The following is a 65,079-nucleotide window of genomic DNA, read 5'->3' as shown; positions in this document are numbered from 1 at the left end:
GAAAGCAGGATGCTGCTTTTTAAAAGTGCTCATTGACCTTGAACTTTTAAATGTGTTTCTCAATTTTCCCCTTTTATCACTGTCCGGCTCACATTATGGTATGTCATTTCTTAAGTTCCGGTATTTAATATAAAATACTGAATGAAAACACATTTTACAAAAGAGCTCTGCAACTGGAGATGTGGGGCAAGACCACCATGCCGATCACGCGTATCCTTTCTCCCCGCACCAGACAAACGTTCCCAGTATCCGGACGAACAAGCGGGCAAGGCATTGTGGTTGCTCCTCAGGTTTGTGGGGCCAATGGGTCTGGGGACGGAAGGATACACAGGGTACAAGGTAGGGGCTAAGGGTCAGATTCGGGTGAGAATCTCAACTCTGCCATGTACAAGCCGGTTATATAAGCCGGTTCTATATTATCCCGTGGGACGTACATCTTGGAACCTGTTTCTTCATCTGTAAAATGGGAATATTCTCAGTAGAACTCCTGGCTCCATCCACACATAAAGGTCCAATAAATGGCCCCTGTTATGATCGCTTGCCTGTTGGCACTTGAGCATCTCCGACGTGGGAGAGCCCCGGGTGTGTGTTCACAGTGCTGGCGCCGGTTCACGTGGGGGTCAGGCCCTGTCAGACAGAAGCCCCCTCCTCCTGTCAGACCTCCCTGACACCCACACTTCATCCCTCATGCGTCTCATCCTTCTTGCCAGAGCTGTCTGTCTCCCTCTTTCCATCCCTCCTTCCCCCTTTCTCCCGGAGTCCAGCTGCCTCCTCAGTGGCCCTCAGAATCCTTGCCGTGTCAGGCAATCCTTCTTACCCGGTGTCAACATCCCCAAAGCCCCTGGGACGCCACGAGGGGAAAAGCTGCTTGTTTCAACCAACCCACCCTGCGCATTTATCTCGGCCCCATCTCCCCCCGCCCGGCCGTCAGTCCTCCCCTGCTCCATAAAAATATCTTGTTATCTCCTCAGCTCACATGTGCTGATTTGGTCTGCCTCCGCTGCTTACATCTGCGATCTGTCTGAGGCTTCCCCTCATACCTGGCTGGTTTTCAGTCTGGGACTAAAGGCAGGGAGTCTCCAGAGTCCTGGGTCTTGAGTTTGCTCTCCTCTGTCTCTGAAAACCGACCTTACTCAGGACTTGAGCAGGCAGGGCTGTCTGCTGGCTGGGCTGGAAACCCACCGGCCCCTTCCTCTGCTGTCTGGCTCTCTCCTTCCTTCTCAAGGCCAGTTCAAGAACTAACGGAATCAGGGTTTCACTTGAAAAACGGAGAAAAGCCCGGCGCCCTCCCCTGAAGCAGCTGCTTTCTCAGTGCGAGAAACCAGACCAGGTGTGCTCTGCATTATCATGAACATTTAAACTTGCTTATCACGCTTTGCACAGATTTTAATCACGTAACACGGTCATTAGAAGCAAAGACCTAAATGAAAAGGGCTAACACTTTCAAATTTTCTTAGAGATCTGTCTTCCTTTCTGTGGAAGCTTACTTTCCCTTACTGTCGTAAGCATTTACCTGTGAGAAATTTTTTTTTTTTAAGAATTGATTTTTTTTTTTAGATTTTATTTATTTATCTGACAGACAGAGATCACAGGTAGGCGGAGAGGCAGCCAGAGAGAGAGGAAGGGAAGCAGGCTCCCTGCTGAGCAGAGAGCCCAACTCGGGGCTCGATCCCAGGACCCTGAGATCATGACCTGAGCCGAAGGCAGAGGCTTTAACCCACTGAGCCACCCAGGTGCCCCTGTGAGAAATTCTTAGTAGCCACTCAGCCAGCAGTGAGGCTTTGAAGAAAAATGCCCCCAGGTGAGAACCACTGTTCTTCTCAGACACACACACACACACACATCTCTCCCCGACACACCTGTTGGTCCAAGACCAGAAATGCAAACACCTGGCAGGGAGGAGAGGGTTCCAGAAGCACTACCTTTGCCCACTGGCATCCAAGGTGCCAAGCTAGCGGTTCCTGGTAGAAGCAGGACGTGGGGAATTTCTGCCTGTCAGCAAGGCTGCTGGCTCACGGGGAGTCAGTTCTCTCCAAAGCCACAGAATTCCAGGTTGTGGGTGTCAGGGAGGTCGAGGGCTGCTTTGGCGATGTGGACCATGGAAGGCATAAGGGCTGGATACGTAGCACACTTCATCTCACCCAGGGAGGCCTCCCTGCTTGTGGCGAGTCACCAACAGAGGATAGGGAGACCGGGTTGGAAACCAAAACTCCCCATGGGTTCTCCCGGATCCACCGGGGGTAACACCTGCAGCATGAGCGTCCCTACCCACAGCTCCACGGGCCACCGAGGCACAGCCCTGGGGCCATCTTCCCTGGTTGCTCCCTCTCTGGGCTAGACAGGTTCAGTGTGGCCCCAGGACTGTCAAAAGCAAATCTCATCAGTCACCTTTCAGCGAGGATTTATCGAGCCCACTCTCTAGGTCCTTGCTATGGAAAGGCGGTTTACGCCCCAGCTGGGACCTTGTAAGAAACGCAGACTCTCAGGCCCTGCCCCAGCGCTTCCAAATCTGAGCACGCCCCTTGGCGATCCTTCAGGTGATGCCCATGGTCACTGAAGGTTAAGAAGGCCTTTCTCTAAGTAACCCAGGAGAGGCAGATCCTCTCCTCTCTAGCGGCTCACAGTCGGGCTGGGAAGATCGTGTGCACAGATCTGAAACAGTGGAGGGAGTGTGAGTCTATGTCACTGAGCCTGATTGGTGGGTACAGGACACCAAGACCAAGCCCTGCCTCAGCTTCTCGTTTGTAAAGTGGCAATGACACTTGACCCGTTGACCTTGCAGATCGTCCTAGGTGGGAAAGCGCTACACCCACCGAAGTTACGATTTATTGTTACAGACTTAGAATGCTACAAAAGTTCAGACATGAGGGGGCTACAGAGGCCTGCAGCAGTCTGAGTAATCCAGCAAAAGAGAAGGAGGCTTGCAAAGACACTGAACCATATACTGAACTAGACACTCTAGGCAAGCAACAGGGGAAAACGCACATTTTGACACACGCACCAAACACGGTCTCACTGGAGGTACAGAGAGCTCCCCCCGACCAACTTTCCCCGACTTTCACCCTAATGATCGACTGAGGCTCAGCTCCGTAAGTCTCAGAGGCACACACTCACTGCCACCCAGAGCCGCACAGAAGACACAGAGCAAGCAGATGTGCAGATGCTGGCAAGAGCCCTCTTGCTGCAAACCTCACCTCTGCTTGGGGGTATAGGAAAATGGATTGGTCTTTTCTTCTTTTTTTTAAGATTATTTATTTATTTATTTATTTGACGGACAGAGATCACAAGTAGGCAGAGAGAGGGGGGAAGAAGCAGGCTCCCCGCTGAGCAGAGAGCCCAATTCGGGGCTCGATCCCAGGACCCTGAGATCATGACCCAGGCCAAAGGCAGAGGCTTTAACCTACTGAGCCACCCAGGCACCCTGGATTTGTCATTTTGCAGGGCTGACCAATGAAGATGGCTGGACAATGCCACGAAACATCCGCAGGGCAGAGCTAAAGGAAATTAGCAGGTGAGTTCTTAGCTAATTAGTTTCCTAGGTAATGCTGCTTAAGCCTTTGCTTTGTCCTAGATCTTTTCTTTTCTTTTCTCTTCTCTTTTCATTCCCTTCCCTTCCTCTTTCTTCCTTCTCTTTCTTTTTAAATTTAATCTTCACAACAATCCTATCAAGCAGGGGAATCTTTTGTTCCTACCTTGCAGAAGAGGAAACTAGGGATTTAGGATTTGAACCCAGGTTGGTCGTGACCTTCGCTGTCGCCCGTTAAACCGCTAGGGCGGTGTGAGAATCTCTGGTCTTCCTCCTGCGGTTGAGACAATGCGGCTTTGCTGTCGTTGTGAGACCTGGCTCGCTCTGACTTGCTGACGTTGGCCATGCTTGTCCTGAGCTTCTCCAGAGAAATGCTGTCTTCTGGCAGGAAAAGATAAAACTGGCTGATACAAATGAGTCACCATACTAGCTATAATTAACAATGATGCAAGAGCCAGATGCAAACGAAGAGGGGGCCTCGGGACCTGACTTTCAGACGGCCCAAACTCTGAGCTGCTGGAGAGAGTCTCCGTGGCAGAGCGGCGGTCTGCTCGGAGTACGCTATGGAGGAAGACGTGCAACCTGGGCGCAGGCGCATTCCAAGCTCTTGGAGCTGGGAAGGGCACCACCAAGTCAACCTCCTTATTTACAGCTCAGAGACCATACACCAGAACCAGAAAAAGAGTTTATAGTTTATACATAATGTAGACCTTTGCATTTACATTCGGCTGCCCTGGAAAGTCTCAACACTTTTCCACCTGCCGAGCTGATTTCTACCAACCACAGATGGCAACTCAGTGGTGCTAGGTGTTCAAGGTGTTCAGCCTCTGGCCTCCTGACTGCCGTATGTACCTGTGAACTTTCCAGACAAAGCCCAGTCATCATTAGCAACCCTAGTCTCATTTGCTGACCTGGAATCTTGTATCACTTGTTAGGGATACAAGGATAGCCTGATTAAACGCACCAAGCCCTCCATAAAGCCATCTGACCACAGCATGAGCACCATCACCTGGGGAGGCTGGCTGCTTCCAGGATGGATAACTGCCTCCTGGGGTTCGACAGAGAGAAACAGAGAGTAGCCAGGATGTGGATAGACTACACTAGTGACCTTTGATGTCCCGTAGCATCTTCTTACCTGTTTAAGACAGTCTCAACCCTTCTTAAGATTTGAACACAGTGCAGTTGATACAATCTTTCCACTTTCCTTTTGAATAGACTTTAATTGAGAGTGAAGTGAAAAATGCAGGTTACATTTTTAGTGTTATCATTGATATGTTGTAAGATCAACACCAAAACAGTGATGCATCTAACATTTACACATTTCCTAAGTTTAGTTGTCAAAGAGCAAATCATGATCAGATATATACATTTACACAATAATTTCAAGCAACAGTAAATAATAAACACCCTCCTTTAGCACACACGCGCGCACACACACACACACACACACACACTCAACCACCTTTAAACAATGGATTTCCTCACACTAGTAAGTCTCATCTTGCCACATACACTGTTAGACTCAAAGTTACTTAACAACAGTCTTATCAGTGGGGATGCTGGACCAGCCCAATTTTCTTCTAGAACCACTTTAATTTTTACAACTTGAAGCCACCTACCCAACGTGGTCTGTACACTCTAAGGACACCCCAGATGATAAAAATGAATTCCACTTCGTGTGAGGAGAGATGTACATCTCTGAAGAGGAATGTGATTACAACTCCAAAAAGTCAAAAATAAACCCCAAATCTCAGATCTCCAAGCACAGCTTCTTTACAGCATTGTGCTAATGTTAACATTGAATTAGCTCAGAGGGAAGATTCTTTTTGATTTCTCTACAGAGGTACTGGTTAGTTCTGATTCTTTCTTAGGCTGCTTGAAACACACATGTCTTTTAAGGGGCCTGGGAGCAGTACATCGCGCTGTCCAGGTTAGCAGCCTGCCTAGCCTCCGGAATGTCAGACGGGGCTCAGCCGCGGTGCCTTGCTCTCTGATTTATTTCTGGCTGTTAGTAAGTGGAAACCATGACAAAGTTTACATTAGCAGACACATACACATGCCCCAGCCTGTAAATATTCTATGATGGAAAATGGTACAATGACTCCATTCCTAGCGAAAAGGAGCGTAAAAGGAGAAGAGGGGGCGGGGGGACGTTACCAACAATGGCTCTTCTCCCAGTGGAAAACCCAGACCAAATGGCGGAGATGGGCTCGGAACTAAATGGACCTTGTCAGCCACTTCTCCAGGGCCTCTGGAAAAGCAAGCCCAGCAGAGCCCAGCGCCTTGGGGCAAACCTGGTGGGACCCAGCAGCACAGCCATCTTGTCTTGGAAGCTGGTTGAAGAAGACCACCTGCCATTTCCTTCTTAGAGAGGTGAGTGAGGAGGAATTTTAAAGTCAGATCTGAAAGGAGTTCACACACCGTCCTGCCTGGGACACAGACATGTCCCCCGGTCGGACCCCCTCAGAGCGCCAGCTGGAGTTTGGTCATGTTTCTCTGGTGCATGTTGTGATGGCGGACTAATTCGTCTGAGCGGGCAAACTTTTTCTGACAACTGGGCCACCGACAGCTGAAGGGCTTTTCACCTGTTGACACAATTGCCGGTCAGAGACACTTGCGGCGGAGAGACTGGGCACAAGTTCAACTCTCAAAGGCCTGAGTTAAATCATCCCAAGGCACTCACCCCTGATCCCCTGCACACACACCCCCCCCCCACAGCCAGTTCTTTCCCTAGGCTAACAAATCGGGCTCATTTCATGGGCAGCCTTGGAATGGCAGCACCTCTGGACCCTTCAGGATTAAATGACTGTAGAAAGTATGAAATATTAGTAAGTCAGAGGACTAGGGAAATGGCAGGGAAGGAAAGAGTCTAGTTAATCAAAATGGGCAATTCATATGTAATCGAGGGGAAAACATTTGTTTCAACCTTTGCTCTTAGACCGTTTTGTGAATTGCATAGATGTTTCCCCTCCACTGTCTTCCCAGGGAATCCAGCTTCACTGGGCTGCAGGAGCTCAGGTTCATGACCCTGAGTATTACTGATTGATCGCTCTCCTGTAGTAGAGCTGGGACTGTAGCTTACATATCTCTGTCTGTGTCGATATTCTGGATGGGCTGCATATTTTAAAATAAGTCGCTGATACCAGTTGGCAGGGTATTTGCTTCCTTTACCATCAAGTGTTCCTCAGAGCATAATCCCTGTTCTAGTCGAGGCATGGTTTATAGATTTTTAACGAGCTTGCCAAAAGATCGAGACCTCCCCACCTAAGGAGCTCTCAGAAGTTCCTTCCAAGCCTCATTCTGGACAGGGAGGATAATCAGCATTTATGAAATGCCTAATATATGCCCAGCCTTGTGCTGGGCATCTTCTGTATACTTTATTTCACATATCCCTTACAACAGCTCTGCAAGACAAGCATTAGTATCCGCACTCTGGAGCTGAGGCTAGAAAACTAACAAGGGCAGACCTAAGCAGGACTTTAATCCCCAGGCCTGTCTGTTCCTAAGCCCATGCGCTTGGCAGGATCCCCCCTCCCAGGCCTGGCCCTAATGGAGATAGAGCTGTGTGTGTCTTTTTTCCCAAGTAAAAGTGCCTCAGGAGCCAATCTCTGTCCAACCAAGGAGAACTTCCCAGGATATCGCTGGTCCCACTTTGGCTCCTCTGAGAACTACTGGTTGGCACAAACAGGGAGCTATGTCCCAGGGGAGGCACTGTCCCAGGGTCAGAACTGGGGGCTGATCAAAATAGGGTAAAACGGTCTGCCAGTGGCGTGGATCCTTTTGCACATATGCCTATAGACACAGGGCTAGAGGAGGAGGGGGCCGGGATATAAGGGATGATAATTTTCTCACCAAATTATGAGCTCAGGACTAAGGAAAAGAAGAAACACCAGAGGCACCTGAGAAGGGCAAAAGAGAGGCCTGTCCCATCAACTCTGGGGCAGGCACAGGTGTCTTGACTCTGTTCATAAATGCAGCCTATTGGGGCTGAGAATCTGCCACTGCATGGGGGCTCACGACCTCATGTTTTCCTTCACCTCCCACTCACTATTCCTCTGCTCTTCCTGACCTGACCCTTGGCGATCCATCCCAACCTCCAGCCACGCTGTCAAAGGTCATGTTCTAATGGACAAAGCCCAACCCTTTCTCTTATTGGTCTTCACTCTCCTCGGTCTCTCAACGGCACTCAGCTTTGCTGACTTTGGCTCTCTTCCTGATTCCTACCATCCCTGGGCTGTGAGACAAACCTATGCTCTTTCTCCAAAAAAGAAAGCCATGGGACGTGGTGGACTGGGAGCAGAAGGAATTGGGATTGCTACTTACTAGCTTTGGGACTGTAGACAAGTCATTTCATCACTACGGGCCTCAGTCTCCTCATCTGAAAAATGGGGATAAAACATGCCTACCCTCCTCTTCTTACAAGGATGTTGCAAAGATACAGTGAGATAACCCTAAGCCTTGACCCTCCTTCCAAAGCTAGAAAATACACAGCAAAGGTGGTGCTTTTTTCATTAGGAATCACACCAAGCTTGTGGAAAAGCAAAAAGTTTCAGCGACCATTGAATAAATGCCCTGTTCCCCTCTCTACACTAGTGAAGAGGGAACAATATCCACATGCTGATATGAGTTTGGCAGAAACCATGTCTGCTCCTGGGACATTAACTTTTAGCCCAGCAAGGATTCAGGTCTCTGAAAATAGCGTCATGAAAAGTGAGCTCTCCAGAGAGTAAATATTTGGCTTGCGAGAATTTCTGCTGTTTTTCTGTAAAGTTGAGGGTCTTATCAAATGGAGCGACACCGTGTAATGCAGCAAACTGAGAATAGTGGGGACCTAGCTCCTCTCCTCCTTTCTTTCTGGACACACAGTAAACGAGTGTTCTTTGCACTTCTCCCTTCTGGTCTGTAGTTCCCAGCCCCATCCCTTCTGAAACAATGTTATTAGTTAAAAGAGCCATGCAATGTTCTTTCTCTTGCTAAACCTGCTCAGAACTTCTATACTCATCTTTTCCCATCTCCCCCAATACAAACAACTTCATTCAACAGTATTTTTTTAAAAAAATAATGAAAAATAAATGTGAAGAAAAGTTTACGCACTTGTTTTACCTGTATGAGTCCTGGTGTGGGTCTTCAGGTGGTCAGACCGGGAAAACTTTCGCTGACAAGTTTTACACTGGAATGGTTTCACACCTAAATGGACAGAGAAGGTCTAGCCGCAGCCCTAACAATGTGGGAGCATAAGGAGGCCCCCGGGGCCAGCTTCCTGGAGGTGGCCGGAGGAGACGGGCCTTTCCAGCCCCCTGTGATGATGTCTGCATCTCTCTCAGATGTCCCCCGCACCCCAGGCCTGGCATGGACCACCTGATTCTATACGGTAATCCCTGAAGACCTGCTTCTGTCTGGGGAGCAGCTAACCCTTAACCACAAACGTCCAGCTTCCCAGTAGAGTCTCGGCTGTGTCCAAGACTGAAAAAGTGAATCACACACTACAAATTGATTGTGCTCTCCACCACCCTGTTGTTCACCAGTACTCAGCGTATCATCAGGAAATGGCTAGTGGGAGCCCACTGTTCTGTGGTCTGTAGGAGAAATGTGGGATATTTCTTTGTCTTTTTTTTTTCTTAAGAAAAGGAAAATCTCCAGCGGTGGGGGAGGGGGGCATAATTATTGGGAAAAGCTAAGCAAATGGCTAACCCTCTCACATCCATATTCAACAATAAAGAGAATCACAAAATCAACTGCAACCCAAGAGAACATACTGCCAGCAACGAGAAGGGAGCCTACAAACCTGTGTGTCTCCTTTGGTGTCTTTTGAGCTGGTCTGAACGAGAAAACCTGCGTTCACAGTCCTTGAAGTCACACTGGTATGGTTTCTCACCTTGGGGAAGACACATAATCCATTTGAAAACGCTGCTGGAAATGGGGATCTCGTGAAAGGCAACCTCTCCTGCTGGGACTGAGGGATCCCCAAGAGCCTAAGGCACTCTGGTAGACCGTGGTAGGGTGCTGCTACATGAGGCTCAAGGCCTTCCCGCCCACGGGCTCCTGGACAGTGAGTGGAGAGTGGGGGATGAGTTGAATGAGGATAGGTCCCTCATCTCTGAGTTGTAAGTGGACGGGAGCTCAGGTTCTGAACTTGGACACTAGGGTCCCAACCAGCTCTGCCACTCCAAGCTCTGGGTGAAGAGCCATTTCCTTATTGAGAAAGGGGGCTACTAGTCTCACAGCTTTGAAGGATTCATGAATAGCTTGAGCCAGGCCAGCCACATAAAGGGCTTCTTTGCCCAGTGCCAAGCACACAGACACTGCTCGAGAAATATTGGTAGAGAATCTTTAGAAAAATAATAAACCAAAGACGTCTTAACTCTTCAACTGAGTTGGAGGCAAAATTCTGGAATGGATATGCCTTGGAGCTGGCCCCAGGTAATAAATGTTCTATGTTTTATGGTCTGAAGATTTGGTGTTCTCTGCTACTGACTTCTCATTCCTGGATCAAGCCTCTACAGCTCCATGCTTGTGAGACACTCAAGTGAAACCAGGAACCGAAGTATCTAGAAAGGCTTCAATATTCCTTTATCCAAGAGAAGTCCGTAGTGGGATTGCACAAACTTCTGCCTCCGAAGGGAGAAACCCCACCCCTGTCCTTGCTAGAGAAAGTTCAGCCAAATACTGGGAACGAAGCCCCATGAGTGCACTGAGTGACCTTGGGCCTTCCCACCTTCTTATGAGAATTCTGAGTCACCAGTGTTCTGGGATGGAGAGCAAGCCATCCCAGCACCAGCTGTTTTTTCTGTTAAAAGGCATTCCCGCGTTGCCTGTCTGGCCTCATATCCTCTGTTCCCCTGATTAATCTCTATTCCTGCTATACCAGAGCTCACCATTCCCTAAATCTGCCTTGCACTTTGCTTACACCAAATGCCCTTTGTCCCTATCTCCACATTTCTCCCTGTCAACAAAGTCTACGGTATGTCCCTTGCCAGTGCCACCTGCTTCCTCTGTGATGCCTTCTTGGAAACCTCATGTTCAGTTTGAAAGCTCTTCATTCCCTCGGTACAGAACGTATTACAGAACATCTAACTTGGTAGACTGGGTCCGTGGCTACCTTCCTCCAGGGGCTGGAAAATCCCGGGGGCAAGAACTTTTCCTTCACTTCATATTTATATCTGGCCCAGTGCCTTATACTTCAACAACCGTACTCAGTCTACTTTCTTTTTGGTGCCTTTCTGCTTCTGTTCCTTCTTTGCTTCCTCTTCCGCACCCTACTGACCCTTTGATAGTAAGCCCAAGCCCTTCCTCTTTCTGGGATGACTTTGGATCAGATCAGCAAATCTTCTCAGCCAACTGCAGCCTCTGGTTTAGCACGTTGTCACATACTCTCTTAGTCCCTTTTCAGACGTGAATCCTAGCTGCAAAACAGACTATCACCTCTTGAGAAGGGGGTTTGTGACTTGCAGTGAAAAGGCACGAGTGTGGGTTCTGCTTCCACTATATTTTACCCACATGATAACTGGTCAGTGTGGGGGGATTAAATGAAAGAATGCATGTAGAGAGTCTGGCACATAAAAAATATTTGATATAAAAGTACTTAATACAACAGTCTTACTACTGTCATGTGTAGATAAGAAGAGCTTGCATTCTTCCAAGAAAAGGGCTCCAGGACTGTTAAATACAGGCTGCTCTCCTTGTCTTCTGCAAAGAAGAGCTTCTTAAAGCCATCAGAGGGTGTGGGGGTCATGGCTACCTTGCCCACTGCTTCCCCCTCACATGCACATCTCCCCTTCCCTGCTTTTCTAAGTGCCTCTTCCCCAGTCAAGGTTTCTACAACCATATTGCCCCAGTGTATTCCCTTGCATTTCTCCAGGCACAATTTTGCTTTATCATTTTCTTATTAGACTTCACAAATGCTTTTCAAACGCTCTCATTTGGGAAACATGTAAAAATATAACAGGACACTAGTTCTCTCATCTTTAGCCTCGGAGCCTGTGGTCTACTGAGTGCAGACTCAGGTTTGTTCTAGAACTGCATCCTCCAGACACAACAACTTAGCAAAATCCAATGATCCAAAGAGATCTGAATACAGCTCGTCTCTTCTTCAGCTTCCACAGAGAAAAATAAGCAGCAATAACAAAATAGTAAGGGTAATTGTAACAATAAAACTGTCCTTCCAGTTACGGGAAAAAACAGTGCCAGCTCCCCTGTAGGAAAGCCTGGCTTCTCATTGCTTCTCACTCACTCTTCCCTGCAGTGGTAACCCAACCACACTCCCGTCCAGTGCCCACAAGGAGAAGAGCAAACTTTTGTGAAATGGCTGTTCACACTCAAGGTAGCCAACAACGAGATGAGGCCAATTCTCTTTCCCAGAGGAAGTTAAGATCCCTTAACATGTGGGAAAATCCTATTTTCCTTAACATATCACCAAAAATCATTATTTTTAAGATTGAAAACAAAAATTAGACCTCCAAATCCATTTTCTCATTCCTATCTGGTCGGTTATTACTAACCCAAACAGTCCAGTTTTGCTTTGGCCCATCTCTCTTTAAGTCTTACTGACCTTGCTCATCAATCTCTCAAAACTGTCTGATTACCAAACTCCCAGAATAGGTCCTCTCTCTTTAGAGATGCTAATAGTATTCTAATAGTTACACTATCGTTTATTCAGACCTATTGACATAGAGACTATACTAGGCGCTTCATAGTTAATGCCTTGCATTTAATTTGATTTTAAAAGTTAATTTAGGGCGCCTGGGTGGCTCAGTGGGTTAAGCTTCTGCCTTGGGCTCAGGTCATGATCTCAGGGTCCTGGGATTGAGCCCCAAGTCGGGCTCTCTGCTCAGCAGAGAGCCCGCTTCCCTTCCTCGCTCTCTGCCTGCCTCTCTGCCTACTTGTGATCTCTGTCAAATAAATAAATAAAATCTTCAAAAAAAAAAAAAGTAAATCTAGTCTTAAGACTGGAATAAGACAGGCATTACCACCTCCATTTTCCATGAGACAAAAGGAAGTCCAAAGAGAGGTTCAGTAACTTGCTCAAGGTCTCACCAGTTGGTTGTGAAGTCAGAATCAAACACAAGTTAAGTCTCTTTAGTCCAGGGGAATTCTTTTTCCAGCACTCTGCTCTGCCGTTCCTGAAGACAGTTTACTGAATTCTTAATTAAAGTATAGACCATCGGGTTGGAAAACGCCCCTGGCAGCTTTTTTAATCTTCTTGGCCAGATCTTTCAAAGCACCGCCTACTGCCAATCCAAGAAATTTCCGGTGTCCTTAGCGGTGGGACAGCCAAGAGCAGGAGCTCTTGAATCCCCCTTGCCCACCGGCCACTGGAAATGAGGCTGGACATGGGACACACTTACCAGTGTGCTTCCGGCTGTGCATCTGTAAGTGGGACAGCTTAAAATATCTCTTATTGCAGCCCGGGTAAGCACACATGAAGGGGCGTTTCTCACTGGTCTCAGATGCCGACCGGACAAGAGTTGGGGCAACTCCAGGCACACGTCGCACATCCTACGAGCAGAGTATGAGAGAAATAGAAGCTTTAAGCCACATGTGAACATTCATGTCAGTCCTGGTGGAAGTGAGCTTTAGAATGTACCCAACGAAGGGATGACGGTTATAAGACCTAAAACCGCTCCCATCTATACTCCAGATGCCCACGGCAGACATCACTAATGGATGACAGATCAGACCATGTTACAGTGCAGCACGCCAACATCGCTACTACTGATCAACCAGAACTGGTACTTCTTTGAGGTCTTTTTGGGGTTGCTGATCCAGAGGATCTAGAAAAGAAATGCTGGTGACTGCAAGAGTTCCCCATCCATCCTCTCAGCTTCACCACTTGAGATGGTGAGGTCTAGAAGTCCAAGGTCCCAGAATCTATTTCCTCCCACTTGGACACACAGCCATACGACCTCAGGCCCAGTCTGCAATGTGTGGGGAAGTCCTTATTAGAGAAAAATCCAGGATACTGAATGAACCCCAAACTGACCAGACTTTCCATGTGGGAGTAAATGACAAGGAAGGAAGAGCCCCCTGAGAACTGGGGGCTCTCTCTGTGAAGGGACTGAAACCACTAGAGGCCAATGATATAGGCAGAGTCATTGCTCAATAGTAACACCAGAAAACACTGTGTCTGCCTTCCAGGCACTTTCCATGTCCTTCACTGCTGATTCCCTTTACTTGAGGGAGTGGGTATGTGTCAGTTCTCCATGACAAGGTGCTAAGGGGACACAGCGAGACAAATTCTCCTTCCTGCTCTCAGGATCAATGACTCATAGATGGGAGAAGTGGGAGTGTCCCAACGGCCACTGAATCTTCTTCATTCTCTTTCAGATGTGCAAGTCAAGACCAAAGAGCACATCCATGTTTTGTGTTAAGACCCAGAACTACCTCTGAGCCTAACCCATTCCCTGATCTGTGCACCTTCCACACCACACTTACATTCTAGATCCTATTTTGCACTGCCTTGCCCTGTGAGATTTTCTTTTTTGAAGGAAAAGTACTATGGTGACATACAAATTTGCTGTTGATAGGCCAGAGTGTCTCGAGGCAAACGGTGGCGTAAATTTAAATGACGAGCCAGCTGTGTTTGACTGTCAGACTCTAGGAGAAAACGAGTCAGTAGTGAATCAACACCTGTGAGGTCTGGAGTCTATCAGCAGCCATGATAGTGAGTCTGACAACCTGGGCTTGGGGGAAAGGAAGTCAAAACGGGCTCTCTTCATTTCCTTTGATTCAATCTAGAGGTAGCACACACAACAGGATATAAAACTGTGTTGTCGATGTCAGTCAAGGATCCTGGTGGAGGATGCCAGGGGCATTTGATGGAGGAGAGACTGGGATGACTCTTCCTCTACCTCCATCAGATTTCATATTCTGTAAACCTCACCTTATTGTCACCCTTGGAAGGTTTGGACTGAGGGAGCATACTGTTCTATCACCATGATGCTTCTGGAAACATCAATCAGAATATCTCAGAGCTACCTGCCCCACACATCATGTGGGGACCCAGCTCGCACACAACTTACTTCTCGAGTAATGACTATTCTGGTGAAATTATCAACATGGTCACTCATGTTGGAGTCACTGAGGCACACGTGAAAGTCACAAATGGAGACCCTTGGAAATGTATGTGGTTCTGACCCCCAAAAGAGGCTCTGCTGAGGTGGCCTGCCGTGGACTTTTGTGAATTCTCCAAAATGTTTTACCATTTTACTTTACTTTCCTCACCCTCCTTGAAGGTCCCTCCCCTCAAACTGTTCACAGCCCTCTGTCTCCCTAAGAAGCAATGCAACATGGTGCTTAAAACCAGGGGTTCTGGAATCAGACAAGACTCGTGTTACGACCAGCTGTGGACAAGTCACTCATCTTCTCTGGACTTCAGTTTCCTCATCCATAAAATGGACATAATGGTGCCCACCTGTAAAGGCGCACTGAGGATTAAATGGAAAAATAAAATACAGACATGGAAGAACCTTAAATGCATAGTGCTCAGTGACAGAGGTCAGTCTGAAGAGGCCGCATCCTGTCTGATTCCAACCATATGACATCCTGGAAAAAGGCGAAACTACAGAGACAGTAAGAACATCAGTGGTTGTCAGGAGGAGGCGAGGAGGGAGGGACAGATGACTAGGTGGAATACAGGCAGTTATTTTTAGACAGTGGAACTATTCTGTACTCTAATGCAATGGTAGAAGCGTGGCAGTATGCGTTTAAGAAAACCCATGGAACCCCCCAGCGCAAAAACACCAACCTTGAGGTAAACCATGGACTTTCGTTAACAATAATGTTTCAGGGGAAAAAAATAATGTATCAATACTGGCTCATCAAGTGTAACAAGTGTATCATACTGAGGCAAGATGTTAGTCCCAGGGAGGAGAGGGAAGAGGGAGGACAGGGGAACTCTTTGTACTTTCCGCACAATTTTTCCTTAAACCTGGAACCGATCTAAAAACGTAAGTTGATGAAGACAAAAAGCCCATATATAAAATTCAGCACACCTCCTGGCACACAGAAAGTGTCCAGCACCAACACGGTGTTGCTGTTATTGTCATTATTTATTGTTATTAGTAGAACACCAGGCAAGAGAAGAGTCAGCTCCGGGCGCTTGACAATGCGGACCAAGTCAAGGTTCTGACTTGAAAGCCAAGCGTCTGGGTCACTCATTGCAAGAGTTGCACAGCCCACCTGGGAAAGGTGAATTAAGCAGCGAAGGGGAAGGGATGGGGTTCTGCCAGAAGCATCTTGGTCCAAGTCAGGGATGTGGGCATGGTCACAAGGACCTGTAGAGAAGGGGCTGCCCTCTCCACCCCAGTGGAAGAGGAGAGGTCCCTATCGTCAGAGGACTCTGTAATGAGGAACAGACTTACCAGGGCCAAATGGCCATCAGCATGGAAGCGAAGGAATATTGAGAAGGGAAAGAGGCGTACAAGTCCCCTTCCAGCAAGCCCCCCCTCCCAAGTTCTCACCTGAATGCCCCTGAAGACGCCGTGGGTGTGTATTCTGTACTGGGCACCACAGAGGATGGGCGTCGTGTGGTTGTCACTCTCATACCCTGTGCCGTGGCTGCGAACACAAAGAAAGGACAACAAGGCTCAGGTCGGTCCACCGGTGCCATCTGGAAATGCTCATCTGCGGCAGAAGGAACGTTCTTAAAATGCTCACAGGACAATGACAGGTGGCTTTTGCATCCCTGCAATGGGGCTACTCTGGAAACAGGACCCTGGGAAGGGCGGGGCCGCTCAACCATCATGTCACCACCACGCAGCCCTCCCTCACGCTCAGGTTCTCACAGGCCGGCCATCTGGGTCAACGCCTCTCAGACGAGCTGGGAAAAGACCCAGGGGCAGGACTTCGTTCCCAGCAAGTTGTTGACGTTCTAGATGGCAGGACTGAAAGCTGCAAATATCTCAGGAATGAGCAGATCCCTCAAGTTCCACATTGAGTGCAATGGATTTTTGTCGGCACCTCATGACTCAGTTTTTACCAAATAGCCCCAAGAAAGTGATGACACAGGAGAAATGTCACATTCTCAGAAGTGGGGGTTACACATCTGCGGTCCTGCTCCACTCAACCCTACAGATCAGTTTCCCAGATCAGCTAACTCTTGGCAGCCAACCCGTGGTGTCTGTGGACACAGGGTAATCCCACCCAGCACTAGGCTGGCTAGTCCTCTAGTTGGTGCCCAGGTTCACCTTGGGCTGTGAGCGAGAGCTGAGGGCTGTGGAAGGCTGATAAGAACAACCTGGAAGAAGTGAAGACTCGAGAAGTATTCTCTCCTTTAGGTAAAAGCTGGTATGTATGCTGCCGTTACTTTACTTCCAAATGAGGCAGAGTAAGGATTCTTATCTACATGGGAAGCATGTCACAATCCCTTCTAGAATCAGCACAGGGAGCTTTTAGGAAATGCCTCTGTAAAAAGGTGCAGCTGCTTTGGAAAATGTCTGGCAGCTCAAAAGATTAGACCTAAAGTTACAAGGTGACCCAGAAATTCTACTTCTAGGTATATTCCCCAGAGAAAGGAACACGTGTATCTACAGATAAATCTGTATACGTTGTTGATTAGTAGCATGATTTGTAATAGCCAAAAAGTGGAATCAACCCCAATGCCCATCAGCTGACGAGTGGATGAATGAATTAGAGTATCTTCATAAGAGGGAGTATTATTTAGCAATAAAAAGATGGGAAATACTGACACATGGTAATGTGGAAAACCCTGAAAACAGCTAAGTGAAGGAAGTCAGCCACAAAGGACACACCTACTGTGGGATTCCATTTAAACAAAATGTGCAGAACAGGCACATTCCGTAGAGACAGAAAGTGGGTTGGTAACTGGTTGCCTAGGACCGGGGAAGTTGGGGGGAATGGCAAAGTGACTCCTGAAAATGTCCTAAAATTGTGGGAATGGTCATACAGTTCTGTGAATATATGAGAAACCACTGATTTGTATACTCTAAACGGGTGAGCTGTTCGGTGTGTGGGATTTATAAAGCTGCTTTACAAAATTAACTCTGGGGAATCAAGGGGTCCATGTACTGGTTTCCCCCACCCCAAGCCTCCAGGTGTAATTAACTTGCTGTCAGGGCTGAGAACCTCTACTCTACCCTCTACCTCTGTTACTCTAGAGACGCCAGGGGTCCCCATGTGGGAAGCAGGTAGCTGGGCCGATCAGCCCACTCCAGCTGAGGGTGTGGGGAAAACCGGGGCCTGGCTCCACTCCCACTTCCCCAGGGGAGAAAAATTCCTGGAGGGGAAGGGTGTGTGCCAGGATGACTGACTTGTCCACACGTCCCACAGCCACAGCAGCTGTGGGGTTTCACATTTAATTCTGGCTCCAGGCATTTCAGAAAGAATTGCCTGTCTCCCTTGCAGAGAGCAGTGATAGCAGTGTGGGAAATCGGGTGGCAGTTCTGTTCCCTTGAACTTACTACACTTTGTCTCCACATCCTCCAGGTGATTTCTGACATATCTGGGGGCCGGCGGGGAGTGTCCCAAAGAGCTAAACCGGGGTTAAACATGCAAAAGTCAGAAAGAAATGCCAAATCCAGATAACATCTGCCTCTGAACCTTAAAGTGTACTTGCCAAGAAAGAGGCCATGTCTGCTTTCCTTACAATATGCTATAGAGACAGTGAGGACCCAAGAGCTGATGACAGTGGCCGTGTGGTGGCCGACAGAGGACAGGACAATGAAGGATACTGCCAGAACGTTCTGCCTTGAAGGCTTGGAAGAGACGCAGCCTCTGCTTGGTGTAGTCCTCTGCATGGAGCCAAAAGGGGACACATTTTGTAAGGCTGAGGGATTCTAAGGGACACAACAGAAATCTGAATTATTTTGAATTCTGCTATCAAAGGGGAAGAATTAGGAATCTCTTGTCTTGGCAGCTAATCACCAGATGTGTTGTTACTTGGATTCCTAGAAGGCACAGGAAATAGACTTCCCTCAAAGTACTTGTCCCAGGAAAAAAAGTGCTGCCCCACTCACAGGTAATGACATGCTCTTCAGAACCAGAAGCAAGCCTACACACACAAAGGCAACCAGAAACAAGACTGTACCTGCCAAATACTCCCCTAGCTTCTTCCACCAGGTCCATGAATAAAAACTACAGCTGGGTCCTGCCTGCTGGCTTTGGCGTCTCCAGAAGACAGACCCAGCAATGCCATTCCGCACTTGGAAACCCTGCAACCCAACACTCTTCCCAGTGTTCTGGCCAGAACACTGGATAAAATCCACAGACATTTCATATGGTGACCACTCTCTCTGGGTGAGTAAAGGAAAGCAGGTCAGTGGTCTTGGAACCATACACTAACAGATGGAGAAAAGTCATCTACTCTAACGCTCAGTTCAAACTCCTATAGCTTGTCTTCAACAGTTGGACAACAAGACTGGTGGTAAGTGTTAAAGGCAGCCCATTCCATTTGGGAAGTGCTTTAATTGTGAGGACAGGCCTTTCTAAGCCAACCTGAAATTGGCCTCCTCCTTTCCATCTGCATGTTTGACAGCCCTCTCTGTGTGTCTCCTCTGCTCTGGGGTAAACTCAGCCTCAAAGACAGAGTCCAACTTGTCACTGTCTGTATCCTCTCAGCTTGGTGACTGAATGCACTTAGCCTACAAATGTTCCATGAGAAGGACTGAATCTAAATCCTCTTCCCATCACAGTCCTTCAGGTATGGGACCAGATACAGAGCTGCGGTTCTCTCAAGAGATTATGACATAAACGGATGTCTGATTCCTTCCCCATCTATACCATCCTCTTCTTGACCCCCTCCCTTTGTTAAGTCTCTTTCAGCATGTGGCTTGAAATGGGTGCCAGTGCCCCAGAAGAGTGTCACTCTAAGGGAGGAGGGGAAGGAGGACCACCCATAAACACAAAAACCTTAAGAATTGGGGGAGTAACATAAATAAATAAGACCAGAGAATACATGCCTCACTTGAAGGGATTCCACGGCAAATTTTTGAAAATCAGTATGCCGGTCAAACACAGCACAATGCATTAAGCCCACAGGCTGTCAGGGCTCAACGAACACATCCAAGCACATTACTTCTTGGCACTCAGGTCACAGTGGCCCTCCTCGGTCAAATAGAATCCTCAACATCCAAGACAGCATGAACTACAATTAAGGCACATAGCTCCAACCTTGAGCTTAAACACATGATTTCTTCAACTGAAGTTCAAGACTACACATTTATCCTTCAAACCCCATTTTATTTCTTTTAGCAAGTCACCCCAACTGTTGAAATCTTTTTTACTCAATTTGGCTTCCAAAACATTTGTTTTCCATCCCATTTCATACTGTCTCTACCTTTTGAAAATCACCTTTTTTGGTTTCCATTTAAAAAAAGAGGGTGGGGGGAGGACCTTCTTTGCTGTTGTGGTGAACTATTATATTTATAATACACGTAATTGTTCTCTAGTATCAGGAAGTGATAGGATTCTCGAAGTTCTCTCTATGTGGCAACCTGGGTGTAGCCATCATAGAGGATCTAGTCATCTGGATGGACAAATGTCATCAGCAGGAGTTAATCTGAGACAGAATGGCTCAGGATGATGGCGGCTACCATTGGAACAATAGACCAGGTATGAGCTTAGGTGGTCAAGTAAAGGCAAGCTTTTCCTCCCAGAGAATTAGCCTAAAAAAGTTCTAGTGACTATGTTGTAAATGAACCAAATAGGAGTGAATGTAGAATTCTTAGAGGTCTGGAGCCATAAAGCCTTCTAAGAAGGGCAAGGAGCTACCACCCAGTGAAGAGGTTTCTGGAGACAAAGATGCACTTTCCAAATGAAGCAATCACAAAGCTCTGGACAGTTGTGGGGTAAAAATTTGTCATGACCTAGAGACAAGCATGTTATTACTCATGGAGCAGCTCTGAGTGGAATGTGAATCCCACCAGACTGAGCAATGATGAGACCCAAATCTCCCTTAGGGTAGAAATGCTTGTGGTGGCTAGATCTACCTTCCAACCCAGATAATAAGGAGGAAAGGACGGACCCTGCTTTTTCAGCCATGGACTGGCAATTCTATGAACCCAGTGTTGCCAGATCTTTCCATTTTCCATAAAAGTCAGAAATCAAGATTTTTATATGAGATCACTTCAGCTCTAAATTCTGGCAAATGGGGCACCTGGGTGGCTCAGTCAGTTAAGTGTCCAGCTCTTTATTTTGGCTCAGATCATGGTCTCAGCATTGTGATATCAAGCCCCACATCAGGCTCCTTGCTCAGCAAGGAGTCTGTTGGAGATTCTCCCCCTCTGCCAGGGAGGTGGGGAAAGGTGTGGGGGAAAGGTCCCCACCCCACTCCCCCCTTAAATAATCACTCAATCAACCAATAAAAAACTCTGGCAAATAACTGAGATTTCCTAGAATCACTGTCAGGTCAGATGACATATCTCTGGCCTAAAAGCCACCAGTTTGCAACCTCAGCTTTAAAGGTTTGCAAGGAAGTTTAAGCTACAAATTAGAAAATTCCACCTTAGTTTTGTTGTCTCCTTCCACATGGCAACAAAGTAGAAGCAGGGAAGCACCTGATTCTTTGAAAACTATATATTAGAACTTTCAAAACCTTTGAAAGCTTAAAAAAGAAGCTGTACTTGTCCAGCAGACATGGCCAATGCCACAAGGGCAAAATCCGGAAGCACTTATCATCTACAGGTATCAATGGTTCACTCTAAATTTCACTGGTCCTCTTTTTTTTTTTTTAAGATTTATTTATTTATTTGACAGACGGAGATCACAAGTAGGCAGAGAGGCAGGCAGAGAGAGGAGGAAGCAGGCTCCCTGCTGAGCAGAGAGCCCGATGCGGGGCTCAATCCCAGGATCCTGAGATCATGACCTGAGCCAAAGGCAGAGGCCTTAACCCACTGAGCCACCCAGGCACCCCTTCACTGGTCCTCTTGCAGGAAGGTTTAAACATTGAAGCTATAGGACAAATTCCAGTGTATCAGTTTCCTACAGCTGCTGTAACAAATTGCTACAAATCTGGTGGCTTAAAACACAAATTTATTCCCTTATAATCCTGAAGATCAGAAGTCTCAAACCAGCCTCCATGTCCTAAAGTCAAGAGGTGGGCAGGGCTGTTTTCTTCTGAAGGCTGAGGGGAAAATCTCTCTCCTTGTCTTTCTCAATTTCTAGAACTTTCTTGCACCTTTTTCACATCATTCCAACTTCTTGCTTCCTTCGCCACATCTCCTCTGTAGTCAAATCTCCCTTGTGCCTTCTTCTTCTAAGGGTACTTATTACATGTAGGGCCCACCCAGATGATTCAGGATGATCTCCCCATCTCAAGATCCTTAACTTAATCAGGGGCACCTGGGTGGCTCAGTGGGTTAAAGCCTCTGCCTTCAGCTCAGGTCATGATCCCAGGGGGGTCCTGGGATCAAGCCCCACATCAGGCTCTCTGCTCAGCAGGGAGCCTGCTTCCCTTCCTCTCTCTCTGCCTGCTTCTCTGCCTACTTATGATCTCTGTCAAATAAATAAATAAAATCTCTTTAAAAAAAATCCTTAACTTAATCACACTGCATAGTTCCCTGTGCTATATAAGGCTTCGTTCACAAGTTCCAGGAATTAGGACATAGGTATCTTTGGGGGTCATTATTCAACCTCCCATACCAAGAGAACCAGACTTACTCAGTTTCTTGCAGATACATTTAAAAGAATTAAATTAATCTGGATCCTTTATCTCCAGATTAATCTAGTCCGAAAGAGAAACAGTACCTCCCCATCGAACCATTATAGCATCAAATGAGACTGGGTGAGTAAAGCACACTGCTCAGCCCACTGTATGCCCTCAGTAAATGTTCACTAGGACTTCATGTAAGATCTGCATTTTACAGCAAAGATTATTGAGATTTAAGAAGACACTGAGTTATCTGCCCAAAATCAGATAGATGGCAAGTGGCAGAGATGGGGTTTGAGTCCAGGTCAGTGCAGCTCTCGTCCTTCAAAACTAGGAGACAATTCTGGTGGAATAACCCCATCCTGGGTTCACCTCTATCATCAAGACCCTTGACTAATTCCCAGCTCTTTTCTCCAGCGGTATGAATGAAATTAGGCTTGCTGAAGGTTTAAAATGTGTGGGAATGGCTAGGATAGGAGAAGGGGATCGATCAGGAGGAACAAGTTCAAGATACTCTTGAGGACACTCCAGCTTCTGCTCTGAGGCACAACTTTCATTTTGGTGTCAGGAAAGCACAAAGCTAGCTGATGGAAATGGTCTGCTTATATGCAACAGAGCAACAACCAAAACAGAACACAATTAAAAAAAAAATTTCTTTCCACCTAACTGGGAAAATCAACTAAGCAGAAACAGTTATCAGTGAAGAATATACCTCATGACTTCATTCCTGGTGGTGTGTGGACTGCACATTTTCCTAAACAGCTTTAAAATGCATAAAAATGTATCCTGAGAAGGTTTGCTTTTCCTAGACAGCTTTAAAATACATAAACATGTGTCCTTAGAAAGTTCAAAAAAAGAGAAGAATGTCCCTCATATAACACAAATTATGAGCCCTCTTCATGCTAAAAACTTGTACACTGAGGTTTGGCTCAGAAAAAAATGTTAGAAGAGTAGCTTCTCTAGAAATGATTAATTTTGATATTCCACAGGCACAAGAAGATTAATAAAAAGGAATTGAGGTTTTACAGATGAGGAAAACCAGAGCTGCTCTGAAATCCCTTATCAACAGAAGAGGGAAAGATAGAAAGAAAGAAAGAAAAAGAGAGAGAGAAAGAAAGGAAGAAAGAAAAGAAGAGAAAAAAGAGAGACTTTTGAAGATAATTAGTATTTGATACACATATTCAAAAACGGGAAACCTCTACCTGTGATTTCTCTCTCCCACCTCTAGTCCTTGGCCAGGTGGGCATCCCCCCACCCTCATGTCTATCTTCTCACCTCTGCAGAGTTAATCAGGTTGAAGAAAAGCACCTGAGAAAAGGTCAAACTCTTGCATATCCAGAGATTGGAACTTACCTATCAATCCCTCTTCTCTGTCCATCCTTGATAATCAGACTATATACATGAGATGCTTAAATGCTTGATTCCTTTTGGTGGTGGCAACCTGTCATAACCACCTCCAGCTCAACATGAAAGCTATTTTCTTCCCTGCTTGAATGTGATGTGCTAAGGGCAGTATTTAAATAAAATTCTGCACAGACATCATCAGCAAGGCCATTCTCTTTTCTTCACGTAATTTCAACGTTTATAGTGGGAATAACGGGCGTATATAAAAGCCAAAGGATTATTCTGTTCCTGAGAATATTTAAATGAGGCAGTTTCTTTTATGAATCCAGTACAGAACCTCAAACTTAAAAATGAAACAACCAAGTTAAATTTGAGTTTAAAAAACAAAAACAAAAATACAAGTAATGTCTGCGGTCTGATGGTTCATGGTATAAAATTCTTCCAGAAGTATAGTCTACAGAAAACAACCAGCTATTCGAGTCTTCCTCCTCCCCTCAGGTGTTTCATTTCAGTTCAGATCTCAAGAAAAAGATGCATATTTGACTTTTAACAAAAATCTAATCTATCTTGTGTCACTTTTAATTTAAAAGTATACTATAGTAATTCTAACCATTGTACCTTTTTTTTTGTTGTTGTTGTTAAAGATATTGTTTATTTATTTGACAGAGAGAGAGATCACAAGTAGGCAGAGAGGCAGGCAGAGAGAGAGGGGGAAGCAGGCTCCCTGCAGAGCAGAGAGCCTGATGTGGGGCTCGATCCCAGGACTCTGAGATCTTGACCTGAGCCGAAGGCAGAGGCTTAACCCACTGAGCCACCCAGGAGCCCCACCATTGTACCTTTTAATGAACACTTTTCTCATGAACATTATTAGAAAGAAGGCTTCTCCATAAAAAAAAAAAAGAAAAAAAAAAAGAAATCTTGCCATTTGCAAGGATGTGGATGGACCTAGAAGGTATTATGCTAAGCAACATAAGTCAATCAGAGAAAGACAATTATCATATAATCTCACTGATAAAAGGAATTTGAGAAACAAGACAGAGGATCATGGGGAAGGGAGGGAAAAATGAAATAAGACAAAACCAGAGAGGGAGACAAACCATAAGAAACTCTTAATCTCAGGAAACAAACTGAGGGTTGCTGGAGGGGAAGGGTTGAGAGGGATGGGGTGGCTGGGTGATGGGCACTGGGGAGGGTATGTGCTGTGGTGAGTGCTGTGAATCGTGTAAGATTAACGAATCACAGACCTGTACCCCTGAAAAAAATAGTACTTATACGTTAATTAAAAAGAAGAAGAAGAAGAAGAAGAAGAAGAAGAAGAAGAAGAAGAAGAAGAAAGAAAGAAAGAAAGAAAGAAAGAAAGAAAGAAAGAAAGAAAGAAAGAAAGAAAAGAAAAGAAAAGAAAAGAAAGCAAGCTTCTCTGCACAATCCTTCATTAATTCTCCCTCCAGGTCTCATACATCTTTATGGGCACCCACCTTCAAAATTATCTGGGAGGGGAAGAGAACTCATGCCACTTTTACTAACTTTGACTGTTTGTTTGTTTGTTTGTTTTTAAAGATTTTATTTATTTATTTGAGAGAGAGTGAGCAGTAGGGAGAGGGAGAGAGAATCCGAAGCAGACTCCACACTGAGCACAGAGCCCAATGTGGGGCTGATCCCACAATTGCAAGACCACAACCTGAGCCGAAACCAAGAGCCAGATAGCCTAACGGACTGAGCCACCCAGCCGGCCCTAACTTTGGCTGTGTTCATTCTCTATTGAGTATCTCTTGTTCTGCCCACTCCACATCCAGCCCACCTTCCTCTGGAAACATTGCCTTTTTCCTTTCCACTTTTCTGCTAATCCCGGCCTCGGACCCCAGGGGTGAGGAGATACTCAGGACCTGGCCAATCAGATCACTGCACTCTCTAGCCACATGACCCAACCCGGGCCAGTGAGAGCCTTCCCTGGGTCTTTTGTTGGAGAAGAACCAATAAGAAGGTATTTTCCTTGTGAGGCTATAGATGCCCAAAACCAGAGCTACTTTTGCAACGATGGAGAGAGCCTGTCTGAGAAGACAGCTAGCACAGAAAACAACAGAGACAAAAGAAAGTGTTCTAATGACATCGTCTGAGCCCTTGAATCCAGACATGGGATTTTAAAAGACAATATGTAAGTTACTAAATTTAAATTTCCCCTTTGACCTCTGCCACTGACAACCAGGGTTCTGCCCCCTGCTACAGAAAAAATCTTGATTCATAAATAATCTACCAATTACCTAAAAGTCACTGGATTTATTTCTTCAGCAAATTTCTCAAAACATGGTATCTATAGAGGAGTACTGGTCCCTTCAAGGTCTTACCTTCTGGAAGATGCCTGCTGGTTCCAACAATGCTTTCATTAGCAAAACCTAGTTTGTATTCCTCTTTTGAAAGTTTCTTTGCAGTCATGGCTCCTAGGCCTTCAGTTCTCATGCAGCCTGGTCCTCGGCTGCTGTTTAACAGGGGACACAGGCTGCGTGGTTAACAGCCTGACAGCAATGCTTGTATACATCAGAACTTATGAGCCATCAGGCTTCCTCTCCACTTGAAACGGTGCACAAACCGCCTCCGACTGACATTTTCCCTCTTATTTAACACTCAGAGCTGAGCTAAGAGATATTTTAAATATTTAAATCCAGCTTCTCACAACAGCTCAGAGAGAGCACAGTCCAAACACACCACAGTTTTACTGGCCCCTAGCACTTGGAAGATGGTTTCCGGCATGAATTTCATTCCTGCTTCAAAACACACACACACACACACACACACACACACACACACACACACACACCTGTATTTTCATAGACCATCTCAATCAGACCATATAAGAAATCTCTGGATCTCTCCTTACGTGTGTCTGGTACTGAGGTGATAGTTTATCGGAATCCCAAATTTCATCTAACTCACTGGGTTCGCTGTTCTCAAAACCTGGGCTCTATGGCCGGAAACTGCTGGTAGATATCAAGAATGGCTGTCCCAGATCCACGTGAGACAAGCCTTGCACAGGAAAGATGGGACAGGAGCTTTTCAGCCCAGATTCCTAACGGCTCCTACCCAACTAGCTTGCTCACTCTTGAATCTGAAAAAGTTTACTCAACTATGCTCAATTACATAAAAAAAAACAAAACAAACAAACAAACAAAACTGTGCTCCTAAAACACCAGGATCAAGCACAGGGCTCTGAAGATTAAGATGTCCCCTGCTTCTCCAGGTGAACGGAGGCTTGCAGGTGTGAAGGCTGTGTGCATAATCAGGTTTTCCACAGGTCCCACGAATGTTAGTAACACGACAGAGTAGATCAAGGTGAAGACATGAAGGAAAATCCTTGTGATATATTAATGGAATCACACTCATTCTCAAAGAAATTTTGAAACCAAAGGCATTACTGCTAAAAAGTTTTTGAAAAGGAGGAAATTCAAAATGGAGACATCTGACACAGACCAAGACTTGAAAAAATGTTGAGGAATGCCATTCACATTCTTTTATTTATTTTTTTTTAAGATTTACTTCTTTATTTCAGAGAGAGTGGGTGCAGGGGCAGAGGGAGAGAGAGAACGAAACCCAAGCAAACAGGGCCCTGAGCTCAGAGCCTGATGCAGGGCTTGATCTTATGACCCTGAGATCAGACCTGAGCTGAAACCAAGAACTGGATGCTTTTACTGCACCACCTAGGCACCCCTGCTATCCACATTCTTGAAGAAAGATCCACTTTTTTTTTTCAAAGTCAATCTTCTCCAAAATTAATTTTTATACCTCATGCAATCTACTCAAAATTCTAATTAAGGCTTAAAAAATAAACCTGTTATTTTAGAATTGTTATAGATTTACAGAAAGATTTCTAAAATAATATAGACAGTTGCCATATATGTCATACCCAGGTTCCTCTCTTACATCTCACATTAATATGAGTGCATTTGTCACAATTAACCAACCAATATTGACAAAGGCTTTCTTTTCTTTCTCTCTCTCTCTCTCTTTTTTTTTAGAGAGAGAGAGCATGTCTGCTATGCATGAGCAAGGGTGGTGAGGAGCAAAAAGAGAGGGAGAGAGAGAATCTTAAGGGGGCTCTATGCCCAGTATGAAGCCAGATGGTGCTGAGGTCATGACCTGAACCAAAATCAAGTCCGACCCTTAACCAACTAAGCCATCCAAGCACCCCAATAAAGGCTTTCTTTGAAATTAACAAGCTGAATCTAAAATTCATCTTGAAGAATAAACAAGAGATAATAGCCATAATTAGTCTGAAAAAAGAAATACAATGCTAGGAAATTTTCTACCAGGTATTTAAACAGACTATAAAATTATAGCTAAGAAAATAGTCTGATACTTGGCAAAAAGAATTAGACTGATCAAAAGAAGAGAGTAAAGCATCTAGAAATGGACTCAAGGAATTTGATAGGATCCAAGGATTAATAAAGGAAATATTTGAAGTTAGTGAGGAAAGGCTGGATTTTTCAAAATAGTTTGGGGATACTGACTAATCCTCTAGAAACAAATCAAGGTGGAATCAAATTGCCAAATAAATTCAGGATGAACTAATGTTTAAATATAAAAAGTAAATTTAAAATATACCAATAAATACCAATAAATAAGTATTTTTTTAACCTTGGGATGGAAAAATTTTTGTAGACATGACACCAAGACCAAAAACTTGAAACCATAAAACAAAAACTGATCACTTTTACTATAAAACTTTCTGACAGGAAAAAACAAAACTATTAAGAGTCAAAATACAAATCAGAGAAAATACTTGCAGTGCATAGGACAACAAAAGTGTTAATATCCTTATAAACAAAGAGCACTTGCTGATCAACAGTTAGGTTATTGGATGACCTGTCCCAGCTCTCAGCTACCCAGCTGGATTTCTCATGAAGCCTCTTCTCTCTCAAGGACAGTGTTCTAGCAATTCTGTCCTCTCCCACCAACAACTTTTTCCCTCTTCTTGATCATTCTCATCAGTAAACAAACAGGTACTTCTCTCTAAATATAAATAAATAAACCAAAACACTAAGAAATCACCTTCTTCGGGGCACCTGGGTGGCTTAGTTGTGAAGCGACTGCCTTTGGCTCCCGTCATGATCCTAAGGTCCTGGGATCTGCTTCCCCCTCCCCCTCTGCCTGCCTCTCTGCCTACTTGTGATCTCTCTCTGTGTGTCAAATAAATAAATAAAATCTGAAAGAAGGAAAGAAAGAAAGAAAGAAAGAAAGAAAGAAAGAAAGAAAGAGAAAGAAAGAAAGAAAAAGAAAGGGAGGGAGGGAGGGAGGAAGGAGAGAAAGAAAGAGAGCAAGGAAGAAAGAAACCATCCTCTCCTGACATTCTATCCTCATTGAGCTAGAACCCCATTTCTTTGCTCCTTTTTGCAGCAGAACTCCATGCAAGTATCTTTGTACAAGTGTCTCCAGTTTATCTTCTAGGATCTCAAACCCACCTCTATCAGGCATCCCCTCTCTCCTAACCTTTCCAGAGACAACCACAAGTACTAGTTGGGTAAATGTTTCCAGGAATTTCTTTCTGCAGATACAAACACATCCTAATAAAAATTAGTGATCACTGGTTGGTGAGATAACAGATACCTCTTTTCATTTATGATGTTTGGGTACTGGTCTGATTTTTAAAATACATAGTATGCCTCTGTTACTTTTATAATCAAGGGAGGGGAATTGTTTTCATTTTGGTAAAGTCACCATCTTAGTCTTAAGAACATTATATTTGTGGCTTTGCTCTTAAAATAAAAAATTAGAGGGTGCCTGGGTGGCTCAGTCAGTGAAGCCCTCTGCCTTCAGCTTAGTTCATGATCCAGGGGTCCTGGGATGGAGCCCCACATTGGGCTCCCTGCTCATCAGGTTGTCTCATGTTCTCTCTCTCAAATAAATAAAAATTATTAAAAATAAATAAAAATAAAGGTTAAAAATAAAGCTGGAGTAAATGAACTTTTTCACTTTTAATAGGAAAAAAAACCTCAAGTATGCAACAGACCCTCACTTCAGAGAAGTGTTTATATGGATGGCTTTTTACTAGTGTAGCCTCCATGTCGATGTTTTCCTAGCTGGAGGTTATGATTTTTTTTCTTAGGTAAATGATAGGGAGAAGGATTCATGGCGAGTAGAGGGTCTCAAAAGGGTACAAGATGGGATCACAGACATGAGAGTTGCAAAATACTCCTTTATTTTTTAAATTTTATTTTACTTTTCAGTGTTCAAGATTCATTGTTTATGCACCACATCCAGTCCTCCATGCAATCCGTGCCCTCCTTAATACCCACCACCAGTCTCACCCAACCCGCCACCCTCCTCCCCTCCAAAACCCTCAGTTTGTTTCTCAGAGTCCACAGTCTCTCATGTTTTGTTTCCCCCTCTGATTTCTCCCAGTTTGAGATACCACCTTACACCAGTTAGAATGGCCAAAATCAACAAGACTGTAAACAACAAGTGTTGGAGAGGATGTGGAGAAAGGGGAACCCTCTCACACTATTGGTGGGAATGCAAGTTGGTGCAGCCACTTTTGAAAACAGTGTGGACATTCCTTAAGAAAGTAAAAATAGAGCTTCCCTATGACCCTGCAATTGTATTACTGGGTATTTACCCCAAAGATACAGATGTTGTGAAAAGAAGGGCCATCTGTACCCCAATGTTCATAGCAGCAATGGCTACAATCACGAAAATACTCCTTTAGGTCATGAAAGACATTCTCCATGCATCTATTATACTTCTCCCCTCCAACACACACACACACGCACATGTATGCGCATACACACACACACACACACACACACACACACCCCTTTATGGACAGGCTGGAATCCTACTTCATCTTTCTGGGCTGAGTCCATCACCTTCCCCATATCCATCTTGGACCCTTAGCCACCACCTTCCTTTTCTATCTTTCCTGCTCGGTCTCTTTGTTCTTCTGATCTGAATAAAACTGTCATTTCCTCACACCTTTACAAGAATATGACCCCTTGCTTAAAAAAAAAATAGAGGGGCGCCTGAGTGGCTCAGTCGTCAAGTGTCTGCCTCTGGCTCAGGTCATGATCCCAGGATCCTGGGATTGAGCCCCACATCAGGCTCCCTGCTCGGCAGAAAGCCTGCTTCTCCCTCTCCCACTCCCCCTGCTTGTGTTCCCTCTCTCACTGTGTGTCTCTCTCTGTCAAATAAATAAATAAACATTTAGAAAAATAAAATAGAAACATAATATGGAGATGATGTCTATCAAGCCCAAAGTAGTTTTTTAAATGAAATATTTTTTAACAAGTTGAGAATATTTTCAAACACTCTCTTGATGGTTGAAATACAGAACTTGGCAATGGCTTACAGAAGTTGAAACCCAATCATTGGCTATAAAAAAGAAAAGGACATAGATGTATATGTATGCATAGAATAAGTTCTAGGGGCACCTGGGTGTCTCAGTTGGCTAAGTGTCCAACTCCTGATTTTGGCTCAGGTCCTGGTATCATGGTTGTGAGACGGAGCCCTGTGTTGGGCGCTGGGCGTGGAGCTTGCTTGGGATTCTCTCTCTCCCTCTGCCCCTCACTGCCCCTCCCCAAAAGAAAAAAGTCTAAGTGTATGCGACATAATATTAACAGTAATTTCATCTGCGCTACTGGGCTGGGCAGGGGGAAGTGGTAATTTCCTTCCCTGTATAATTGTATTTTTTAGGTGTTCTATAATTTATATACATTACTTAAAAAATTTAAAAAGTTAAATACACTAATTGAATATATGCCCAAAGAGCAAAGGATGGGAAAGGCAGACAGCCTAGGAGAGTTGAAACTAGTAGCATGGAGTGAGAATTGAGGGCAAAGAAGTTCCTTCCCAGGTGCAAGGAGCAGGAGACACAGCTCAACATCAGTCTCCACCCCTACCCTGCCAACCCAGGAGTCCCAGGTTTGTCTTGGCAGTTCAGCGAACAGATCCAAGTGGAGTCCAAGGGAAGACAAAGAACCACTTTCCTGGCATAAAGGTAGCCATTTAAAAGGAGAAGTTAACACAATTTTGTTGGGGGCGGGGCTAGAGGGTTTCACTCAGGAATGCTGATACTCACAGAACTATTTCTCTCCACCTTTGCTCGGCATCCCAAGCTCCAGGAGCCGCTTAAAAGCAGGCTATCTATTTTCAAGAAGTAAATCTCTTGGACGAATACCTTATGTTTATGAGCTGGAAGGTGCTGGGCTGTGTATTGGAACTCCCAGCCAGAGAAGACAGTTATCTCTTTTGGCACAGGTTCTCCGGGATGAGACCATGTCTAGCGGGGATTTTCTCCAGATTCGACAGCCTTGGCCCTACCAAACCGCACCGCTTCATTTTCACCATACATCACTCATCGTGAATCTTTCGTTTTTCCTTTCAACCATCCTCAGGTCAAATACTGTGTGTTCCCAACCGTCTGTGAACTTCTTGGACCAGCAAAGGGACATTCATTCTGCTCAGCACTCCTTTAACATTTCTATTGTATTCGATTTCCCACTCCCCCTGCCCAACTCCCCAGAGAATAACTTCTTCTTTGTTTTAATAACTTGGACCACAGTCAAGGTTGATGTGTTACTCCATTTTGCAGGATATTTTCTTCAGAAGAGGCAAAACAGAGACTAACGGAGTAGCTGCGGCTTGTGAGCAGCCTTAGGAAATCAGCAGCCATTAAGAACACACAGGAAAGGCTTTTAAAGACATAAAAAAGCAGGCAACAAATGCAAAAGCACCATAAACAGAATTATTCATAAAGGTAGACTAATGTTTAGAAGGAATCCCCGGCAATTTTCTCTCCCAGTGACCCACTTAAAAAATCTAGTTTCATTTGTGAGTGACGAAAAGGGTCAGAGTTAAGAAAGTGGGTTCAGAAAATACCTCCTGCTGACTTAAATTGAAATATAATACTCTCCCATATGAGGTCATAAAAGTAGTTCTGATCCCAATGGGCACACAGAGATCAGAAAATGAATAAAGAGAGGAGGAGAAAGGAGTAAATCAGGGGCAAGAGTATCCCCTCCTCCCCCATTGTATCATGTTTTCATCTCATTTTGCCCACGCTCGCCCTAAAAATCCCATCCCCACCCATTGTAATAACACCGCTCCCTGACATCTAATGAAAGATGTCTCCAAGGACTTGCTTAGGACACAAGGAAAAAGCCCTCCTCTTTTTTAAGTAAAATTTTTCAAGGAAAAAAAGACATGAACAAATATTTAATGGGGGTTTGTCTGAAGTTCATGATCTTTTTAATAAAAAAAATTGGGATATGTCTCATTTTCATGAGTGATATGGAAATTATCTTTTTTCTCTAAAATAGGCAAACCTCCAGTATTTCTGTTCTATATCTACTGTGTCACCATGATTTTTCTTACCATTGATTTCAGTGTCAAGACACTAGTTGTGGATTTAAGTAAAATAAAATAGTTATCTATCTTTCTTCACAGAATATTTTTACTCAAATGTATTTTCAGTGTATACAAATACATTTACTCAAATGTATTTTCCATATTAACAGAGTTTTCATACCCTGACAAAAGGAAGTGAATATGACATCAGAGAGAAGGATGATGCTGACCCAGATTGTGTCTCCCCCTGGAGAAAAGCCCAATTTTCTACTGGAATAAAAGATTCAACTGAATTCAGTTCTCGACAGCCCAGGGGCTTGGAGGAAAAAGCAAAGGAGTAGCCATTTTTAAGAGCCGTAAGAGAGGAGGCAAACTGTAGGTCATGACACACCAGTGTGTTGTAATATCAATCTACACATCACAACAAGCATTTTATAGTTCACACCGGCTCAGCGAAGAGCCTGCTTCTCCCTCTCCTTCTGCGGCTTCCCCTGCTTGCGCACTTGCTCGTGCACTCTCTCCTCCTCTCTATCAAATGAATAAATAAAATCCTTAAAAATAAATTCATTAAAAATAAAGCTCACATTGCTATGTGAACTTGGATTAGGTGGCTTAGTCTCTCCTCCCTCCTCATCTGAAAGATGGACACACCCTAGTACCCTAGGATTGTCACGAGGTCCAAGGAGAAAACATACGTAAGGCCCCTTACATAGGACCCGGTAATGTTAGCATCCACCCTGAGATAAACTGTCGAATCACAAATGGAAGCAGACATTAGTTGACTTACAAAACATTCTAAAGGGATAAATGTGTGCTGAGAGATGTTAGTAAGTTATACAAAGCAACTTTGTTTTCCGAAGAGTTGTTCCGTAGGACCACCTACTGGAGACATTTTATTCTTTTCATTCAGCTTTCTGAATTAAAATAGTATTCAAGACATACATTTTGGTTCAGAAATCCTTTCCTAAAATGTAAGCACCAGGCCAACAAAAACTCTTCTAGCTTTCTTTTTTCCTTGAAGAGGATCAAACAAAACAAACTATTCGCACTTTGTGCTTCATCTTTACAATATATCTTCTGATTCTCCTGAAAGTGACCAATATCATGTGTCTAAAGACCTTAAAATGTATCAGAATTATCTCAACTATGGAAAGACCCAGAATCAAACACATGCCAGGATTCCATATCTGTAATTTTTGTAATTAAGCAAACAAACCAACCCTGTACTCCAGCATGAAGAGATTTTAAAAATTGAAACATACTGTTCACTTCACAGTCAAGTTCTGTCTACTCTTGGCATTTAGCGTGGGGACAGTTTCTGAATTCTGAGAAGAGAAGAGAGAAGAAAAGGAAGGGAAAAAGAAAGAAAGGTAAGAGCAAGAAACCAAGAAACATCAGACAAGTTGAGAATAGGTGGAAAGACAAAATGCTGAAATTGTCAGTAGCCCCTTGGACACAAGTGTGGAGAGGGAAAATTCAAATCAACAGGGTTTTTTGTTTTGTTTTGTTTTGTTTTGTTTTTAACTTTTGAGTCTTGAGAAAGGAAGTTGAGATTTGGATCAAATGGCAGAAAAAAAATGGGGGATGGGGGTAGAGAGAAGAATCTAACAGTAAATCCTGGAAGACTAAAAAACAACTTTGCAGATCACTGAAGGATGATCCAAAAGCCAGCACTGAGCCAACGAAAGAAAGAAGAATGAGAAGAGGCAAGCCAATTCTGGTGTTCATGCAGAGAAAATAAAATGAAAAGAAATGGATACAGAAATGTCCCAGGCTGCAGACTATAAGTCCGGGGAAGGCACAGATGTTTAAGAACGGAAAAAAAAAAGTTTTTTTAAGAATTCTGGTTACAGACTTGGGGTAAAAATTAAGCTCTCCCTGAGAGATTTAAAAGCAAATAGAGAAAAAGCAAGTCATGTATGCCTGAAAGATGTGAATGATCTAACAGGGAGATGTATAATACCACAAATTGAATGTTTTGCAAAACATTCCAGAGGAAATGAGCAGGGCTCCTAGTGCATCATTGCAAAGCTGTTTTCTAGGAGCATGTTGATGAGAAATGTCACCACCTCCATTTCTGCTCACAGTATGTCTATGACAGATGAGAGGGAGAGGGAGAGAAAGAGAGAGAGGGAGAGATCCTTCTCATCCCACTGGACCGACTGCTACGCTGGTCACCCACTGTCCATGCTAACTCCTGCATCGCCCCAGGCGCCAGTCAACCAGGCCTACATCATTGACTTTCCCATCATCGTATTGTCCACTCACTTGCTCTGCCCTTCTGTCCATTTCACTGAGCTGGAGCTCCCAGCAGCAACTCTAGAAGAGAAGAAGAGGTGGGGAATGGGGAATGGAGCATGCATGGCTCTAGCAAGCCCCCGGATCCCAGAATCCAATAAGAAGCCCCTCATACACAGAGATGTGAAGTTAGTTGTCTCGTCCAGAGTGCTGGACTTAGTCTCCAGTACCACCGGGGCTGTTGGTGGGGTGGAAGGGAGCATTAGAGAGGCTGGAAAGAGCCTCTGCTTTGGAATTAGATTCAGGCTTGGAATCCCACCTCTACCACTTACTATGACGGAACTTGGGAAGTTACTTAACTTTCTAAGCTTGATCTGCTTATTTGGAAAACAAGGTAACCATACCTAAGCCTGACAGTGTTAAGAAGAGTAAGTGAGGGCACTGAGAAAAGCACCTGCTATATTACGGGGACCACACTGGAGTTGTACACTAACGCCCATTGACTCTGACTTGAAACAGCCAACAGTGAATTCTTGTACTGTTGAAAGCAGGTCCCACCTGTTTGCCTTTTAAAATCTCCAGGTGCAAAGAATCTCCCCTCCCTATACTGTGTTTTCCCTACTGTGACTATCTATTGAGCACGAAGAAAACCTGTTGGCACAACCAGGTGTGAGCTCATCTGACTCAGAAGTGTCCCATCATCAGCACTCAAATATGAATTTGGATCCTGGGTATTATCGAGAGTATTTCTCGATAGGCTAATGTAATAGTTAACATCTGTGATATCACTAGCAAAACAAACATTAAATGAGGTTGAACGGACACAGTTTTGAAGAATTCTAAAACACTCCGTAAGTAAAGGCCAGATTACGCCTTCTCAATAGTCTCAATTCTCTTGTTCCGGACACACACAGAAATCCCCTATTTATATTCCTGAAAATTTAATACTGAACACACCCCACCAACTGGGGGAGGGAGGAAAGCATCTTAATTCTACAGAGAGCCATGACTATTTTTCTAAGACTGCATTTCCTTCATGAGTTAGAAGCGCCTTTTAAATGGTTCCAACAGGTGTATGCTGAAGGGCAATGGAAGAGAGAAAACCTTACCCCTTTAAAGTGGCTCCTAAGTTCATCTGATTCCAGGTCATGCATTCAAGCTGGGAGGTCATCTGGTATAAATTGTCACTGTTAGAAAAATATCCAGAGTTAGAAACAGAGAACTACAAAGAAAGACACAGTTAATAGCATTTTACCTTTCTTTGCAGCGAAAGCCTCCATGTTTTCCAAAATGACAGAATACTGTGAGTCTGAAATGATTTTCATTTCAGCCCACTGATTCCTCGCGGTCACACAGAGCAGGAAGGATGTGAGAGTAATCTGGAAGCCTTTAAAAAACCTCAGTGGAGCAAACACTGAAGTTTCTAAAAAGGTATTAAACCTTTCAGGGGAAGAGGCTAAAAGGGAGTGAAACTCTTGAAAGACAACACAGGCTGGATAACTCAACATTAAAGTTAAAAGCCTGGAGCTGAAAGTAAAAAGATGGCAGATTAATTATTCGTGAAAAGGCCATTAAGTTGTTTTAATCGAAAGGATACGTATCACGTGGATGATGAGGGTCCGAGAAGTCAAAGAGTGATGGCTGGTGGATGTCTCATACTCAAGGATGTGACAAGCAAAAGAGAAAGAATGGTAGACTATGCACAACTGAAGGAATTCGTCTCTAGAAATTGTATCATCCTGGAACAAGTCAAAAGGAGGGAAAAAAAAAAAAAAGCCCCAGCCCTAAGCTCTAAGAAGGAAAATAACAGCTGATCATTTACATTAAGACCCCAAAGGAAAAAATACACTATCACGTAAACCAACCAAAAGTTGTTCTCTCCTCTCCTCTTACATTTATCTCCTTCCTAGAAAAGCAGCACATAAATCAACTGGCAGAAATCTCCTTAATTACCAAGCTCTATGCAGAATACATTCAGTCCTGAACTGAAATGGTTAATTATGAAATTTGAGACCCAAGAGATGAATGGGCTGTCTGCGGACCCTTGGTCTAAACACATTACAGAGGAATACCTTCCCTCTACCTTCATGGCAGAAGAGAAAGAGAGAAGCTTTCAGCGTCTAACGTGTGATATCAGACCCAAACCCAGACTGTCTCCACCTTGCCGTGGTACGCCTTCCTTGGGCAGAGGCAACACCGAATTTTAATTAAGAGAAGGTTTCATCAGGCCAGCCAAACTGGAAGCTTGTGGAGAGGTCAGGAAAATCACAGCAACTCGGGATATTTGGATGCTGTGCTCTCTCTGGGCATAGCCCGATAAATCATGGCAGAGTCCCTTCTGCTGTTCGCATAATCACTTGGAAAACGATCTGGAACTCCTTTGTGGTGGGCACACAGAATAAGGAGAAAATCAGATTCCAGGAGGGAATTTTACATATGAGATGTGAAGTGGCTTCAAGCTCCGAGTACCGGTCCTTTCATTAGTCAGTGTGTATCTGGAGCCCATCACTCATTCTCAGTCTGACTGGCTATTATGCTACTACAATATCCTACAGATCAATGGGAAAAAATGATTAGTTTCTCCTGCCGCTTCTCCATTTGCAGTAGCGGCCCGTGCTGGTCTGTGCCACTATGTTTCGCAATTCCACAAATTCTTGCTGTAAGGCCGATGTAATTAATTCCTGAAGGACCCCCAATTTTTATTAGAAGTGCCAGCCCTGCTGCATTTAACACAGAAGAGTTTCTTGAACTTTCTGTGGGCTGACAGCTCATTAATAAGCATCCTCCTCCACAATCTCTACTGGTTTTTGTTCTCTTGCGCCTTTTCATCAAGCAATCCATTTATTAATCTCGCCATTAATCTCAGCCAACAGGCATTGTATTCCCCCGGCAGCTCTGTATTTTTGTCACTGATTTTTAAAAAATCGTTCACCAACTAAAATCACTCAGCTCCGGTTGACAATTTTCCTAGGCTCTATTGGGATGTGGGATCTTTCTGGAATTATTTCATCCTTGCCTAAGACGAAGACCACCATTTTCAAGAGGGCCGAGAAGCGAGATGCGAGACAGAAGTTTATGCATATGGGTTAATGAGCACCAAATATCTAACTTTATGATTTAGGAATTTTCTCGCACACTTAGGGAATAGTCCAATAGATTTGTAAGGGTCTTTATCAGGAGGTACTGTGAAGAGAAAATATTTTTAAGACCATTTTCTCAGCCCCCAAAAAGCAAACTTTTCCAAATATACAGTCTATGCCTTAAGTATGTGTATCTTCCTAGCATGTGACTAATAAATACACTGCACAGTAGGACAGCTACTGCTTAGACAAAGCTGTTGGGTACTTGAAATATGCTAGTGCCACACACTGAAATAAGATTTGGGTTATTTTTTTTAAAAGATTTTATTTATTTATTTGAGAGAGAGAAAGAGAGAGGACAAGCAGGGGAAGGGGAAGAGAAGCAGACTCCCATGGAGCACAGAGAGGAACATGGGGCTTGATCCCAGGACCCTGAGATCATGACCTGAGCCAAAGTCAGATGCTTAACCAACTGAGCCACCTAGGCACCCCAAAATTTTGACTATTTTAAAAATAGAATATTTTAAAAATTAATTTCATGGTCTTATTTTTTTTAAATGCAGCTACTAACAAATTCCAAATTCTATATATCTATATCTATCTGTATCTATCTGTCTATCTATCTATTTGGCTTGCATGGGTTTTATTGGTCAGTACTGCTCTATAAGTTTTAGGACCTTGAGCCAATCAGTTTAGCACTCTCTACCTCAGTTTTCTCATCTGCCAAATGGAAATCTTAATCTCCACCAGTCTAACTTTACAGGGATTTGGTAAAGCCTTAAAAGTAGCTCTTTGAAGGCTATCCAGATAATATATTTAAAATTTTCTAAACTATCTAATTTTTCACAGTGCTTTTCTCACATCCTCAATATGCCCCACAACTTGGTGAGGCAGGTATAATCATGATCCCCATTTATCAGAGGATGACTGGGGCTCACAAAGTACCTGGCGTTGTCTTGCCTGATGCCCCCCAGCCCACCTGCCATACCCCTCTGAAGACATCCCGGCATCACTTGGCCTGCAAGCTCATCCTCTACCACTTAAATAACAGTAATCATAACATAACAATAATACAGACAGGCCTGGAGGGGAAAGAGAGCATGCTCCAGGAAGCACGGTGTCACTTTCTGTCTCCAGAAAGTTCTAAGAGGCAAGATGCCCAACACATCCTTTTCAGCCAACCAAGAATAGTATACCAAGATTACAGGAAACACTTCTTGTTTTAGTGGTCCCGATAGCTCAGTTTGCAAATCCTCTTGAGGGGAGAGAAGATAGGAAGGGCGATAGGGAAGACGGACTTGTGGAAAATCCCCAAGCTACGAATAGGTTTCCTGAGTCCAGTGATAGGATCGGAGAACCATTTTAACCACATCCTGCCTTCTGCTGGCTGGGTTCCTCAGAGGCTCGGTCACTTAGCTAGGCTGGCACAACCTCTTCATGGAAGTCAATGACAACATGGCAGTAACTGCTGTCAGGGAGGAGACAGAATGTGAACCCGAGCTCAAAATACCAGGCCCGAGCATGCTCCAGCTCTGATCTCTTTGGGCCATCGGTCCACACCTAGCTTTCATCGTGAAAACCCACAGAAAGAGGCAGAGCTGGTCAGGGAATATATGGCCTCTGACAAATAAAGCATCTAATTATTAAATAACCACTGTAGAGGGGCACCTGGGTGGCTCAGTGGGTTAAATAACCACTGTAGGTGTCGACCACTTCATTCCCAGAGGAGATCAGATAAGCAGGTGGTTTGGCTCAAAGCAAACCACAGTGGTCACGTAGGCATTTCAGCTCCCCGTCTAACTCTGTCTGTTCGGAAGTGAACTCTGAAATCGCAGGCTGCCAAAATATATTCCAAAAGTCATGGTATCCTTTATATTTTTAAGTAGATTTTTTTTCAAGGGCCCTTGTTTCCTATGTAAGAAATGTTTGAAGTTGGAAGCAACGGAGAGAGGAAAGAAACTTCTATAACTGGGATTAATGCAAGTTGGAGTAAAATAAAAGGAAGTCAGTCCTAGCAAAAAGAGGAACTTAAAAGGAAATCGGTAGTAGATCATATAGAGTTTGTTTTGGCCTGGACTGCAGTATTACTGAGTTCTCGACCTCCACACAAAAAGAAAGGAGGGGGAAAAAAGCCCTTAGCTATTATCTGAGCTGGGACTCCCCCACTCTTCAAATGCAGTGTAATTCAAGTACGTGTTCATCTTTGAGTGTGTTTCCTACATTCAGCAGAACAAGGTAGAAAAGTTCATGTCACCACTGGCACAGAGCTGTCAAACCTGGCTGAAGTTGGGGTCATCTCTGCCAGATGGTGGCTGACTGACAAAGGAGCACTTTGGTGGAAGTAAAGAATCCCACAAAAAAAGAAGAAGAAGAAGAAGAAAGCAAGAATTAAAAAAGAAAATGCCAACCAAGAAAAATGCAGCTAGAGTTGGCATCTGTGATCAGAATTCACGATGGCCAGCTTTTGCTGCAACAGCTCTGCCCCACACCAACAGAGGGGCCCCTGTGGGTTCCCCCTACCTGATAACCAGGACGCAGACACAGAGACTACAGACAGACCTCCACGCAGCCCTTCGCCTGTGTTCTTCCCTCCAAGGCGCCATGGAGGCTGCCTGTTGAGAAATTTCTGCCCAGCAGGCCATGATGAATAATTATTTTACAGTCAATCTCTTGGTATTGTTATTTCTCTCAAGCTCACCAGTTAACCAAAGAAAAACCCACTGGGGATTCAACTTCTATTAATAAACACTTGGTCAGCACAAAAGTTGCAGGAATATTTGAAACTAGATTTTTCCCCCTCCCTGGAGACAAGTCCATTTCGAGCCTTTGGTTGTGATAACACTGCCCACCCCTGGAAACCATTTCAGACTTTCTGCCTTCATGCCTACTGATGCGGGAAACAAATACCAGTATTGTCTTAAGTGAAACTTTACACCATGTAAAGTGTTCCTAGATACACAAGCGAAAAGAGGCATTCGAGATTGTCACTTTATTTCCTTGGACATGAGCCGTCACTCTGATTCATGTCTATGTTGAAGGCCAACCTCAATGGTAGATAATGTATTTCCCGGTGACCTGGATTCCCCAGAAACCCTATGGCTGCTACGGAAGTCTCACAGGAAAAACCATCCGCTGCGAAAAGCCTCCACTGTCAACCGCATCGTTTGTGAATCATCAACATTCAATTAGCAATATTTCAATCATCAGTTACTGCTTCCCAAGGTGGGGTGGTTTTACCCACTAAATAGGGAAAGGAAGTAGGATCATTTAAATTGGTAGTACAGTTGCTAAAGAAGGATGCACAAACCTAATAAAAGAGCCTAAGAAGGAAAGGAAAGGACTAAAATAGCTATAAACAAACAAACAAACAAACAAATAAATAAATAACGTGTGGGGACTATTTTTCAAACACAGGGCACAGAACTCCTTTTCTTTTCTTTTCTCAATTTTAGTTATTTATTTGAGGGAGAGAGAGAGATCACAAGTAGGCAGAGAGAGAGGAGGAAGCAGGCTCCCCTCTGAGCAGAGAGCCCGATGTGGTGCTCGATCCCAGGACCCCGAGATGATGACCTGAGCTGAAGGCAGAGGCTCAACCCACGGAGCCACCCAGGCACCCCCAGAACTCCTTTTCAAAGTAGCTGTGAGTATCGGCCCATGAACTGGGCAGAGTCAGGGATGGGGGGGCTCCAAGGAGGTCAGCAAGCAGTAAAGGCAGAGGGGTTTGTGGAAGAAGATTCACAGGAAGTAAGCAGGAAAGGCCCTGCTAACTCCCTGTTCTAGGTAGAAATCAGGACAAATTTGTGCTTAGTGAGAGTGGATTCATTACTCTCTCCCCTCAGGAGAGTCATGTGGATTAAAGAAGTCAATACTTGGAAAGTGCCTAGAAGGGTGCTTGGATGAAGGAAGCCTATACGAGCCTTTGCTCTGCATATTTACCAGCAACAGTGCTGCTACAGACTGTACACGGGGAACATTCCAGTGGAGTGAGTGGCCTGGAATCCCTGCCTGATTCAGAGCATAGATGGGTTTTGAAGTCAGAGAGACTGAGGATCAAGTCCTGGTCTTGATTCTGACTTGCTGTGTGACTTAAGCCAGTTATTTTGAGTCTCTGAACCTACTTCCTCTTCAGGAGAGTGGAGATTCGAGCATCTACAAAGAACTTAGAACTAAATGAAGGAAGTGAGTGAAGCACTTAGCTCAGTGGCCAGCAGCACATAATCAGCATGCAATAAACCCTCACGGTTTGCTCACGTTTCCCCCAGCTATGATCACTGGTCCCCTAGGGGCTGAAATCTGGTTTCAGAAGCCTTAGCGACCTTTCGAGGGACCTCTATCCACCTTCAAAATGGAAAGTGGCAGAGAGGATGGGGAAAACCATCCTCTATCACCTCCCATAAGTTGACTGGGGACATTTTTCTATTCACTATTGTTCCCATCTACACACAAAGGGGCACAGTCATAACACCTCAGATCTGTTACCTGAGAGAGAAGAGAGAATCACTGGACAGTTCCCTCCTAACAAGAAGAGAATTTTGAGAATTTCCTCAAAACAAATTCACATTGCACACTGCCTATTATATATATATACATATATATCATTTACATATATATGTGTATATATACATCATTTACATATATATGATATATATATCATATATATGTGTGTGTGTGTGTGTGTGTATATATATATATATATCATTACCTTTATTTCATGCTGGGAAGGAAGATTAAATTCAAGATTGGAGAGACAGAAGCTTTGGAAGGGCAGTGGGGAAGAGGCTGGGCAGGCTGCCCCAGGGGGTCAAGTACAATAGGGCAAACGAAATACAGGCAAGCCTTTCCCAGGAAGTCCCAATTTTAGACAGAAGGGAATGGAGCCAGGGACCAAAGAAGAACCAGTGAACTCTAAAACCCAAATGTTATGCCATTCGGTGATTAAAATTTAGTTGTGTTTCCTATGCTTTTTCAAACACTGCATGCACAAAATGAATTGAAATGCACAAAAGCATTTCAATACCCTTTCAGACTTTTTTATGAGTGAAAAAGAAAGGAAATGACATAACTGCGGTAGTGTCAATGCATAGAACCAATTTTAAAACATTCCTACACCTGCTCATTCATCATTATTGCAGGGGAAGTACCTGACTTTTGAAAAGTGATTAGAAATGTTATGAATTTAGGGTGACTGGAACTTCAAAGACAGTACAGACTTCGAGGGAGCAAACTCTTTTCCTACAGGAGTCGCAATTTCTTGCTTAGGTGTTATTGCTTAGAAATTTCCTCTAACAGAAGAAAATGCTATTTTTGTGATATAAATACCAAAAAAAAAAGAAGCAAGAAAAATTCCAATTGTGTAGAAAGAAGAAAGGGATAAGCAAATATTTCCAAAAGATGAACCTGACAAAACTGCTTTAATAGTGGACAATCAGAAGCTGGACTACAAATGTGAGAATATTACCTATAAAATGCAATCCAAGTGACTTTTCCCACTTCCATGGCAACCACCATTTCAGCCCTTGTCAAAATCCACCACAGGGACTCAGTTTCAGAATTGTTGTTAAACCAGTGGCTGTGATCACTTTATCCCCACCTCTTCTTTCTAGGCTAGACCCTCTGATGGCCCCTTCCTAATGTGGCTCTAGGCTTGGGAGAGAGGAGAGTAAGAAATGTGTGTGTCAGGGGCGCCTGGGTGGCTCAGTGGGTTAAGCCTCTGTCTTTGGCTCAGGTCATGATCTCAGGGTCCTGGGATCAAGCCTCACATCGGGCTCTCTGCTCAGCAGGGAGCCTGCTTCCCGCTCTTTCTCTCTGCTTGCCTCTCTGCTCAGCGGGGAGCCTGCCTCCCTCCCTCTGTCTCTCTCTGCCTGCCTCTGCCTACTTGTGATCTCTGTCTGTCAAATAAATAAATAAAATCTTAAAAAAAAAAAAAGAAATGCGTGTGTCTGTGTCCCTTTGAACCAATGCCTCCCAGACTCCAAACCCCAGGGGGTATACTAGCACACCTAAACAGCACCCACTCCAGCATCAAAGCCTTCCTCTCTACCTGGGAGTAAGTCTCCAGTCAGGAACTGAAGAGGGAGGAGTGGGCCAAGGTCATCCCATGGGGAACCATTCCAACTATACCCCCAACAGCCGCTCCAGTTACAACAATGCCACTCTGGTAATGGCAGGAACAGTTCCTCAAGAAGGATGGGAATGGCCCTGCCACCACAGTTTCGTTGGGAGGGAGTGGGAGTGTTCACAACAGAGAATGGGGGTGGGTTCTGCGTGCATTCCAGTGATGGGACCCTCCAAGGAGAAGCACCGAGGTGCCAAAGAACAGAACTGGATTCTAGCTAGTGAGAAAGGCAAGGAGGATGAAGAGGCGCGGTCATTCTTCCGCGCTCTCTCAGCAACCTTCAAGCATTTCTTTGCTCCTTCTCGCTCAAAGAAAAAAAGAAAAGTAAAAGGAAGGGGAAAGGGAAGGTCAGGAGAGCGATCTTGAATCCAAGATCCAATTAGATATGCCGGATTTCCCCATCAAAAGGGAAGGCTTCTGAAGTCCGTGTTGCCTCAGGCATACAGAACTCGCAGGGGCTCGATCCTGTACTTCCCCCAGACAGGAGAATCAGACCAGTACCAGGCTCAATTTCATAAGCACACCGAGACTTGGGGATGCGCCGCAGCCGGCTAGGGAGCGAAGACTCCTTCCCCTCCTCCACCTGTGGGACTGGAGGTCCTCCAGGCGCGGCCATTCCCCCCACCCAATCTCCCAGGGCAGGCGCTTTTCCTTCCTTCATTACCTCACTACCTCCTTCCCTTGACGTCAGCCCCGGGTCCTCGAGCGGAGGAGGGAGGATGGAGATGAGTTTGGGGGCAGTCGGTATCAGGATCCCCGCAGCACCGGGGTGGGGGGCAGGGGTGGAATATGAGGTAATGCTCGCCCAGTCCCCCGCCTCAAAGGCCGAGAGCCGCCACTTCCCTCCGCCCGCCCCACCTTCCAGCCCCGCGCACGCCGGTGTGTGCACCAGTTACTAGGCAACCCTATCGGAGAAGCGGGATGCCGGCCAAGTTCACCCAAAGTTGAAGAATAAATTTGGGGGAGAGAAGGTGGAGGGTGGAGCGAGAGCCGGGAGAACGCACAAGGGAGAGGGGAAAAAAAGCTTGGAAGGAAAAGAGGCTGGTCTTCTGCCTCCCTGCAACGGGAAGGAGGAACGACTCGGGCTGGAGCAGCGTCCCCGGAGGCCACCGCGGCGACCCGACTGCCGTCCTGCCCGCAGTCCTGGTCCGCTGCCGGTGCGGGGCCTGGCGCTGGGAACCACGCCCACCGGGTGCCGCGGTGGCCGCAGACCCCGGGGTGCCGCGGTGGCCGCAGACCCCGGAGCACCGGGGTAGGAAGCAGGCTGTGGTTCCAGCGTACGCGCCCTCGAATTACTCCCCGAGAAGGCCGCCGGTGTGGCCAGTGGGCGAGGAGAGGTCTGAGAAGTGAGAAGAACGGAGTGGGAGTGGACTCCATGTCTAATCTTTGGTCCCAAGGAAGCCAAGGGCTCCTTAAGGAGCGCTTAAAAAAATAACTTCTCCAAGCTCCACTGTTCTCTAGTTCAAACAGTAACCGCCCTCGTTTATATTCAAAACAAGAACGCCAGGAGACGAGGAAACCTACTTCTTTCAAATCAGGAGATCTGCTTAAATTTGCTTTAAGTAGCTAAACGCGTCCTTTGCCTCCAGGACCCCGCACGCCCGCAGTCGGAGCTGCCCGCGTCGGACGTTCCCGCCGGTTCGCGCACCCTCTCCGGGGTCCCGGGGACCCAGACACCGCGCGGAGAGCTTTCCTACCTGCTGTACGGCGTCCTCAGCAGCAGGGCCTGGCTGCCAGTGCAGCTGTCGGTAGGGGTGTGGCAGCCATAGACTGGGGGCGGCACCGAGTACTGCTGCTCGCCTGCGGAGAGCCGAGGAGAGCCGAGTGAGCGCGCCGCAAGGGATCCGGGTGGGAGTCGGTCGGGGTGGCGCGCGGGGGGCGAGGACGCGGGCAGGGTCCGGGACAGAGAGCATCCCCAGCCAGGCTCAGAGACGAAGCTGGGGGCCACCAGCCTGGACGCCAGGGCGTGCCAAGAGAGGGCGTCCAGATCCTAAGGAGCTAATCTGCTTCTCACTTCACATTTCCTTAGCGCTTACTTCCTAGTACACCGAAAAGACCTTCGAGACATTCGTAGACTTGAGTAGAGCGGTCACCAACATAGTGGGGGGTGGGGGGGTCGGGGACTCAATCTTTTCTTCTCAATTGGGTGGGACTGGGCTGATTATTTCTAAAAATCCCTCCGCTCAAAATTTGCTGTGGGATTCCGGGGATTGGCAAGAAAGAAGGGGAGAAGGACCCCACATCCTTCCCGCCTGCTTACCCAGAGAGCCCTGCTGGCCCATGGGGTCCTCGTGCTTGAAAGAGTGGTTGGGGAACTGCGCCGCGTGGTGCGAGGGCGTGTGACCGTAGCTGGGCGTCCCGTCGAAGGTGACCGTGCTGTAACCTGCGAGCGCGGCGGAGAGAAGCACAGCGTCAGCGGAGAGGTGGAGCCGGGTAGGTGGGTCTACGAAACCTGAACCCGGGTCGAGGAGTCCCCGGCCCCCGAACAAGAAACCCCAGCGGAGGAAGATGCCTCCCCACCGGCCTCCAGAACTTTCTCGGCAGGGAAGCCGGGCCCAACCGCAAAGGTGTGACCTCGGGGCCGGCGCGTCGCTCTTTCCCAAGTAAAACCCTGACCTCCCCGCCTTTTCCCGATTCATGTACGCCCCTCGTCTCCCACGGTGTCTGCAGCTCCTGAACCGAACCTCAGGCAAGTGAAGTATGAAAACCGCCAACCGCTCGCCAGAGAAAGTTCTTCACCTCCAAAAACAAACAGCGTGGCTCTTGCTCGGGGGCAGCGCGGGCGAGCAAAATGAATCTGTTCAGCTGACCCCGCGCTGACTCGGAGCCGTAAATCAGGGGACCGCGCACCAACTTTCATTAATTACTCGGAGCCAGTTAAACGGCATGGGCCTTAGATGGAAAGAGTCATTACTGAGTAATGTTATCTGAGGCTGCGCGACCCTAATACCATGACATCTAAGGCCCTCAGGAAAGCTGGTGAGGATTAAGAGAAAGGGGCCCTTTCAGTTGGGCACGCGGGCGTCGGCCCTATGCCCTCCTTCTACCCCTCTCCTATCCAATTCGCATCCCGTACGTCCTTACTCTAACCACCATCGTTGGGTTCCTCGCTCCCCAGGAGAGGAAGCTGCCTGTTTTAGAGTGTACCGGACACTGTAGCTCCCTTTCCCTCCAGGGCAGTGCACGGGTCCCCCAGTTTCCCTACAGTGCAACCAAGGGCAACATCGACTGTTCTTCCCCAACTCTCCGAAGGCTGAGTAACAGAATGTGGTGTCTTGATTGAAAAACGTGGTCTCGAGGGGCCACTGGGTGGCTCAGTCCTTAAATGGCTGCGTTCGACTCAGGTGATGATCCCAGGGTCCTGGAATTGAGCCCAGGGTCCGGCTCCTTGCTCAGCGGGAAGTCCGCTTCTCCCTCTCTCTCTGCCCCTCCCCCTGCTTGTGTTCTCTCTCTCTCCCTCTCTTTCAAATAAATAAATAAACAAATAAAATCTTTATTAAAAAAAGAAAGAAAGAAAAATGGGGTCTCCTTTCGTGGTTATTACTATTAAATTGCTTGAAACATACACCCCGCCCGCTTTTGGAAAACTGTTGCCACCGCTGGGGGAAAAGCATCCTCCAACTACGATAAAGGACAGTCCCGGGGCCCTGAACGGAATGGTGGGATTCTCTCATTTTATGCGCAGGCCCCAGAGTCTCTGGCCCGAGGTCCAGGCCCAGGGGCAAATGAGATTCGCCCGGTTGCTCACTTACGCTTACAGGAGGGCCACGGTGCGGATCCGTCCCCCACTCATTCTCCCAAACCCTTTCCAGCCATGACGCTGGATCTCGAAACTCCACTCAATTTTTGGGAGTGGGATGGGTCAAACACCCACACTCTTGCCCCAGGCATGACAGAGGGTCTGCAACAAGTGTTTGTGAAGACTTAGGGTGGACAGAACTAGGAGGCCGTTACCCCATCATTGAAACATACCCCCCCAAACAAAAATAAAACTGGAGCTTCTCCTCCCCACTCTGTGCAGTGCAGTGTGTCTGAGTGGGAGACAGGGTCAAGGCAGGTCCTAATAACCAGATCATACCAGGCAGGCAAAATCTCACGCACTGCTTGGCGCCACAGGTTGACAATTAAGAAACCACCAACTTTGGTAACTTGCATGACCCCAAAATCCTACATCTCTCGCCTGCTAAGTAGGCAAAGATGACCCCCGCCCCGTTAGCTGTCAGGCCTGGGTGAGCTGGGCTTCCTTCTGGGAGAGAAGGCACGGCCCTCTTTGAGGCCTACCTGTCAGCTTACAAACGAACTGTGGCTCCCAGTACCCAGTTATGCAGGGAGAAGGCCGAAATATGAAAAGATGCATTTTTTTTTAATAGAGAGAACTAAAAACAGAAACCACAGAGAAATTGTCTCTAGACGAACCCTTCTCCATTCCTGAGCAGAGGGGCAGGCAGTGGCCTGGAGCACGTGCTGTCCTTGGAGGCGGGCTCTGCAACTGTAGGGTCGCAGGCTGCAGCTCCCCGACCGGCCCCGTCGCCCAAGGCTCCCAAGGGCCCCTCCTGGACAGGTCACGCAGACCCGGTGTGGGGAGGCGGGCTAGGGGCCAACCTCCAACCCCTCCCTCACGACCCACGTGTTGAAAGCGCCTGCGGAGGGGACAGAGGGCTCTTTTAATTAGAAACTTATCGGACCCGGGACTGATTAGATCACACTGTCCTGGGGCCTCTCTCTGGGCCAGGGGCGGAGAGCGCGGGGGCGGGGGCCCGGGGAGGAACGGTTGCGGGCAAAAAGGGGCAGCGTGTTCAAAGACTTCTTGTACAGGCCTTCAAGGGAGAGGCTTTAAGCGTCCAAGGTAGCGCTTTTCCCACGGTTAGTCTCTGCCCGGGAAGGGAGTGCAACCTTGACCGCGCGGAGAGGCGAGACACGCTCTGCGCCTCCCTCCCCCGCGCGCGGCAGCGGAGGAACCCGGGAACCGCCTGGCCGGGCCTGGCTTCCCAAGAGCTGGACGGTAAAGTGGACAGCAGGCTCCGTTATGGAGAGGGGCAGAAGGCTGAAAATGATGACTCCATTGCCGCGGCAGAGTAAGGACAAATCTGTCCCCCAACGAAATACCCTCTCCAACGAGACCCAAAGGGGGGCGCCCTTCGCCCTTGGGTACAGCTGGTTTCTACACTCGATTCTAGGGTGACCTGGTGATGCCAAGGCCGCCTCCTGCACTAGGATTTTGAGCCCCCTCCAGCTGAGGGAATCAGAGGCTGACTGACAAGCAATCGTTTGGGTTTTGGGGGGGGGTTCCCCCCTCCTTCAATTCCGCATTAAGTCTGGGACTACCCAAGTCCTCACCCCACTTCTGCCCTGACAAACCTTCTAAACAAACCTCACACACAGACTACTGTCAGTTCAGTGCCCCTCCAACAGGGCAAAGGAAATCCATCTCAACAGAAGGGCCAAGATCCCTGGAAAAGGAGGTAGAAATAGCCTAGTATGGTCTGCGTGTGAGTCCCAGCTGTGCCTCAGAGCGACCTGTTGCACACCTAATCTCTTAGAGCCTAGATTTTCTCATCCAGAAATAAAGGAGTCCTCCAATGTCAGACTCCATGCACTCCAATATGCAAACATGCCCACTGCCTTAATGCTTAATCGCCAGTGCCTTGTACAGAGTAGATGCTCAATAAATGTTTGCTGAATTAATGTTTGGAAGTTTAGGACACCACCTATCCTGTTTAAGAAATGGGAAAGGGAGGGGCGTGGCATGATGCCTGGTGGTGCCAACTGTCCTCTCCTGTGGGCCAGGGTTAGGCTGCTTTGCCTAGGGACAGGGATTCAGAGTCTTGATTTCTCTCTGCTGGAGCTTGGTCTGGAGTCTGTTGATGGCCATTCTCATTCTCTGGGGAAGGAGCTGATGCCCTTGCTTCCCCCAACACAAGCCTTCTGCTAGATTGCATTCCTGGGGGAGCCACAGGAATCCCAGAAGTCAAGAGAATTAATCTAGAATCTTCAGGCCTTGGGGTTGCCAAGGCTAGGACTGAAGCTGGAGCAGCTCCTGACATCTCACCCCAGCCCCCAGCTGCCCAGTAAGTCCCAACAGCCAGGCAGGCATGACCCACTTACATTTTCAGTGCAAGAAAAAACTAAACCCGCAGAAGAGAACTGCCTTACAGGTTGTGGCATGTGTCTGGAGCTGGCTTTCCACTGGGCTTTTCCCCAGGATGGGGATGAGAACTCCTTCACCTGCTAGTCCTGGTCCCCAACTCTCAAGCCTTTTCTCTCTTTGGCAACCAACCCCATGCTGAACTCATGGGATCCTAGGCACCAGAACTGCCTATAGAAGAGACCCAAACAAAGCGAGAGAGCCCAGATTCCAAAAATTCCCCCAGAACCTAGATGGACTCCAATAAATGCTAACAGCACAGTAGTATTTTGAAGCCCCAGAAACAGACCAAATGGCGTCTCCAGGACTCCAAAGAGCACACATCCACACTCAGATTCACTCACGTCACACACCTGCCTGCCAGTCTTGCCATTTCTGGTTCAGCCAATTTTAGATGGTCTGCTGCCTTTAGAATTCAGAGCCCCAAGCCAGGGGAAAGTTGGGCTTCTGCTCCAGTGGCATAGAACTTCAGGCAGGGGCCAACACCCAAGTTGCTCACCTCAGCTCTCCTCTTAGAGATGGGGAAACTGAGAACTGGAGATTTGTAAAAGGTAACAAAAGCCTGCTTATCAGAGGTGAGGCTCAGAGAACACAAGCCTCTGAATCGACACTGAGTTATTCCAACATCCCTTGAGTGGGAAACACTAACTTCCATGTAACAAACACCCAGAATGGAGGCCCCCCAGGTGCTGCTGGAGGTTCCTCCACAGACAACGGACCTCGAGTCCCCTAAAGGAAGAGGGGAGAGTGGTTTCGATTTCACTGGGGCTTCTGGTGAGCCAGGTGCTGCAGGCTGGGTTTAGCTAGGGACCACCTGAAGATACTCATTTAGAACGTGTTGGCACTGACCATGGACCAGAAGCCCTGAGCCCTTCTGCGCTTGCGGAGCCCTGGCACCTCCCGCAAACGGTACATGCTCTGTTCTCCCCGCGCACGCATCCCAGAAACATCCCAGTCCCTTAGGTCCAGGGGAAATTTTGTTCCAGCAAAAGCATTCGCCATGGCGTTTGTAAGACATTTCCTAAAATACGGAATGAACTCTCAAAAAGCACAGAAGTCCAATTAGTATCAAATTGGAAAACAAACTACAAGGGCCCAGCCTGATTGGCTCTGCGCTAGTTCCTGAGAAACGTTAAGTAGGTATGCGGGAGCCAGGGCGGGATGGGGACACTACTGGCTGAGTCCCTCGATGTACACTGAAGTCGGCAGATAAACCGTTCTTGTTCTGACCCCTTTGTCTTGCAAAAATCAGCTGAGCTCCGAGTTTAACGACAGGAAGGCACCGAGGCTCGCTGCAAGGAAGGCCCATGCTTGGGGCTCGTTCCACCGCGTCTCGGAGGACCCGGTCCCACCCAACTTGGAACAGGATAAACAGAGTTCTCTTCCAGCCCCGGAGCTCTCACGGACGCCGCCTGAGCTGGAACCCAGGAGACATCCGCTTTTATACTACCAGACGCGAACACGGACATGGTTCCAGGAAAGCCACTGTTTAGCTGCTAGCCCGTACATGTACTCGTTCCTTGTTCCGTGATACTTATCGCACGTCTAATGTGTGCCATCGCCGTGAAGGCTGGAGCGGCTCCCGACATTTCCGCGCGGGGTAGGAACACGGGCTGCTCACCCGGTGCTGGTCCCCTTTTTAGTCTGAAAGCTAAAAAGGTCCAGTGCCTAATAACTGTCCCCTGGTGCCTCGAGCCACAGAGCACCTTCCTGAGACAGAGCCAGACACTGCACCGGTTCCCCTTCCGACTCCCACGGAGACTAGCAGTCCTGGAATCTCCTGGGGTCCGAGGGGCCCCAGATGACCTCCCGGCTCATGCGAACCAGTCCGGCTCCCGGCTCTGCAGGATGTCAGGGGCCTCCGCCGGCACGTACTCCCTCTCCCCGGCCTCCTCTCCCCAAGCCGTTGCTTCCGCTACCCTCACGGTCGGGGTGGGGGGGCAGCCGGTTAAGAGCCGGGGTCAGGGAAGGGATAGGACAGGGGAATGCTAGAGCGCGGCGACAGCCCCGGCGCCACCCCGCGTGTAGAGGGCGCTCCCCCGGCCCTCTTACCCTGGTTGCGGATAGCGGGCTGGCTCTCGAGGCAGCTGGGCAGGTAGGGCGCGTTGGGGAACATCCTGGCCTGACCGGAGGACGCCTGGCTCGGCGGAGGAGGACCGAAGGGACCGTAGCGACAGGCTCCAGCTGTGCCGGTGAACTGGCCGGAGAAATGCACGGTGAAGGCGCTCAAGCACTGCTCCTCGTGCGGCTCCGCGCCGCCCCAGCTCGGCTCCTGTTTGATGAAGGAGTGAGGCGGCGGCGGCGGCGGCGGGGGTGGCGGTGGGGCAGGCGGCGGCGCAGGACCGCCCAGCGAACCGTAAGCCGAGGCGCCCGGGGGTGCAAAATCCAGCACCGGCGCCCACTGCGCGGAGCCGCTCACGGGCAGGGCGCAGCCACCGCCGCCACCCAGCGAGGGTACCGCGGGCAGCAGCGCGTTCAGGTCCCGCACGTCAGAGCCCATTTGCTGCGGCTCAGCCCCGGGTGCCCCGCGGCTCCTTCGGCCTTGCAGACGCTCGGCGCTGGACTCGGCCGCACCTAACTTGGCCCAGAGGCCGCCTGGGCCCCGGAGCCCCGGCTGCTCGGGGTGCTGAAGGCACCCAGACCCGGAGCGGAGCGAATGTGAAGACGCCGGCTCCGGGGCACACGTGGAAGCTGGCTCCTGCGGCAGGAGGAAGTCCAGGATCGCGGCAAGGAGGCGGCGGGGCCCCGGCTCCTGGGCTGCGGTCCCGGCTCTGGGTGGGTGAGTGAGTGAGTGAGTGGGAGGGCGGGTGGAAAGGGGGGAGCGCACAGACGGCCGGGTTGCGGAGAACCCCCGGGTGTGGGCGCTGCCTTGAACTCCTTACCCCAGCTGCCTGGCTGCCCCCAGCTTCCCAAAGCTCAAATAAGAGGGGCTGGCGGCGGGGGAGGAGGAGGAGCCAGGAGCCTCCGCCGCTCCATTCACACCGCAGCCTAAGCCGGGCCAGGCAGCGCGCGCGGCTCGGTGGGGGCGCCCTCGCCGCGGCGGTGGGGGGCGGGCCTGAGAGAGCGTACCTCTGGGAGACACCCTCCTCTCCAACCCGCCACGCGCTCTCAGCCGGCCTACGGGACGCAGCCCTCCCCCCACCTCCCCTTCTCGGCCTTCGCAAGTGTGGGCGCCTCGGGGCACTGGCGAGTCTCTCCAGGTGAGCAGCGAATGTCCCCACAGCATCCCTGTGTGTGTGTGTGGTATGCGTGTGTGGTGGTGGTGGTGGTGGTGTTAATCTGAGAGGGCGGGTTCAAGGGAGGGGCAGGTGAGCTCCGCGAGGGCGGGAACTTCAGGAAAGCACTGAAAACTTTCAGAGCTTCAGAAAGGCCAATTCCTTTACTCAGAGCCCGAAAGTCCAGCTCCTGCTTCTTGAGCCGCCGGGCAGGAGTGGTGGCCGTAATCTCAGGTTTCCTGGGGTGGGGGTGACACTTTATGAGCGTGGCCTCAAGACACTCATCTTGAGGCCACGCTCAAGATGAACGTGGGTGACCTGGGGGGCGCGGTGCTTCAGCTGTGATGAAAGGCATATTTCGATCATCTGGTAGTTGGTTACTGGATGGGGTTTGCGCCCAGACGAGGGCAGTTGTCGCCTACCTAAAACTGCTATCAGCGGCACTTAATCTCCTTTCCTAGTGAGGGATATTTAACTCTAATTCGGTCAAGCCGGGAAAGCCTTAAGGGGAACACCCAGAGCTTGCACGCATTCCGACCAGAGAATCCCGGAGCCCAGTATGGAGGTTGAGAGGTGGGGAGGATTCCAAGTCCAAGTCCCCCGGGGAGAGGTTGGCTCCCGCAGCCAGCCCCGCCGCCCTCGGCATCGCTCACGGTGGAGGATACCATTCTGGATAAGCAGATGAGGGGACGCAAACCAGTTAGGAGGACCACGAGTCCAGGACAGTGTTCGCACCGCTGGGAGTTCCGAGCGCTGAGCTTCGCCACATCAGACTCCTCTCTTCACCTAGTCACTCTGTGGGAGCCCCGCGCCTCAGGGCAGGTGTTTGAGGTTTTGTTTCGGTTTTTGGCTCTTCCACAGTAGTCAGGATTAAAGGGGATGCGGATCTAGGCAAGGAGAAGCGCTGGGAACCCGGGTTGGAGTGCGTTTCGGGGCTCGTGGAAACGCCCAGAAGGCAGCGGCGACGGCGCAGCCTGGAACCGCCAGGAGCGCGGGCGGGCAGCGGCCGGTGGCCGCCAGGCCTCTTACTCCAGGCTGGCCGCGGAAGGGCGCGCACCTCTCCACCAAGCCCTTGCGAAGCGACAACCATGGTAGTTGCGGTTTTACAGAGAAACGGAACGTTTTAAAAGCCTTGGCATGCTCTTCATTTTCTTGCGCTTTGGTTTTAGTTAACTTGAACTTGCGCTGAGTAAATGAAGTAGACCTGAGTTCTGGCTGCGAACCCGAGGCTCAGAGCCTACATGCCAAACAAAATTCCCTCCTCTTGGGGTCGCTCATCCTAAAGGCGCAAGAGACGGTGAGGGCAAAGGTCGGGAACGCGCGCTACCCGCTGGTTCCCCCGGCCACCTACGAGGTTCTGCCCCTCTCTGCGCTACTTTGGTGCATGACTGTGGTTGTCTCTACTCAGAAGCTTTATCTTTTCTTTAAAGAACTGAAAAGGTTCTGGAGGCCAGCTCCTTCTCCCCCGACACTCTGTGAGCTGCCCACTACGCTCCCGCAAGTGCAGTCTGGAAACCTGCAGCAGGGCTGGAGAGCTGGGCAGAGGGCATGCGCCTGTGGTCCCTTTGGTGCAGAAAGACCCCGGGAGACGAAACGTCTCAGGCTAAGTTGCCCCTAGAACTCTGTCTCACACCCACCACTTTTATTTCGACATCGAAGGAGTTTTTCTTAACTAGGATTCACTCAAGCGCCACGAGGGAAGGAGAGACCTTTACGAAAAGTCAGGGATTTTTATTTGCCAACGAAAAGGGTCGAGATTGTTTCTCTTTTATCCTCTTCTGCAAAGTTTTGGGGGGTATTCGGGGGGAGGTGACTTGTACGTGAGTTTTTGTGGTTTTGAATTCCAGATAGGGCAGAAGTGCTTAATTTTGCGCCTTTACGTTTTTTAAAAAGTTTTTGTTCAGGGGCGGGGTGGGGTGGAGTGAGAAGAAAGGGGGGCCGAGAAAATTCAGAACTTTTCTTCCCTCCGCCATTTGTTGCCTGAGAATCCTAGAGAGAGGTAGAGCAGTAGTGTGATCCCCGCTTCAAGCCTGGCTTGCCTCCTCGCTCGGGCACCGGCACCGTAGTCCGAAACGGTGGGAGGAGTTCCCTGCAACCCGCGGGGCCCGGAAGTAAGTGCTGCGCGTCGGCGGCCGCTCGAAGTCAGAGGGCCTCGCGGGAGAGGAGGTCTCCGAACGCCCCCACCCATCCCCATCCCCCGAAGCCCAGGAGCCCCTGGCCCAACGCTGGGAAACCCGCACACAGAGGTCCCCCTTTTCCCCTTGAATAACCTATTCTGCGGGAGCTCAGCGGTTATCCAGGCAGACGCGCCCGCTAAGCTGGCCTCGGCGCCCTGAGTCCGCCAGGCGGAGGGACAGAGTATCTGGCCGGGAGGCACTCGGCCCCGCCTCGGCAGGTGGGCGCTCTCCCGCACCTCCGTAGCTCGAGGCCCAAGGAATTGAGGGCGGCGGAGACCTGGCCGCTCCCTTCTCTGATCCACCTTTCCACTCCCGTCAGCGCTGAGACTTACGGCACAGAGGATTTGGTCTGAATCACCATTTGGCAGGAATGGAAATACACCTCCCCGTCTGCAGAGAAGGAAACTGAGGCCCAGGCAGAGAGAGGAAAGGCCGCTGTAGAGCGCGGTGGTTAAGAGGATGGAATTGGTAGTCAGAGAATGGAATCTCAGGTCCGCCGGGTAACAGCTGTGTAACCCTAGAGGACTTCCATAGCCTCTCTGAGCCTCAGTTTCCTTATTGATGAGATGGGATAGTGCAATACTAGCGTCCACTTCATGGAGTCGTGGGAATTAGACCCGAGAATAGTGTTGGTTTCACGCATTCGATAAACGTTACCATTGTTGTCACGATTACTAAGGATACATAGCAAAATAGTGGCCAAGCCGAGCTGAAACCCAGATCTCTCGACGTCTAGCTCAGTCAGGCCTCTATCCCCCTCCCTTTCTGCCTCTGTAGAGCTAATGGAATGGGCTGTAAAGAAGGGAGGGGGAGAGGGGCACTGAAAACCCATGTGGCTCGGATACATTGGTAAAAGTCATCCTGGCCTGGAAGGTGCTTAATTATTGGGAGATCAAAAATCACCGCTGAGTGGTAGAAGGTACTGAGGACCTCTAACCGCCCCCCTCCCCCGCCCCTTTGACCCCGGGGCTGTCAACTGCATCTGACCAAGAGCCGAGCCGGCCCTGCAGCCGCGGCCCCAGGGAGCCGCGCGTACTCCCAGGCTGCGCTCCGGGCGTCACCCCGCGGCCGCCGACAACTGAATAAACACTCAAAGCACTGCGATCTGTCAAGGGCTGGGGCCGGAGACGCAGAAGAGGAGTGGCTGCACCGCCAGCCGCGCAGGAGGAACTGGCGCTCCATTAGCACCTCGGGCAGGGGCTAAAGCCCCGAGCTCCACGCGCGGGCCCAGCAGCCCAACCGCTACTCCTCCCCTCCCTGCCCTCTCCAACTTTTGGGGATCTGCTTACCCCCGGCATCTCCGTAGGCGCTTAGCAGGTTTCCAGCCCCGCGCTGGCAGTAGAAACCCCAGCTTCATTTCTCTAAATTAAAGAAAAAAAAAAAAAAAAGTAAGCGAGGGATTTTGTTAGAGAGTACCCCTCCCCTCTGTCCCCCCACCCTGGCCTCCTCTGCTCATTTGAAAAATAACTCGATTTTTTTTAACAACCTTTCGTCTACAGTACAAACTCCGTTCTCTGACCCAGTTTGGGGGTTCAGGACCGGTGAGCACCGCGGCCTAGGCGCTGCAAAACTTTCCCCTCTCCCCCAGCTTGCAATTCCTGGAACCGCCAGAGTGACCCGTCTATTCTGATGCCACCGCGAGTTGGTCCCCAAGCTCCCAGAGAGTCCCCCGTTGAAAGGATTCCGCAGCGCTGCCTCTATTATTATACCGTAAATCTTTTTAAATTCTGGAACTAATTATATAGAGGATATGTCTCAATTTGTTCTGCATTAATGCCACAGTGGGGATGGAGGCCGGGCCGTGGCCAGAGCAGATACGTAGGCCCATGAAATTGATGAACTGAGAGTTGCTCCCAGTCCTAAGCGCACCATCTGGAATTCCAGTCTGAGGTTACAATTAGAACTCCTGACCCCGGATTCAACTTTGCAAACAACAGGGGAAAAAATGGGAAAAAGAAAAAAAAAAACAAGAAAAAAAATCCAACTTATATTCTGCACCTGTAAAAAAAAAAAAAAAAAAAATCCCCGCACAATCTTAAAATCTTTCCATCTCAGAAGATTCTTTCCAAGTATTCTTTTGTGGTTTTTTAACCTATAAAAGATAATGGACTATATTTTATAGACTGGATTTTATCTTATCCCTTTCCCTCTCCCGACTGCACTCAGTTTAATAGTTGTCAGTTTTTTTCTTTTTTCTTAAGGGTTGGATTTAATTGTATGGGACCAAAATATTCCTTAGTAAATTAGCTTGCTAAATATTCTGTCATTTTGCTATTCTGCTTTTGAGAAACAGCTTAATTACAGAAATCTATCTGGATCTAGGAACTTCTTTTTCACTGTTGCTCCAGCTTAACTCTAATCATGGATTTTATTTGTGTTATAATTTTATTTGTGTTCTAAATCGGTTAGGCCAAATTCTTCCTTCTTTCTTTAGTAACACACTGCTTTATTTTCCTCTCACTTTGACCCTCTGAAGAAAATGAAGGACCAGGCAGTGCTGGGGAAATCTGTTAAATTTATTAGCATAAATGCTTAGACAAAACGAGATATAAATCATTCAGATGTATTCAGCCATAAAGTATCCCAATGAAGTCAGTGCCTCACAGGGGTCCTGGTGTATAAATGTTCATATAAAACAAGTTATCAGTATTATCTTTCAAACTGAATATGTGTTGTAAAAATATCCAAACGTTGAGTTAAGAATATGGGGGCAATGGCTGGGCAGGAAGGGTAGCGATTTGGTGGCTCAGAAAGCATGGCAGAAGGCAATTCTCAACAGTAGGAAAATGCAGTAGACAATTTTTTTGAAGAAAAGTATGCAAGATATATTTGATGAGAAGTAAAGAAATAAGGAAAGAAGAAATGAATGGAGAGCAAAACACTGCTTTCTGTAGAACTCTTTTTTTCCCTAAAAAAAGGTCAATTTAGCTTCAAAAAAAAAAAACTAGTCAGAAAAGGCACTGGCTCTTCACACAGATAACGGATGAGCCATTAGTGGAGAACCACCTGGGCCTCCGTCTGCAAACCCGGATATGCAGCTGGTCGGCAGAAGGATGTGAATTCACTGGAGGTGGACAGGGAGAAGAGGGGTGGGGGAGTGAGGAAGGGGAGTTGCCAGAATTCCTAGCAGAGGTTTACCAAGACAAAAAAAAAAAAAAAAAATCAGACAAAATGTTTAAGGAGCAAGGGCTCTCAAAGCTCATAATCACAGCTCTCTGTAACCCTTGGCAGACCAAGGCATTCTTTGCCTTTTAGAAATGACTGTTCCAAAGCCTTTTTTTTTTCTTCTCTCTCCATCTCTCTCTCTCTCTCTCTCCCTCTCTCTCTCTCTCTCTCTCATCAAGGAGTTTACCAGAGAAAGGGAATAATCTCCCTTTTCTTCATCCAGGGACATCGTCAGCTTTTGGGGTTCATGGGTTCATTCACCATCAGGGTAACCATTTATCAGGCACTTTCTTTGTGCCAAGTGTTGTGGCAGGGACTGGAAATTCGGCCGCAGGAGGACAAGCTCCACCCTGCTCTCACGGAGCTTGCATTCCAGCTGGAATGACAGACAAATTACAAGCAAACAAGTCAGATACTTTCAGCTAGGGGTAACTGCTGCAAAGAAACAAGGAGATTCGGTAGACTGGAGGAGTAAAGGTATGACAGGGATGGGAACAAATATACATGCACTGCCCTGTCTTAATGTGTTTTTAAATATCTCACTTTAGTGCTGTGTGGCAGGAAGGGTTTGAAGGATTTGGAACACTTGGTCTGGACAGATCTCTACCTAGAGGGGGCTGGACTTTATGAAATCAGGAGACTAGCGGTTTAGAGAGGGATGGATTAAAATCGCCACCAGCAGGGGACACCTGGGTGGCTCTGTTGGTTAAGCGTCTGCCTTCAGCTTTGCTCATGATCCCAGAGTCCTGGGATCCAGTCACATATTGGGCTCCTTGCTCAGCGGGGAGACTGCTTCTCCCTCCGCCTGCTGCTCCCCCTGCTTGTGCTTTCTCTCTCTCTCTTTCTCTGACATATAAATAAAATCTTAAAAAAATAAAATAAAATCGCCACCACCAGCTGAGTGATGTGAAAGTTACTTAACCTCCGAAACACTCCATTTTTTCCTCTTGATAAAAATAGCAGCACCTTTTGAAGTTGAGAGAATGAGATGAGGAAGGGCATGTACCATTTTCTAGCCCAAAGGGAGCACTCAATAAATGGTCACTATTATCTATATTCTTATAGATTCTGTTGTTCTTTGTTTCCAATTAATTGATAAGTTGTAGACTTAATACTGATAATGGTGTGAGTTGCGAAAATCTTCACTGTTGTTGGATCAGGGAGAAGGGCAAAGAGAGAAGCCCTTTGCCAACTCTAACCTTAAGCTGGGTTTGTTACTGCCTTGAAGTGAATTGAAATCGTTCTGTCCTATACCCAGGCCTGAAACAGAAAATATGTAGCTTCTGCTTGAAAGTCAAGCTTAGATTCTTTCGTTGCAGTACAGAAGGCTATAGATGAATGTCAGCTTGAAAGGCTTAGGATGGCATTTTTCCTTACAGCCACATTTCAGGTAGGTAGCCTAGTGTAGAATAAAGAATCCTGGGCTAGGTATAAAAACAGCTGGGTTCAAATCTTGTTTCTGACAATGACCATGGCCTTGGGGAAATGACTTAAGCTCTTGATTTTTCAATACCCTTATCTGTAAAACAAGCATGATAATAAGGATGAAATAAAGCAAACAGTGATTTAAAAACTGCAAAATGCTAGGCAACACTTACAGAAAGCCATCAGGACCATCTGTAACGTGGGAACTAACCAGGGAAATAAATGCTGCAAGGAGTGTTGGGGTACATACATCACTTTCTTCTGCGTGTTTCTTACTTTGTAAAATGGGCAGAGTACCTTTCTCATGGGGCTGTCATGAGAATGACATGAGATGTGTGTAAAATCTTTCTGAACACGCCTGGAATAGAGTGCTCGATACCTAATTGTGGCTGCAACTTTTCTTGTTAACCCTTCTCTGGTCATGCTCCCAGAGCTGAGCTTTACCTTTTCACACTTATAGTTTTTTGTTTATTTGTTTGTTTGTTTTTTACTGTGGCAAGATGAAATAATATAAAGGGCAGGGCTTAGGGATCAGATGTCTGGGATTTGAGTCCTCCTCTCCTCCTTATTTTCTGTATGACTTTGGGTGACTTCCTTATTTTTTCTGAGCCTCAAGTTTTGTAACTGTAAAAATGGGAGCTAAAGATACCTTCATCACACAGAGCTGTTTTGAGAACAGATTAACACAACACATGTAAACTGCTTACATGGTACCTGGCATGTAGTCAGAAATTAAAAAAATGGTAGTTACTAAGTTTTCAATTTGTCTAATCAGAGAATATTAATTTACTTCAAAAAACTGAGCAGCCACCAAGAACCTGGATTCCAGCATGATTCTGAGTGCACACACAAACAAATCCCTATCTTCTAAATTCACCTGTGCCACTTTGAAATCTTACTCCTTCGTATAGGAAAGACTTTGTAATCAAGGCATTGACAATGACTTTTCTTTTTCACTATCAGTCCACTAGGTTGTAAGTTAGAATCCCATTTATTTTCACCGAGTTTCTTTGCAGAATAACCAGCATTTATCAAGGACTTTGGTAATCTCATATTTTTTTTTAAATAAGCAGAAAACTTTTCAGCCAATGGAGAGGAAAAAAAACAGTTGGACTCTCTTCCTGGAGTTGCCACACAGCATTTATTAATAGCTCTGTAAACAGACTTGAACATAGTATCAGCAGGCTGCTCAAGATATTACAAAAGTTTATGAGAAGTGACTCAGGAAAAACAAGATAGACTCATTAGAAATCTGATACTGGTCAATAGTGCCTTTATCCCGAGTCTCCATAAATCACAACAAATGAAACTTCTATTGTGATCACTGTTCCATTTCTAAAGGATCTCCTTCTCCCCTTTAGTAGAAATTAAATAACGTTTAAGAAAGCACATGATTTTTTTTTCTCTACTGATACAGAGACTAATTACAAAATTTCCCAAGAGGTAATAAATGTCAAACTCTAATCAACAGATGTGACATACAATAAATAAAAAGCACATAACTTTGATTCTCTATTTAGGGCATATGTTTATCTTTAATTATCCCCAACCTAAGAATGGAATAACTGTTATTATCTCTTATATTTATTATTTTTTTCTAGAGTGACACCACATTTTTATCTTGCCCAGAACAGTCGCAGTTTAAGTTGTTGTCCCAGCTTAATTATTAATTGGTTTCCTTTTACTTCCCAAAGTATTTTGGAATTGATGGTAAATAGTAAGGTCTCCACTTGCTTAAAATTTTATTTTATAAAAAAGACAGGTTCAAGAAAGCCATTAGAACAAAGTTTAAAGACAAGAGTTAATTGTGGCTAGTGAGAAGAAGAGAAGATTAGATTAATAGTAGAAATCAAAGGATGAGGGGGTACCTGGGTGTTTCAGTCAGTTAAGCGTCTGCCTTTAGCTCAAGTCATGATCTCAGGGTCCTGGGACTGAGCCCTTGTTGGGCTCCCTGCTCAGCAGGCAGTCTGCTTCTCCCTCTTCCTCTCCCTCTGTCCCTATCGCCCCCCACCAGCCTCCTGGCTTGATATCTATCTCTCTCTCTCTCTCTCCCGAAAAATAAATAAATAAAATCATTTAAAAAAAGAAATCAAAGGATGAGGATAATTACTGTAATTGAGCATAAAATTTAGTCCTGAGCTTCCTGACAGCCAAGTCAAAAAGGGAAAATAAAACTAGCTATATATCTCTCATTATAAAATAGAGAGAAGAAACCCATTTTTTTTTTCCAGAAAAGACAGACTTTTCTAGTACTAAGCTCCGACAGAAACTCAGCTCACTAGCCTTCCTCTAAGGATCATGAGAAATGGTTAGTGACTTCAACAATAAAGTTTCAAAAGATGCAGAGATGTTCTCTGGTGACTTCTCATTTCAACCCAATGGCATAGTATTAAAATTACAGTTATTTTTCTAAAAAACAAACAAACAAACAACAAAACGAAAAACCAAAACAAACAAATTTTAAAAACCCAAACTTTTTCTAAAAGGAAAGAGGCAGTAATATAATAACTTTTTAAAGTTCTCTGGGAGTCTGACCTGCTTCAAATTAACCTAATGTGTTAATTTTCAGAAACTGCCTACTGATAATTTTTTAAAATATTTTATTCATTAATCATCAAATAACTTTGAATATGAACCAAAACACTGCTAGGGACATGACACTTGTTTTCCAGAATTTGTGATCTGATTTGGGGAGAGCCCTAGGGTAGTAGTAGTTCTTAATTGAGATGATTTCTTACACCTCTGGACAGAGCATCTGGTTATGTGCAGACATTTGTGATTGTCACAGCTTGGTCGGGGTAGGAAAGTAGATGCTACTAACATCTAGTGCAGACAGGCCAGGGATGCTGCTAAACTTTCTTTAATTCACAGGGCAGTCCCCCCACAGCAAAAAATTATCCTGCCTAAAATGTCAACAATTCTGAGGTTAAGAAACCCTGCCTTAGGGTACTGTCACTAGAAGAGATCATCATTTCTAGCTGGGGTAAAAAGAAGCTTCCTGGAGGAGAGGTCCTTGAGCTAAGTTCTCCCACCCCACCCCAATGGAACCGGAAGATGCCTCTCCCCAGGTTCAAGAAATGGTAGGAACAGAAACAGGCAGGTGAGAAGAGGCAAGCATACTGTAGGGATGCCGTCCACCAAGGGAATTGTGGGTAAACTAACTGAGCTATAAAAGAGGAGAATCTATGTGAAACAATAAGAGAAAGCCAGAGAGTACAAGTGAATTTAGGGCAAAGAGTTTCTGCTCTGATGTTATGCTCCAAGATCCCTAAACATTGCTAGTGTTTTTTGTTGTTTTTTTTTTAACCACACAAATCAAAAGCAGCATAAACTTTTATGTTCACAAAGATCATCTTTGAATACCAGCTTGGGCTGTATATATATGGATAGATAGATATTTTCTTCCACTCCCCTACATCATTTTTCTCCACTTACATAGTAGGGATTCCTTGGACTCGGTTTTATATCACATTAAATTTTTAAAAATGAGTGCCTACTTAAAAATACAACCTATCAAGGCACAGAAAATTCTGAACCACTGCTGTAATTAATAGAACATTGTAGGAATCACCATTAAGAAATATTATTCTGACCTAGTTCGCCGTGTCAAGCTGCAGATTGTCCTTTTCTCGAATCATGGAATGCTTTATGAGAAAGGACTACAAAGCTGGGTCCCTCGATATTAGCCATCTCACCCCCCAAAGTTCAGCCAGAAGTGGGACAAAACCCTCCTCACCATGTCGACGTGTTTACTTCTGGCGCAGGAACATATTGCTCTTGCCCAATTTGGTTTTCCAGCCCATTCACTTGCCTGGAAACATATGTTTTATTCTTTCCTTTGATGATTTACAAATAAATTAGCATGATCTGCTAAGGCCTGCCAACATACATGTGTTGCTGGAGAAATCTGAGATGTTGAAAAATGATTGTGATTTATTGTATCCCAATACTTTCTTCTGAAGGACCAAATAAATAGCATCAGTTAGTTATATACCTGACATATTTATTGCCGAAATCCCACTGAGCACTTCCCATTGTCATGTGTTCTCACACATTGTTTTCACAAATTGTGTTTTGAAAGAAGTCAGGGAAATTCAGGCGGGAGAAACAAGATGTTATCTTTTGGAAAGGATGAGCCCACTCTAATGGAAAGGGATAATCCATTCAGAGGTTTGCAAAGCCAACGTCCTCCAGTGGGTGTGATAAATCCACAGGATCTGAATCCAGGATTTTGCACTGGGACCTTGAAGTCAGCAGGAACAATTTAGTTGTGCTCCAAATAAACACAGTGTATCAATGTTATTATTGGATAAGCACGCACATCTGTTAGGTCAATTTTGTCCTAATTCTTTAAGGGAATTGCATTCACGAAACACAGTTCTAATTATGTCCATCACAAATAGATCTAAGATGAATGCATAATGTCAGTGCCACTCCTTGATCATCTCTGTGTTTGAAAACCAGATATAAAAAGGAGAAAAATTCACCAAAAAATTCACCTGCTCATCTCAGATGGGTCATGTGCTTGGAGAACCCCTGAAGAGACTCTAGTTCTCCCCTAAATGTCATCAACAGGACCATATTCAGAAGATGAGAATATTTGAGACAGCTGCCCTTCTTCACTTTTTTTTTCTTTTTTTTTTTTCCTTCTTCACTTTCAAATAAATGTTGTACATGTTTTAATTTAGGGTGGAGGGGCAAGAGGAATCCAAATATTT

General features: G+C 46.6%; 1 protein-coding gene across 1 annotated transcript; it reads right to left on the bottom strand.

Annotated features, from left to right (window-relative positions):
* Positions 1-4,722: 4,722 nt before the first annotated feature.
* WT1 (WT1 transcription factor) lies at positions 4,723-52,879 on the bottom strand (the record flags this gene model as incomplete). Its single annotated transcript, XM_080816432.1, has 9 exons — positions 4,723-6,111; positions 8,621-8,713; positions 9,312-9,401; positions 12,871-13,021; positions 15,985-16,081; positions 36,149-36,226; positions 45,932-46,034; positions 46,495-46,617; positions 52,432-52,879. The coding sequence occupies 9 exons, from the start codon at positions 52,877-52,879 to the stop codon at positions 5,990-5,992; spliced, it is 1,305 nt and encodes a 434-aa protein (XP_080672558.1). The 3' UTR covers positions 4,723-5,989.
* Positions 52,880-65,079: the final 12,200 nt, after the last annotated feature.

Source organism: Martes martes, assembly GCF_963455335.1.
Source record: "Martes martes genome assembly, chromosome: 10".
Lineage (NCBI taxonomy): Eukaryota > Metazoa > Chordata > Mammalia > Carnivora > Mustelidae > Martes > Martes martes.
This window is presented reverse-complemented; position numbering and strand designations above follow the sequence as displayed.